Source organism: Coregonus lavaretus, assembly GCF_964263955.1.
Source record: "Coregonus lavaretus genome assembly, chromosome: 6".
NCBI lineage: Eukaryota > Metazoa > Chordata > Actinopteri > Salmoniformes > Salmonidae > Coregonus > Coregonus lavaretus.
Genome location: NC_139993.1, coordinates 47,013,434 through 47,085,522, shown reverse-complemented (window position 1 = coordinate 47,085,522; position 72,089 = coordinate 47,013,434). Strand labels below are relative to the sequence as shown.

The window sequence follows — 72,089 nt, the reverse complement described above, 5'->3', positions numbered from 1 at the left end:
TATAGACTGATAATTTATTTGTCAGTGGGCAAACATACAAAATCAGCAGGGGATCAAATACATTTTTCCCTCACTGTACATTTCAACAAACATTCATGACATCACACTTACTCAGACCCACATGTTCCCAACATATCCACACCCAATGTTTTTTCCAATGCTTGTAAGACTCTGCCCCATATGACTTCAGATTGTTATGTTGTTTCTGTCTGTAGACAGATTTTTTAAGTGGAACTGACAGCATTTTAACTACTTTGCAGATATGAAACAAACAGACAATCATAATATCAGTCAAAAATATCACATCTCCAGTTTATGCTACAAAAACCAACTTTATAAAAGTTTTAAAAATAGGTTCTATTTGACTCAAAATTCCATGACATAGAGTAAGGCATTGTTGGCAGAATAGATGGATGCAGTTCAATGCATGATTAATATATATCACCAACACATTTCTTGGTAGTCCAACAAATACTGCTATCAGGTTGTAAATCACAGCTGGCCTGGTACATTGTTTGCTGCCAGGCTCCAGCCCTTTGGGATGCACTGTTTCAGTTTCATTTACTCAATATTTTGCACAAAAACAGACACATGTAACTAAGGCTGGTGTAGTGTCTGAGGAGTTATGACTTTGCTAACGTTTTCAAAGTGGAACCTGAGAGGATGTTTATTCAGTTTTAGGGGGAGCAGTTTTAGAGGGACACCCTAGAACAGAGGAAGTCTGTTAGGTGTCCTCCTGGGATTGGTCTGTAGGGGAACACCCATATCAGATTACATAGAATATATACCACAGTTAGGACAGAGGAAAAGCAGAATAATCAGATTTGAGATGGGGCGATTATTCTCCGGGTATCTGCAGGTATCTGTAAATCGACGCTGTAACCCTTTGTTATGAATAAACCTTATGATGAAAATACAGCGTCAGCGGTTCTCCTTGTTATCACAGCATAATTAGCAACGTTTGCTCGACACAACAAAATGGCGACGAGGTATTCGGACGAATTGCGTTTTTCTCAGCGTTCCATTCATGGGCGCCGAGCTGACTCTAGCTCCAGAGGCAGATAAGGGTGAGTTTGCTCTCAACTTTGTGCTCTGGTCAGTTCGTGTGTCTGTGTGTGTCGGCGTTGAGAGAATGCACCGTTAAAGAACTTGCGTGTGTGCGTTGCTGATATGCTGTGGGATAGGAGTCCGTTCTAAATTTGTTTGCGCTGGTAAACAACGCAAACAGGGGGGAATGTCTATAGGGATATTTTGCTTGAATAAAGTTCAAGAAGAATAGATTGAAAGGAATAAGGCCAAGGTATATGTGTACAATTTAGAGCCATTGTGAATCAACGGTAGCCCTCAAATGAGGCGATCACTAGGATGGGCCAAAAATCCTAAAAATACGTTAGGTGTATTTAGGTGAGTCCAGGGGACTTGAGGCTGTGGTATATACAGTGGGGGAAAAAAGTATTTAGTCAGCCACCAATTGTGCAAGTTCTCCCACTTAAAAAGATGAGAGAGGCCTGTAATTTTCATCATAGGTACACGTCAACTATGACAGACAAATTGAGGAAAAAAATTCCAGAAAATCACATAGTAGGATTTTTAATGAATTTATTTGCAAATTATGGTGGAAAATATGTATTTGGTCACCTACAAACAAGCAAGATTTCTGGCTCTCACAGACCTGTAACTTCTTCTTTAAGAGGCTCCTCTGTCCTCCACTCGTTACCTGTATTAATGGCACCTGTTTGAACTTGTTATCAGAATAAAAGACACCTGCCCACAAGCTCAAACAGTCACACTCCAAACTCCACTATGGCCAAGACCAAAGAGCTGTCAAAGGACACCAGAAACAATATTGTAGACCTGCACCAGGCTGGGAAGACTGAATCTGCAATAGGTAAGCAGCTTGGTTTGAAGAAATCAACTGTGGGAGCAATTATTAGGAAATGGAAGGCATACAAGACCACTGATAATCTCCCTCGATCTGGGGCTCCACGAAAGATCTCACCCCGTGGGGTCAAAATGATCACAAGACCGGTGAGCAAAAATCCCAGAACCACACGGGGGGACCTAGTGAATGACCTGCAGAGAGCTGGGACCAAAGTAACAAAGCCTACCATCAGTAACACACTACGCCGCCAGGGACTTAAATCCTGCAGTGCCAGACGTGTCCCCCTGCTTAACCCAGTACATGTCCAGGCCCGTGCTAGAGTGCATTTGGATGATCCAGAAGAGGATTGGGAGAATGTCATATGGTCAGATGAAACCAAAATATAACTTTTTGGTAAAAACTCAACTCGTCGTGTTTGGAGGACAAAGAATGCTGAGTTGCATCCAAAGAACACCATACCTACTGTGAAGCATGGGGGTGGAAACATCATGCTTTGGGGCTGTTTTTCTGCAAAGGGACCAGGACGACTGATTCGTGTAAAGGAAAGAATGAATGGGGCCATGTATTGTGAGATTTTGAGTGAAAACCTCCTTCCATCAGCAAGGGCATTGAAGATGAAACGTGGCTGGGTCTTTCAGTATGACAATGATCCCAAACACACCGCCTGGGCAACGAAGGAGTGGCTTCGTAAGAAGCATTTCAAGGTCCTGGAGTGGCCTAGCCAGTCTCCAGATCTCAACCCCATAGAAAATCTTTGGAGGGAGTTGAAAGTCCGTGTTGGCCAGCGACAGCCCCAAAACATCACTGCTCTAGAGGAGATCTGCATGGAGGAATGGGCCAAAATACCAGCAACAGTGTGTGAAAACCTTGTGAAGACTTACAGAAAACGTTTGACCTGTGTCATTGCCAACAAAGGGTATATAACAAAGTATTGAGAAACTTTTGTTATTGACCAAATACTTATTTTCCACCATAATTTGCAAATAAATTCATTAAAAATCCTACAATGTGATTTTCTGGATTTTTTTTCCTCATTTTGTCTGTCATAGTTGACGTGTACCTATGATGAAAATTACAGGCCTCTCTCATCTTTTTAAGTGGGAGAACTTGCACAATTGGTGGCTGACTAAATACTTTTTTTCCCCACTGTATATTCTATTGTATGTTACCTCTCAGCATGTGGTTGACGAATCATTTGATTGACGTGACCGCTCATTGAATTTCCGGCGGACCTCGTGGTAGCAAAAATTTAGGAACAAAGGAATTTTACGGCGCAGCGGAGGGAAAAATGCTACATGCTACATGCTAAATGATACATGCTACATGCTACATTTTTACCTTGGAGGTCCATAGGTATGGATCGAGCCTCCAAAACTGTGTTTAGAATAGTGTGGGATTTGTGTCCTATGGTTTGTGAGCTCTGTTAAGTGTTATTGTTTGTCTATGAGGGGTAAAAGAGAAGAAGTACAGCGGGACTGTTAACTTTCTGTTGTCTAGCTTGGAGAGAGCTGGTAGAGAGCTCCTTCCACTGTGAAATCGTATTGATGTTTGAACTGCGCATGCGCGTGATTTTATGAGTCTAGAGTGACGTAGGGCAAATGTGCCTACACTCCTCTGTGGGGAGATACAGACGAACAAAGAGAAGAGAACATTTAGAGTCTAATAGTGTATTCTGGTTGTTACATCGGCTGTTTAATGATGAAACTATTTGAGATCCATTGAATTGATAAATGAGAGAGATATGTCGACGGATTAAAAAATAAAAATAATTAAATAAATAAATAAAATAAAAATGTTATTGAGCTATTTATATTATTCCTGAGTTAATTCTTAGCGCGAATGTGACTAGAGGAATATTGAATGGTTGAAATAACTCAGTGACTGCATAAACTACTAAATTCTTGTCTGTTTCTTTGTTCTTTTGTGATATGAGAGACGATAAGAGGAACGAGGAGAGAGAGAGAGAGAGAGAGGAAGTGCTGACATGTACATCACGCGACAGGGTGTGACGCGACAGAGTCTGCTGCGACAGGATCAAGTAAAAACTAAGGCCAGTACTGTTTTATTTACAAAAACCTACCTTCCCATACAGGATATTTTGTGTGCCTAGCATAATTGATGTTATGACAATTTGACAAGGACTTGGCAAAAGACTGATCAATTGATGAAAATAAGAATTGCATATTGGAGTTTTTGTGCATGAGTGGGTTTGATTAGAGTTGTGTTGGGAATCGAGTACTGACATTATTCTGTAAAATTAAGATAATTGGGTGCTTATTAAGCAATTCGTTTGTGAGTACTGTAGTGTTGTAGGATTAGAAGTCTTTTCTTTTTTGGGTTGCTCTGAAGTTGACTACTTTCATTTAATTTCCTGATTGGATGTGGTAAGATTGCCACTAATCAATAATTTGGTAAAATAAAATGAACAAATGAATAAATTGATGAATAAATTAATTGATTACTTAATTAATTTGGGGAAGAAATATAGGGAGGAAACTATAAGCTATATAGTCTAAAATAGAAATAATTCACAATAAAGGAATATAAAATAGTTGTTACAAGGGGGAAAAAGGACATCAGAACTATGAAAGTATTTACACCTGTTGATATAGTTGAAAATAGTAAACCTTGCAATACCATTAACTAAAGGTTATCTGGAAAAGGGAATAAAAGTTGGCCTGACATTGAACAACCATAGCCAGTGGAAGGGAATCTTAACCCTGACGTCATCAACATGATAAAAGTGATTGAATAATAGAGAGAGGATAAGCAGAAAGGACCATAAAGATGAATCCAAAACTCCAAAAGTAAGAAGAAAATGAAATGTCTGGAAACTAAGAGTGGAATGAGGGAAAGCAAAGATGAAGACAGCGATAAAGATTTGGAGATTAAAGGTGCTTCATATTCAAGAGGATTTTATTCTACAATGATTAGTAAAGAAGAAATAGAAAGAGATATAGACTGATGTGTATTATGCCTGGATAAGGGGAATAATTTAGAAGAGACAACGAGAACTGGAAGAACAACTCAAGAAGCTGAAGATACAGAAGAGAAGAAAAACTGCTGAGAAAAGGATCCCAAGAATTGGAGGAGAAAAAGTATGCATTGAGGCCAAGGAAAGAGAGCACAAGTAAGAAGATGATGGAAGATGATATTTCGAGGACAAAACCTAGAATATAAGCCTTTGAAGAATACCGATATGTCAACAACAAGAAAGAACAGGACCAAGAAACTCTCAGAAAACTTGATGAAATACAACTGGGGGGAGAATAAGAAGGAGAAGAAAAGCTTTGGTTATGAAGAATCAGTGTGAACCAAATCAACAATCACTGCCACAGCTTCAACTGAACAAGGTCAAATGCAATAGTACCAGCCACAACTAGTGGTACAAGTTGTTTCATATCCATAGATAGTTTCTGGAAAGAGGGAATTTCAGAGGAAGATACAGGAGCAAGTGAAGATCATCTGGAGGACAGGTGAACCCTTAAAGGAGCAAGGATTCTAGGGGTGCCTAGAAGATCCGAAAGGGGGGTGTCAGCTGGTAGCACCAATTAGGGGAAAATATCAAACAATTGAAGTGAAAATAAACAAAGGACTATGGGAAGTGATAGCGGATAGTGGAAAAGCTTTTATCTGTGTTCAGCCTTAAGAGGTTACACATCTCACTATGTAAAATTAACTAATTAGGATAGGGATTTGAGGGAGTAAAACAGTTGATTACTCTTAAGGAACCAATTGAGCTCTGCTATAAAAATCAAAGAGAAAATTACAATACCCATACTGGTATCAGAACATATACCTATTGCATTGTTGGGAAGAGATGCATTGTGTAAGTTGAACTGTACAATAAGATGTACACCAGACGGCTGTCTGGTAGAATATTATAAAGGAGTAGGGTTTTTGGGAATCATATTTGCTTGAAAAGATTGTCCTCCTTCCTATAGGACAATCTGTCTGAAAAATAATGTTTACAGGGGGTGACTGTTATTCTTGGTTACATTCCTACACCGAGATATTTCAAACTAGGCTAAAGGATGCTCAATCGTTTGCCAAGTCTGTGTGTAAAGAAGTCATAAGCAGGTGGGGACTTCCCGATCACATATTCTAAAATTAGTGGTAAAGGATTTTGTGGATAAATCAGTGAAATGGTTTTTGAAAAATTAGAGGGAAAGGAATTTGTGAATAAATCAGTGAAAGGGTTTTGGAAAAAGTTAGGAGAAAAGTCAGATAAAAAAGTTATGAGAACTAGGGTTGAAGGAACTCTAGGACAGTTAGCTAAGCTTCAATGTTAGTTAGTAGTAAGAGAGAGAGAGAACAGTGGTGAAGGAAATTTAGAGTTTAGTGGGAAGATAGATATGGTAGGAGTTTAGATCTGTTAGGAGCAGTTGCATTGAGAAAGTATGCGTTGCTGAATGATAAGAGAAGATTGAGGGTGATTGTAGTATCTATATTTACAATTCCCAGCAGGAAGATCAAGGTGATTATAAGTGTATTTTTTATAATCAACAGTTTGAAAGTGAGGGATTAGAGTTAGGACTGAGAGTTAATGTAGTGACACTAGTGGTGATAGATGGAAATACAAGTAAAGAGTTCAAAGCCTTAGGGAAAATAGATGAATTATCAACAATGACATCAACACTTTAGCATATTATAACAACAGTGAGAAGCAATTTAACTCTTTCAACATTGACAGTTATTAAAGCTATAAATATATCACATTTGATTACAAGGGAGCCAATCGCTTCAGCACCAATTTTAGAGGAAAATACTGTTATTAGGGTTAAGATGGGTGATAAAGCTAATTTTCCTTGTAGATGTGAGAGAAGGAATGTGTAGAGGTGAGATTCCTCTCATGTGGAGAGAAGTTTTTGAATGGCAATGTGACTATTGGGGGATTTTAGAGAAAACATCAGGGGTTTGTGGTGAGAGAGAATATATTCTTACCTAAGGATGGAAAAGATGTTGTTACATGTTGAAGTTGAAGCTTCCATATGAGGTTTTTAAAATTAAAAGAGGGGAAGAAAGGGACATAGATAAATCTGATTCTGAAAGAGAGAAGTTTCATAGTCTGGGAAGCCTATCATTGGAGGATAAGTCTAAGAGAGAAGTGGGGATTTTTCCATGGTGTGGTGTAAAATTTTGGGAAGATCATATAGATAATATTACCTATAATTTGTATTTTGTTATGAATCAAAGGGGGGAAATAGAATGTGATTCATTTTATATATCATTTTTATATTCTTAAGTTGATATTGACGTTTTAATTTGAATGTGTTGTTTTGCAAAAGATACTGTTTGGTCTTTTCTTTTCTTCCAGAAGCATATGGGGGAATATGTAGAGATTCAAATACTCAAACAAGGACAATATGAAGGGACAATATGAAAGGAGAATATGAAGGGACTGGATGAAGGAACAAGGAAGGTGTGGAAATGTTCCGATTCCATCATCGAAGATGCATTGGAAGTCGACACTGCTGAGGAGATGAAGTGTAGTGGACTACATTCCAGTGTCTGCAATGATATATAGACATATTTGCATGTGTAATACATAATTTGTGTCATATTCTTTCTGTATTAATTTTTGTAGAATGATATTTGCTGTTATTGGGTACATGTGAGGATCTCAGATGTTTTTGTTTATTTCGTGAATGCTTAGGGACATGGAGTCTAGGCAGGGATAGAGAGAATCCACAGTAGGGTCCGATGGGTCGACCAGCCTAAGTGTGGACATTTTGGATAGTATTTTGTTTGCTGAGGCTTTCATGTGTATTTAATTGCATCATAGTTTCAAAGGCATTGATAAAGATTTATGAATTGATCTGGAGTACTTAAGTGGTTGCCTGGGGCAGAGGGGCCGTGAGAGAATTTTACTGTCTTGATTGATGGATGGATATTTGGAAATAAGGCTGCCAGACAGGTTTTTCGCTCTCACACTCGATAGAGATTTGTTCATATTTCATAGAAATGTATTCACACTTCATAAAGATTTGTTCATATTTCATAGAAAGGTATTTACACTCCATAGAAAAATGTGTTTTTGGTTTATTGTTAAAAATACTCAATAAGAGAAATTGTTACTTGTCATAATCCTATTCTTTTTGTTTTCGAGACTTAATTTGTCTCGAAGGGGGGAATATGTAGTGTCTGAGGAGTTATGACTTTGCTAACGTTTTCAAAGTGGAACCTGAGAGGATGTTTATTCAGTTTTAGGGGGAGCAGTTTTAGAGGGACACCCTAGAACAGAGGAAGTCTGTTAGGTGTCCTCCTGGGATTGGTCTGTAGGGGAACACCCATATCAGATTACATAGAATATATACCACAGTTAGGACAGAGGAGAAGCAGAATAATCAGATTTGAGATGGGGCGATTATTCTCCGGGTATCTGCAGGTATCTGTAAATCGACGCTGTAACCCTTTGTTATGAATAAACCTTATGATGAAAATACAGCGTCAGCGGTTCTCCTTGTTATCACAGCATAATTAGCAACGTTTGCTCGACTCAACACTGGGAATGTCAATAGAATCAAACTAGCAAGGGCAATGATCACAAGTCAGTCATAACGTGGCTAATAGGCTAGCTTATCTATTTAAGTAGTAACACAGAGCCTAACTTTAGCTAGCTAGCTAGCTGCTGGGAGGATGTCATGTCATTCGAGTGGGTGAGTGGCCAACTTTTCCCACATCGTTTTTCGGTGGCTACAGCTAGAGATGCAGGTGTCATTTGGTTAGCTAGCAAGACATGTGAATCACTTAGCTAGCTATGCAGAACTTGAACGACTGTTATCCACAGTCAGCATATCTCTTAGTTGTCAATCAAATGTATTTGGCATCAATCAAATGGGAGGGCAGGCAGGCAAATTCCCATTCAGTTGTCAAAACGTGGGTTGGGACAAGCATCCATTGACAGGCAAGCTGCAGAAGGGTGAGCAGGCTACTATTCCTCATCGTTTATCAACTCCCTTATCTTTCCTTGAAAAATAAAATAAACCAAAGCAAATAAATATCCTACCACCTAACACTACACTCACACCTTCAACACTACAACTAATAATTAACCACACCCTTCTCCACTGTTTAAATACACTCACTCCTACCTCATGCCCTCAACCTGAATTGATGGGACATCACCACTTAACACTCCCTGTAACTCTTCTGCTGTCAAGTCTTGCACACCCAAATATCTCTCTGCAGCTGCCACCACCACCTCAATTTTCTTTGATTTGTGTTCCATCCCTGCAGTACAATTAATAACCATTGCTATAAACGCTAAAAATCCAATCTTGCTGAACCATATATCACTTTTTGGTTTATCCCTCTGTACTGGTAAATCTCTACTACTCACACCATTTCTCTCAGGATCCCTCCCCCTTGACCGATCTTCCTCTACTTTCTTCACTGCCTCTGCATATGACAACTTCTTCTCTACTCTTACCCTGGATACCTCAACCTGCTTCTCTCGCACTGGACATGTCTAATCCCCAGCCCCATGGCCACCCCTACAATTAGCACACACCACCACTTTCCCCACTGCTTCACACTCCTTTGTCTCATGTCCTTCTGCACACTTCTCTCACCTTGGAATCTCCCTCCTACACACTGCTGCCACATGCCCATAAGTTTGACACCTGTAACATCTTAAGGTATTCGGCACATATGCTCGCACTGGATAACTTATATATCCTAACCTCACTTTCTCAGGAAAAGACTCAACTTAAAAACTCAAAAGAACAGACAATGACTCTTCTGTTTCCCCACTCTCGCCACCCTGTTTACGTCACACCAAACGACGAGCATCACACACACCGGGAATCATCTCCTTCAGTTGGTAAACTTTTACATTCACTGTTACTCCAGTAATCACTCTCAATGGCGCCCTTTTCTTAACATTTACATTTACATTTTAGTAATTTAGCAGACGCTCTTATCCAGAGCGACTTACAGTTAGTGAACAATTTTTATTTATTTTTATACTGGCCCCCCGTGGGAATCGAACCCACAACCCTGGCGTTGCAAACGCCATGCTCTATCAACTGAGCTACATCCCTGCCGGCCATTCCCTCCCCTACCCTGGACGACGCTGGGCCAATTGTGCGCCGCCCATGAGTCTCCCGGTCGCGGCCGGCTGCGACAGAGCCTTGATTTGAACCAGGTTCTCTAGTGGCACAGTTAGCACTGTGATGCAGTGCCTTAGACCACTGCGCCACTTAAGAGCGAAACAATTCGCAATTCTTTCCCCCATTTGTTTAACTCTGAGCGCCTTCTCCCTCTGCCCAACAGAAACACAAACAATTATCACTAGACCACTTCTGGTTACCCTCACCGATTCCACTTTACCCAACGATCGTTTCACCCATCTTGAAACCACAATTGGATCAGCCAAAAGGCAAGGATCAATTTTTTCCACAAACTTCACTCCTACTGTCACAGACACATCTTTATCCTGACCCACTGTGCAATCCTCGGGCTCCGAGTACTTCACCACACCTTCCACCTCCGATACATCACCCTCATTCACTTCCATTTCTACTCCTGTCTTCAGCTCACTTTGCTTACATTTCCTACCACTCTTCTTTAACAAACCTTCTCCCTTTTTCCCGCCATTTTAACTGACTCAAACTCACAATCTTTCTCCATCTCTCTCTTAGACCTCCTCTGCCTCTCTTTTTCCCTCCATTCCTCCTCATTCATCCAAGTATACGTCTCCTTATGATAATAGTGCATTTCTACAAACCTATATCTGTTTCTTGCCTTCTCCTTTCCCTTCCGGCGTCTATTCTATCCTCGGCCTTGACCTCTTCATTGCTCTCCTCTTCTGATCCACTGTCCTCCTCTCCTGAATCACCATCGTCTTCCGATCCCTCATCCGAGCTGTTATCCTCACTATCATCGGGACTTGCTCCCTTTCCAACTGCTCGTCTTTTCGCTGAAGACGCCATGCTCCACCCCTCAGTCGGTCAAGACCTTCCCACCTCTCCTCATCTTCAATCCTGTTGCTACTGCCTGTAAACACAGTCCATTTCAAAGGGGATGATGGCAGGCTCTGATTGGCTATGGCACACCGGTCTGTGTAGAGTCCGGTGCGTTCAGTTTGCTTGAACGTTTGCTACGTTGCGGAACGGTTTGTACTGAACGACACGTTTCCCAAAAACATTATTGTACGTTCTTGAAGAGACTTTGAGGTACGTTTGTTCCCGTTTGGTGGGTGTGGCTTGAAGCAATAAGTGACTTATTTAAATTGCAGTGGGCATGTTGACAGCATTCCCCAACCCACAATCCTCCCCATTTTTTAACTGGTCGTTCAGTACAGCACCTTTCCATTAAATTGAACGTTCCAAAACGTAAAAACATACTGAAGGAATCCCTGGACAAGACTGACATGTTTTTATTAGGTTTTATTTACTGCAGTGTCTATTAATTGTCCAAACACACAGCCGCTTTCCCACAATTTTCACAAATGCCTTACTCTACCTCATTCCCAAACATTTTATGAAAGTATGAAAACGTGAAAATGAAGATATCTAAAAAGGCGTCATATTCTTCTTGGGGGTGTATATGAACATATTTTAATAAGATTTAATGTTGCTAAAATGCTGTCAATAATATTGTCCAACCCATTGGGTATCTATCTCACAGCACCCTCGTATGCCATATCTTGAAATATGCAGACATACGGATTAAAAGTAAATGTACATTGTATAACTTCTGACAGCCAGCCCATAACTTTTGGACTTTATAGCACTCCTAGAAGGCATGAATTATTGAGTCATTGTTAGTTTTACACTTAAGACATGACTCTACCGTTGTGCTATAGGATTTGTTAATTTTGTCTCTTGTATAATACACTCTATACATTTAGTTTATACTGGATTAAGCGTACATTTTCGTTAAGTGTAATTTTGTTCGTTATGTTCCAACACGCCCTCAATATTGTGCCAATATCAGTTATTTTTAAGTCTTGGTTCCAATAGTTTATATGTTTTTTCTAAGAGATTGTCAGTTGCATAGGATCTGTGCAAGGTTTTGTATATCTTACCTATCATATGAGTATATTTTTCTGACTCAAATAGTTGCTCTGATGTCCAAGTAAAAGCTTTCAGGTCGAAATTTCATGATATAAAACTGTGAAGTTGCATATATTTGAAAATGTCTACATTGGTCAGTCCAACATTTATTTTAAATTCTGTCATGGAAACACTTGTATTTCCTATTACCATCTATGCCTTTAGTGTGGGCCAATTAATTTATCGGTACATCCTGAAAAATGATTCAAGAATTGTTCCATAAGGGTGTCTTTTTTTAGAGAGTGATATTGGTTCTTGTAGAATCCGTTTCATTTACTTCCATACTGTTGTAGTGTTCTTAACTATGAAGTTGTTAATGTTCTTAGATTTATTATTTGAAAATAGACACGTGAAAATATTCTGGGGATGAGCATGCACATCTTCAATATGTTCCTCTTTAGTGCACTTAACAATATGTTGCAAATAAAAGCCTTGGGTGACGAGTTGATACAATTCCAAGTCCTGTTACTTTTGAAGAAATCACACTACAACACTCAGATTTATGAACATTATGTTTGGTGTTTGGTATTCTATGTTTTTATATATATTGATGGATTATTTTTCAATGTTACTTTTAAAGAAATCACAAAACACAACACTCAGATCTATGAACATTATGTTTGGTATTTGGGATTCTATGTTTTTATACAGTATATATATTTAACTATTTTTCTATGTTACTTTTCAGAGGGTGCGCCTTACACAATCCATTTCTCAATTGTCAAGCTGCCAAAGTTTTGAATAGAAAAGGCCATTCAAGATGGTGGAAAGCCTTTTCGACATCAACTGCCATTATTGATCAAATTACATCTTGTTTTTTAACATATTGTATTATACTGAAACATGTTCTTGTATTTGTTTGTAAGTGTCTATTTTAATAAACCCTGTTTTTGATTAATATGTATCAAGTCTGGTAAGACTTTTGCCATTCTGTTGCTTATGAGTTTTGTTATTATTTTATTGCTGCAATTTGTTACATTTATGGGTCTGTAATCTGCAAGGAGCTCCAGATTTTCCTGGTTTTAATATAACTGAGATAACTGTTTGATACATGGAACTCGGAAGCACTGAATTGAGTGACGTGTGTTGTCATTTGAGTAAGTAGGGGCGCTACTTTGTCCCAGAATGTTAAGTAAAATTCTATAGGAAAGTCGTCCATACCTGGTGCTTTTCTCCGCACAAAAGGTTTAAGTGACTAATATTTATCCTAGGGTGATTTCTATTTTTTTGTGATTCTTTTTTTGTCTGCTGATAGTTGCTTCAGAGTTGCTGAGTCTAAGAAGGCTGTATGATCCAACTGTTGTTTAATTATTATTTATATAGATTTTCATAGAAGCTTTAAAAATTGTCATTAATAGCGTTGTTGTTTCTAATTAAAGCATTTGCGTCCTTATCTTTTAAAACTATAACTGGCTTGGCCTGCATTCATTTTGTGAGGGCCGCAAGATGTACCGGGTTTTTTGCCATTAACTAGTATGTTTTATTTGAGTTTAACATGTAGTTGTTGGCTCACTTCAAAAGTAAAAGATTATATTCCTGCCTAAGGTCAGAAATATGTTTTTCTTCTTTACCTTGTAAAGATTTTTTATGGGCTTTTTCTAAGATAGTGATTATTATATATTTTTTTCTTTTACACAGATTTAACTTTAGCCGAGTATGAGGTTTTCATTCCCCTAATGTACTCCTTAAAAGCATCCCCAATTATGTCAGTGGTTGGCTTTTCTCTGTCCTCTTGTCTACATTTTAATGGTAAAGTTTTTTTTCTTTTCGTTTACATATTTAATACATTTTGGTTCTTGAAGTTGAGCTCTGTTCATTCTCAATATTCTGTCACTACGTGTATTTTCTGCAACAGGTCAATTTGATGGAAAATGCGCATATTGTTTTTATGCAGATTTTAGAATATTCGCATGAAAATCTGTGCCAATTGGATGGACACCTAGCTAGTCAGTCACAATTTAACCATGATACATTGTGGGTTTGATCCTGTCAAACATAGCCTCTGACTTTACTGCTTTGAGCCAACGGATAATCCACATTGTAAACCCAAACAGACATTGACTCAACTTTATAGTGCCATCCAGTATGGAGGACTAAAAGTGCCACAATTAAATAAATAAATACACCATTAAATAATTACTTAAATGTGTCATTAATTAATTAAAATTAGAATTAAATACATAAATGTGTAATTAAATGTATCATTAATTAATTCAAATACCGATTCATTTTATGTAAAATACATATATAATTATTTCACTATTTACATTTACATTTCATGGTCCTGCGTTGGAGTGATTCATGAATTACTTAAAACTGTCAAACTGACCCATCAAAAGTTGGTAGGCGGAACCTAACGCCTGATTGGTTACCCTCTGCATCAAGCCAAGACAAATCAATTCCGGATAATGGATTGATGCAGAGCTACTGAACACATTCCAATACACTGGGTGGCGCTATTCACCTCTACGTTGGTTTAGTTACACGGTTAAACAGTACTTTCATTGCAACGGCTAAAAATCAAGAAGACTCGGTCCTGCTAGCCCCAATGTTGAGACGCTGTGTGAGGTGCAGGACAAAATGTCTAAAAGTTGCCCGGAGCTGCTGAGAGAAGCAGCGAATTTGATTGAGGAAGCTCTGAGCAGAAGTCCAACGGCTCCCGCGGCACCGGTGACTCCGGCAGCTCAGTCACAGCAGATACCGGCCGCTCAATCACGTACACCTGTCCAAGGTAAGCTAAGTAATTTCATGTTAGCCAGGTGTGCTACTATTTAATGATTCGGGACACACGTGTAGGTTAAATTAGATCGACTCGAACATGTATTTGCATGCGGTATTATGATGCTTCGTGCGTGACACGTTTATTGTTAATGGGGGGGGGGAAGCATAAACCTAGCTAGTTCGCTAATCGGCTAAATGGTGTTAGCTGGCTTGAGCATCCCAAGATAGAAGTAGAGGCTGTTTTAGCTGACTGGTGACCATTGAGCTGTTACGTTTTTCTGTGTTGCAGCGGAGGTAGCAAGGCTCTTTGCGCCATATAACATTGGAGCCAGAAGGAATATGACGAGACGACCAGCACAAGTCCAAGTTAGCCGAAGAAGCTACACACACACTGTCTGTTGTTTGGCTGACCACAATGCGGATAAAACTCCAAGCGTACTGTTTAAAGCTGAACTTCTTACTTCAGGACTTGGAGAGCAAAAAGTAACATTTTCAGGTCAGTGCCAAACTAGGCATTTACCAAAAGTAAAAAAAAGTTTGTACTGTCTGTGGCTTGTTGAAATTATTTGCATTTCTTTTTATAGTGACTCAAACTTAATTGGTGTTCATAGTGTCAATAATAGTTATCACAGGCTTATTTGCTTAATTTAAGGTGAGGTGAGTTATGATTTTGTTTTGTTTTTTTCTCCAGGGAATGACCACGATCCCATGGTTATAACAAATAAACTGATGGAAGTGTTTCCGAAGCTCCAACAAGGGGGAGGCTTTGAATTTCTAAAACTTGTAGGATCTACTCGCAGTCGAAATCTTGCGTTGCTTCAGTGTCCCAGCACTGGATACACCCTTGCCTATCTGAAAGATCCATCGACGATGATTGGACAGGCTACAATCTACATACGTCCACTTCAACAGGATCTACCCTTAGATTGTGTACATACATTTACAGAGACTTAGTTTAATACATAATCAAAACAAAGATTACTGGTGACTTTTAATCATTAATTAAAAGCCATTTGTTGTTGTTGTTAGGAGAGCTCACGTCCTGCCTCTGGTCCAGTCATCCCCTGCATCACTTGTCAGAAGGAAGTTCCCTTTTCAGAGATGAAGCTGCACAGATTGAGCTGCAATGGGTATGTACTTCTTAAAGCAATGCAAGGGTAGCATAATTTATTTTCTTTGGGAATATGTCTCTCTTATTGTTGTGCACACAAATAAGCGAGTATGACCATCATTTCAATTGTGTTAACTTCAAGGACACCCATGCAGGAATCAGAAAGAGAACAAGAGGGAGGCCAAAGTGAAGAAAATGATAGTGAGACAGCCCTAGTCAGTGACAGTGTTCCAGTGAGGCCTGAAACATCAGCTGAGAGTGCAGTAGTACCGGCAGTGATTGTCAACGAGGAGTTGGATCGCAAAGAAACAGACAGTGGTTTGTGTCATCACAATAGTGTTGCTATAAGATTGTGTGTAACTGAAAAGTTAATAGAAAGATAACACCTGTAGGATATAATTAGATAAGATAATACAGTTACAGACAATTAATAACATGCAACTGGGTTTTTCTATTTTTCTAATATTTAGTTGTAGTTGTTTAGTAGTGCTGTTTTTATGTCAACTCAGCGTTGTGACAGGTTCTGAAGATGTTGGGTCTCACGTTTTGTCAGTGAAATGAACAGAATTTTCCTCCTGTTCTGTAGAGTGAGAGGATATCTGTATATGCAGGTAACATGCCAACTCACAATATGTCTCTCTGTAATAGATAACTTTATTGTTGTTGTTTGTTTAGAATGGAAGCTTATTAAAGAACCCACTCAAGCTGCCAAAGTTTTCAAAGAGAATCTGCTAAGGGAACATGCAACTGGGAAACCACTTAGAATGAAGATGGATGTAAGGGACTCTGAAGAGGACAGGGAACGGGAGCTTCTCTTATTCTATAAACAGCAGCAAGAATGGGCATGTCCACTTCATTGTACTCTGGTTGGTAAGTAATATAACATTTATAATATAAATACATCAGTACAGTTTATACCACTCAAGTAGCTTATATGTAATTGTTAAATGGGAGAATGGAATGCACAAAATTATATAATTGATAAAAATGTTATATGTATGTATGTGAATATTGTGCACAATATACTCTTGTTATCTGGAATAATCAATATTAAGGATGCTATTCTAGAATTACAGCCAATAGAAGTTTTTCTCCCTTTCTTGTTAAATGTTACCAAATCCAGTTACCTGTATTAGGCCGCCACTTTTTTTCCAGTGTTATTATCAGTATTTTATTTCAGGTGATGTTGCTATCGGAGAGGGAGTGATGCGGTACTTTATGACAACAATCATATCCAAACTCCAGTTTGGATTCAGTCTAGATCTTGGTAAGTATCTTACTAATTTTTTGAAGGTTAATCCATCTATAAATTGCAGAAATGTCTGTCTGTAGCGCATGTCTCTCAGTTAGTCTGATGGATTTCAAACTTGACAGGTGTCTTGCTCTGGTCACGAGTAAGTGCAGTGCCAAGTTTGACGACGTTTGGATAAACGCAAAAGATAGCGTTACATATATAGGTAAAAGAAGCACACATTGGCTTTTGCCGCTCTTGCTGCTTGCCATTCTCACACTGCATGCAACGCTGACTGAGCACCTGTTTGTGTCGTGACTCACTCTACACCGCCTCTCTCTATGCGCGCGCGCACACACACACACGCGTACACGTACGTTCTGGTGGTTGATGAACGCGGATATGTGCTGTTTAGCGGAGGGCCGGTGGGCAATGTTTTGTGTCAGGTAAGTCTGTAGTAGGGTATACAGGGGAATTGAATTTGAAGTGGTTTGGGGTCCTTCTGTAAGTCATTTTGGAGTAGGCTACAATTTGGTTTAAGTGAATTCTACAAGCAGCAATACCACAGGCCAAGTAATCGCCACTAGTATGATGTAATCTATCTATCTATCTATCTATCTATCTATCTATCTATCTATCTATCATACATTTTTATTTAATGTATTTAAGAGGTTAATTGTTGTGACTTTATTCCCTGCTCTCTTGGTACTTTACAGGAGGAATGGGCCAAACACTGCTATTTGAGGGTGAACCTGACCATCTTGTTCCAGCAGCATCAGAGGCACTTATTGAAAGCAACCTCTTCCGGGTTGCAGGAAGGATGTTGGGCCACACCTTTCTGCATGATGGTCCCCATGTCACAGGACTAAGTCCTGCTGTAATTCATGTACTGTTCAATGGGGACCCTGAAATGGCTACCGTTGTTACAGAAGACTGCCCTGATCTGCACATCAGGAGCATCATAGAACTGGTATGTAACCTAAAAGAAACTTTGCCATGTAAAAAATATTGCTTGGGCAGATATAATAACTTGTATGGTCTTAATTCTAGCTTGAACATGAAGATCTTACACCGGAACAGAAGGACACAGTTTCAGATCTTTCCATGTCTTGGGATCTTCCGGCAGTCACCAAAACAAATCGGAGATGGCTACATAACAAACTTCTACTCCATGCAGTGAGTTCCTGCTGGTTAAGTGACAGAATTCATCGCTGTACTTGTTGAAATTATAGAATGTGTTGTGAACCCTGGCTTGTTATGTTAACACGAGAGTTTAAGTACTAGAGTTTTAATGGATTTTTATAAAGCACTTTATTGTGTTTATTAACATTTTTCCTACTGTGCCAACTTTTGTCAAATTTGGGTTAAGGATTTGGGCTGTAATATGGGTCGGTCTGTCTCTTAGGTCGTTGGGAGGACCATGCGCCAAATTAAACAGTTGAGAAAGGGACTGAAAGATGTGATGGTATGGCCCCTGCTGACATCTAGGCCGGATGTTGTACCACTTCTTTTCCCCAAAATGGCTGAAATGCAGTTCACACCCCAGGTAAGTCAGTAATTTAGTTATATTTGTGACTTAACTTGATGAATTTACGTGTATTTTCAATGACTGAGATGGATATTTTTCAATTTTCTAAGATTTTGATCTGCATAGTCCTTCACCAAAATAAGTTCTCCCTTTTTTTAAATTACAATTTTTGTTTTCTTTAAGATGCTCCTAGAAAAAATCACATGGCCAGTTGAGGACAGTGATGATGAAGACTTTGACTTAGACACCACCTGCCGCATCACTGGCTTTCTAAGGATGTTCATTGAAACAGGTATAAACCTTATTTTCTCTCTTTACAAATGCTTCTATGTCTCATGGATAGATATGATCAATTACAGTTGAACTAAATGTCTTTAATCCATTTTATGACTTTTAGCTTCATCAGGTACCCTGGCCCAGCTGCTGACATTCTGGGTTGGCTGGGAGATGCTTCCTCCTGAACTGAGAGTGGAGATTTCTGGGGGAACCCTTCCTACGTCCTCCACATGCTTTGAAACCCTAAAGCTGCCAGCTCATTTCAAACTCTACATGGACTTTGAGAAAGCACTTGTCGCTGCCATAAAAAGTACTGGATTTGGGCTTGTTTAAGTTTTTTCAGACGTCAATTAGGGCTGGGCAATATTTTAATATTATATCTATCGTGATATAAGACTAGATATCGTCTTAAGGTGCTTTTCCATTACCAGTACCTACTTGACTCGCCTCGACTCGCTGTGCGTCCGTTTCCCATTGCAGATTTTAGGACGAGGCGAGTAGGTACCATGTAATGGAAAAGCACCATTAGATTTTGAAGAAGTGTAATATCGTTACATGGTAAGTTTAGTCTTTTCCTGGTTTCAAAGGCTGCATTACAGTAAAGTGATGTCATTTTCTGAACTTACCAGACTGTTCTAGCTGTTCTATTATTTGCCTTTTACCACTTAGTCATTATATCCACAATATGATAGTTATTTATCCGAAATCTAAATGTGGAAGATATTTTGTGAATGCACCAATTGTCAACCTTACAATATCGTTGCAATATCGACATCAAGGTGTTAGGTCAAAAATGTGATATTTGATTTTCTCCATATTGCCCAGCCCTAATGTCAATGCATACACAGTTCAGATGAATTGACACAAGTTCAGTGTCTTTGAAAACATTAACACACTGTGCAGTAGTTGACTTTTTTTTCTTCCATTTACTAAAATCAAACTGTTCTGCACCTTCAGTGCTAACAGTACAGCATTCATGTTAGTCATTCTGTGGACCATAATGAGACAGGAAGCTTCAAAGAAACAGCTTTTTTTCCTTTCTTTTAAAAGGAAAGTAAACTTTCAGTTTTTCCTTGCTTGTTCTAACACAACAAATAAAAAACATGGGTTGGACATCAGTCTAAGATTCTTGATAACACTTCCACAGTCTCTACATATAGTCTAAGTGCATCAGTAACAGAAACTCCTGGAGCTGGCAAAATTGCAACCTCTTCATCTGAGAGCTCACGGGCCAGCTGAACCTCGGGGACTGACACAGTGCCTCGATGAAGGCAGTGAGGTCCGTTCCAATCGATCCCATATTCTTCAGGAACCTGAATGGATGACAAGCATAATCAGTCTTGTACTTAAAACTAGTTTGACATGTCCTTACACAAGATTGTTATTTTTGGTCACCAAGGCAGTGAGAAATGAAATGTTACTTATTCAGTTTTTTAAAATAATACAGCTTTGCATAGTATGCACTGTAGAAACTACAGCTCACAGGTTGATGTCTTTCCATAAGCGGGCTTCCTTCACCTTTCAAAGGGGCAGAGCTCCAAATTAAAAATACATTTAAATAATGCCCATATTATTATCTACTCACTTGGAACATGCACACCTCTTGCATTCAGGTGACCACGCATTAGCTTGTAGCCGGTGTTTGGATGACTTCTGTGAATTTCACTTACAATACGGTCTAACTCCTCATCATTCACAGCTGAATAGAGATCTGTCTTTCTGTACAAACAAGAAAAACACAACATCAAGTAATGTTACCTTAAACGTCATATTCTTTCCGAGTGTATGAGAGCAGCAATTCATAAACAGAAAACTCATGAATTTAGTGTAAATACCTTAAACTGTATTGTTGCATGCGCCTCCTGATGGTCCTCTTTGACACACCGAACATCGCTGCAAATTTGAACTGCGGGAACTCCACAAAGAAGTTAATGCTCCAGAACTGCACTCGGTATGTCAAACGCCAAACGCCCCGGTCCCTGTGTGTGTTGGGCCTGAAGTGCCCTGGTACCAGAGAAGCGGTGGACAACTTCTTCTAGATTTGCAATCACTCTGTGGTCGATATCTTCGTCGGAAAGTGCGGAAATGACTCCAACAACTTCAATAAGTTCCTCTGCTTTACTAGCTACATGCTCTGGGTCAGCAGGTCCTGCTTCTACATCCTCTGCTAAGTTTAAAATGTCTCTAACCAACTCCCTGGAAAGTTCACGGAGATCCTCCATTGTTTCTATCCAGGTTGGCCTACTCTACTTCAGACCAAAGCAATGGATCAGACTAGATTCGCGTTAGCCCCGCCCACTGACTTTGATGGGTCAGTTTGACAGTTTTAAGTAATTCATGAATCACTGCAATGCAGGATCATGAAATGTAAATGTAAATAGTGAAATAATTATATATGTATTTTACATAAAATGAATCGGTATTTGAATTAATTAATGATACATTTAATTACACATTTATGTATTTAATTCTAATTTTAATTAATTAATGACACATTTAAGTAATTATTTAATGGTGTATTTATTTATTTAATTGTGGCACTTTTAGTCCTCCATAATCCAGTGGCTGCTGTGTAAACTTTCATTTAACACATTCATATTGCTTTCCAGTAGAAATGTATATTTCAGTTTTTGTAGAGCAAATGCAGGCAGAATCATGTTAACTGTTTCTATACCATTTGTTTCCTGTAATAGCCTTCTGTTGGAGACAGCATGAGAGGTAAAGTGGCTCCAGCAGTCAAGACCCAGTCATAACTCCAGACATTTTAGTGATCTGTGTTTATTTGGGCTTGATTTCTGACAACCCCAAATGAGAACAGGAGAGGGATGGCTGACATTCGCTTTGTGTGCAGACGTTTGCCGCACTTTGTTCACAGAGCATTATAACAGAATAACTTCAGGTGCAACAGAATATCACATCCCAGCTAGCACATTTGGTTCCTTTTAAGTTGTGGGAACGTATGTTTTTGTTTTCACATTGGGTGTGAGAACAAAGCCATACGTTTCCTAACTGGTCAAATGTAACATTTTTTAAACGTTCTGAGAACAGAAGTGAAAAGGTAGCCTCTTCTGGGAATGTTTATTTTTAGGTTGCAGTGAGGTTCTGAGAATTCTTTACTGGGGGGTTTCAGAATAACTGCCTTAAAACTTTCACTCAATGTTTCAACAATACTTTTAATAGCACTGCTAGCTTATTTTGGGTTAACTTTCTTGAAATCCAAGCACAGATAGGACACATGGAAATGTATTTCTATAGGCATTAATCATGCAAACACATTTCTTTCTTTATTGTGACATGGCATCATTCAAACCTACAGTGGCTTGAGAAAGTATTCACCCCCCTTGGCATTTTTCCTATTTTGTTGCCTTACAACCTGGATATTTTTGGGGGTTTGTATCATTTCATTTACACAACATGCCTACCACTTTGAAGATGCAACATAGTTGTTATTGTAAAACAAACAAGAAATAAGACAAAAAAGCAGAACCCCCCCCCCCCCCCAAAGTCAATACTTTGTAGAGCAATCTTTAAGTCATACCACAGATTCTCAATTGGATTGAGGTCTGGGCTTTGACTAGGCCATTCCAAGACATTTAAATATTTCCCCTTAAACCACTCGAGTGTTGCTTTAGCAGTATGCTTAGGGTCATTGTCCTGCTGGAAGGTGAACCTTCGTCCCAGTCTCAAATCTCTGGAAGACTGAAACAGAATTTCCCTCAAGAAATACCCTGTATTTAGCGCCATCCATCATTCCTTCAATTCTGACCAGTTTCCCAGTCCCTGCTGATGAAAAACATCCCCATAGCATGATGCTGCCACCACCATGCTTCACTGTGGGGATGGTGTTCTTGGGGTGATGAGAGGTGTTGGGTTTGCGCCAGACATAGCGTTTTCCTTGATGGCCAAAAAGCCTTCTTCCATACGTTTGGGCAGTCTCCCACATGCCTTTTGGCAACACACCAAATGTGTTTGCTTATTTTTTTCTTTAAGCAATGGCTTTTTTTCTGGCCACTCTTCCGTAAAGCCCAGCTCTGTGGAGTGTATGGCTTAAAGTGGTCTTATGGACAGATACTCCAATCGCCGCTGTGGAGCTTTGCAGCTCCTTCAGGGTTATCTTTGGTGTCTTTGTTGCCTCTCTGATTAATGCCCTCCTTGCCCGGTCCGTGAGTTTTGGTGGGCGGCCCTCTCTTGACAGATTTGTTGTGGTGCCATATTCTTTCAATTTTTTAATAATGGATTTAATGGTGCTCCGTGGGATGTTCAAAGTTTCTGATATTTCTTTATAACCCAACCCTGATCTGTACTTCTCCACAACTTTGTCCTTGACCTGTTTGGAGAGCTCCTTGGTCTTCATGGTGCCACTTGCTTGGTGGTGCCCCTTGCTTAGTGGTGTTGCAGACTCTGGGGCCTTTCAGAACAGGTGTGTATATATACTGAGATCATGTGACAGATCATGTGACACTTAGATTGTACACAGGTGGACTTTATTTAACTAAGTGACTTCTGAAGGTAATTGGTTGCACCATATCTTATTTAGGGGCTTCATAGCAAAGGGGGTGAATACATATGCACGCACCACTTTTCCGTTATTTATTTTTTAGCATTCTTTGAAACAAGTTATTTTATTCATTTCACTTCACCAATTTGGACTATTTTGTGTATGTCCATTACATGAAATCCAAATAAAAATCAATTTAAAGTACAGGTTGTAATGCAACAAAATAGGAAAAACGCCAAGGGGGATGAATAGTTTTGTAAGGCACTGTATAAACATCTGTTCTCTATCCATGGAATTGGCCCACTGTGCCACCAGGATGGACTTAGCATGCCATGTTGTTTTACACATACAAAGCTGGTCATTTTAGTCTGTACAGACAGACCCCATTTCAAAGGAAACAATCACTCATTAAGATCAAGTGTGACCAATTAGTGGGCGTGGTCAACACACCTGAACACACGAACAAGATAGAGGATAGAGAGAGTTTTGTTGATGCTGAGAACAGAATGTATATGTTTTTAAATAAAATTCTTAGAACGTTCTCTGAACCTTACTGAAGTTTTCTTGTGGTTTTTATGGAAAGTTTTCTTCACATTCTGAGAACGGAATGTATGTTTTAAAATAAAATTCTTAGAACGTTCTAAGAATGGTACCACATTTTTCTTGTGGTTTTTATGGAATGTTTTCTTAACATTCTCGGAACAATTTGAGAACATGACTTTAGATAGAACCATGAGGAAACCTATAGGAAACGTTGTACTGAAATTCCCACAGAAGAATGTTGTTTCTTAATGTTCTGAACTATTTGAGAACATTCCCAATTTCAAACCAGTTGGAGAACATTCCTAGACCATTACCAAAATTGAAAGATGTCTCAGATGGGCTACATATTCACTAATTGGATAGCTCTCTCATCGAGCGGGTTCCCATCTATAAATATCTGGGTATTTGGATTGATAAAGATCTAACATTTTAAAAAAACATACCGATGAGCTAGTTAAAATGCTAAGATTTAAAGTGGGCTTCTTTTTTTAGGAAAAATATCTTGCCTCTCCATGAACAGCAGGAAGCAGCTTGTGCAGTCAACTTTCCTGCCAGTTCTTAACTATGGTGACACTATTTACCAGTATGCAGCAGACACTACTCTTAAACATTTGGATGTTTAGTTAGGTGAGGGTTTTAATACTCATCACTGCATCCTGTATCAGAAGGTTGGATGTACCTAACTAAAGTCCCGTAGATCACTTCATTACTCCCTTCTTGTTTGCACATCTCTGCTCCACAAGCTTCCAACATAACTCACTTCCGGAAGTGTGCAATTGTTTCAATTGCCTATTATAACTTGTTGTAATAACCTGATGTAATGTATTTATACTGTAGCTGTCTTGTAATCGTATGTTGTTGATGCAAATGAGACACTGGTCTCAATTGGGCTCCCCTGAATAAATAAATGTAAATAATAAATAGCTGGTATATGCCTGCTTTTACAAAGTGCCATTTACAGCATCAACCTGTATTTGAGATTCATGCATGCTACAGGAGGGACAAAATCTTTCTAATGAACAAAAAAATTGACTGAGCTCCATTGTGTAACAGAAAACAGAATTTGATTGATTGATGACATTGAGCTGTGTTCATAAAAGCACTATAGGCCTGAAAATAATATTTTAATTAACTTATTAATAGCACCAATGTATTCATTGACGTAATAGCCGTTATTCTTAAGCTGACATGACAAGGTTCAATAATAGTTGCTTTGATTTAATGGTAGTAGCTTTTTGTTGTTATCTGTCTCAAGGATAAAGCCCTTTCCTGGACATGATCTGTATGACAATTGAAATTCATTATGAGGCTATAAATTTAGTCCTCCTCTACCTATACTGTCTGTCTGCAGTGCAACAGGGCAGAATGGTCTACATTAGTCCAAGCATGTGTGTTATTGTGTGAGAGAGAGAGAGAGAGAGAGAGAGAGAGAGAGAGAGAGAGAGAGAGAGAGAGAGAGAGAGAGAGAGAGAGAGAGAGAGAGAGAGAGAGAGAGAGAGAGCTCTGTGTGTACTGTGTATATCCAATGTGTTCTTGGCTTTGTGTGTGAGAAGTGTTTTTTATTTATTTTTATTAATTGATTAGTTAATTCTTGGTATGTACTATCACTCTGCTAGGTTTGACAGTTCAGCTCACCACATGGTTTGAAAGTGTCTGTGTGTGTATGTGTATGTGTGAGAGAGAAAGTAATGTATCTGTTTGTATCAAATGTGCCTCCCTTGTTTACAGTGTGACAATGTGTTTAGGGCAAGTGTGTGTGTTTGTGTGTAAGAGTCCTGGCTTTGAGGCGTTTGATTCCAGGATGCTTCTTAGAGGAGTGCAGTATCCTGTCTGAGGAAGTGTGGACTGTTTCCTGTCCCCCTCCCTCTCCTCTCCCCTCCAATCCCGCACCCTCCCCACACCACCCCAGCCCTCTCCCCTCCAATCCCGTCCCTTCCCCACCCCTCCCTCTCCCCTCCAATCCCGTCCCGTCCCGTCCCGCCCCCACCCCACCCCTCCTCATTGTGCCCAGAGTTGGACCCTCATTAGGCCCCATGCCCACGTATGCCCTCTCTCTGTCCTGTGCCTTCATAGACCGCCACCATCAGCTTTGAGAGAGCCATCCCTAATTACACATGACACTGGGATGACACTGAACTCAGAACCACAAACTGGGGATCAGCAGGGAAGACTGGAGGATATGAAGTTGAGAGAGAAAGAGAGAGATTTGGGTCTATTTCTCTCTCCCTCTTTTTTTCCCTCGCTTTGCTATTGCCTCTGCTTTCGTAATGCCAGAGCAGACTCTCTTGGGCACTGGTCTGGAGTCTGTTGTGGTGAAAAGAGCCATCAGCTTTCCAGTGCAGTCAGACACAAAATGTGACTATGAGAAGTTTGAGAAGACTGTAACATTTAGATTTTTACTGGATATAAGGAATGATTGATGGCTAAGAAATTACTGTGAGAATGGCGCCGGAGGAGATGGCTGCCGTTTTACGGCCCTCTAACCAATTATGCTATTATGTGTGTTTTATCGCGTTATTTGTCATTTCTTCTATACATAATGTTTCAGACGTGCGAAGGATATTCTACAGACACCCGACAAGGCCCAAATACCCGTCAATCGAATGAGAAAGAGACATATCGTGGACGTAGGTTGGGGTGCCTTGTAAGGATCCGACGACGAGCGAGTAATCTGCCTCTTCCATCAACCTATTAGCCAACGTACAATCATTTGAAAACAAAATGGACGACCTAAGATCAAGGATATCCTACCAACGGGACATTAAAAACTGTAATATCTTATGTTTCACCGAGTCGTGGCTGAATGACGACATGGATAACATACAGCTGGCGGGATATACGCTACATCGGCAGGATAGAACGGCTGACTCCGGTAAGACAAGGGGTGGCGGTCTGTGTATATTTGTAAACAGCAGCTGGTGCATAAAATCTAATACTGAGGAAGTCTCAAGGTTTTGCTCGCCTGAGGTAGAGTATCTCATGATAAGCTGTAGACCACACTATTTACCAAGAGAGTTTTCTTATATATTTTTCATAGCTGTCTATTTACCACCACAAACCGATGCTGGCACTAAGATTGCACTCAATGAGCTGTCTAAGGCAAACAGGAAAACGCTCATCCAGAGGCAGCACTCCTAGTGGCTGGGGACTTTAATGCAGGGAAACTTAAATCCGTTGCAGGTTAAATGTGCAACCAGAGGAAAAAAAACTCTAGACCACCTTTACTCCACACACAGAGACACAAAGCTCTCCCTCGCCCTCCATTTGGCAAATCTGACCATATTTCTATCCTCCTGATTCCTGCTTATAAGCAAAAACTAAAGCAGGAAGCACCAGTGACTTGGTTAATAAGGAAGTGGTCAGATGACGCAGATGCTAAGCTACAGGACTGTTTTGCTAGCACAGCCTGGAATATGTTCCGGGATTCTTCCAATGGCATTGAGGAGTACACCACATCAGTCACTGGCTTCATCAATAAGTGTATCGATGACGTCGTCCCCACAGTGACCGTACGTACATACCCCAACCAGAAGCCATGGATTACAGGCAACATCCGCACTGAGCTAAAGGGTAGAGCTACCGCTTTCAAGGAGCGTGACTCTAACCCGGACGCTTATAAGAAATCCCGCTATGCCCTCCGACGAACCATCAAACAGGCAAAGAGTCAATACAGGACTAAGATTGAATCGTACTACACCGGCTCCGATGCTCGTCAGATGTGGTAAGGCTTGCAAACCTATTACAGACTACAAAGGGAAGCACAGCTGCGAGCTGCCCAGTGACACAAGCCTACCAGACGAGCTAAATCACTTCTATGCTTGCTTCGAGGCAAGCAACACTGAAGCATGCATGAGAGCATCAGATGTTCCGGATGACTATGTGATCACGCTCTCCGTAGCTGATGTGAGTAAGACTTTTAAGCAAGTCAACATTCACAAGGCCGCAGGGCCAGAGGGATTACCAGGACGTGTACTCCGAGCATGCGCTGACCAACTGGCAAGTGTCTTCACTGACATTTTCAACATGTCCCTGACTGAGTCTGTAATACCAACATGTTTCAAGCAGACCACCATAGTCCCTGTGCCCAAGAACACTAAGATAACCTGCCTAAATGACTACCGACCCGTAGCACTCACGTCTGTAGCCATTAAGTGTTTTGAAAGGCTGGTCATGGCTCACATCAACACCATTATACCAGAAACCCTAGACCCACTCAAATTTGCATACCGCCCCAACAGATCCACAGATGATGCAATCTCTATTGCACTCCACACTGCCCTTTCCCACCTGGACAAGAGGAACACCTATGTGAGAATGTTATTCATTGACTACAGCTCAGCGTTCAACACCATAGTGCACTTAAAGCTCATCACTAAGCTATGGACCCTGGGACTAAACACCTCCCTCTGCAACTGGATCCTGGACTTCCTGACGGGCCACCCCCAGGTGGTAAGGGTAGGTAACAACACATCTACCACGCTGATCCTCAACACGGGGGCCCCTCACGGGTGCGTGCTCAGTCCCCTCCTGTACTCCCTGTTCACCCATGACTGCATGGCCAGGCACGACTCCAACACCATCATTAATTTTGCCGACGACACAACAGTGGTAGGCTGGATCACCGACAACGATGAGACAGCCTATAGGGAGGAGGTCAGAGACCTGGCCGTGTGGTACCAGGATAACAACCTCTCCCTCAACATGATCAAGACAAAGGAGATGATTGTGGACTACAGGAAAAAAAAAAGAGGACTGAGCACGCCCCCATTCTCATCGACGGGGCTGTAGTGGAACAGGTTGAGAGCTTCAAGTTCCTTGGTGTCCACATCACCAACAAACTATCATGGTCCAAACACACAAAGACAGTCATATATTTTGATTTGTTTAACACTTTTTTTGGGTTACTACATGATTCCATATGTCTTCACTATTATTGTACAATGTAGAAAATAGTAAAAATAAAGAAAAACCCTTGAATGAGTAGGTGTCTCCAAACTATTGACTGATACTGTATATGAATGTGGGTGTCAGAGGGTTAGGAGTATGCTATTTTATCTCTTAGGTACTGTAAGTATAGTAATCACAGTTTGAATGGGCCACCAGACATAGTATTCAGAGTCATAGGTTTACTAAATGTTTTGTAGTGGTGCCATATTAGTAAGGCCTTTGAAAGGCATGCTGTATTAAAACAACAAAATTCCTAGACCTAACCTTGGATCAAAGTGCTATTTTCACTTGTCTGATCTGACTTCTTGAAGTATGAGGAACATTAAAAGCTTAAGAGGATGTTTACAAAAGCCTGAGAGCCAGATGTAGCAAACACATTGTGGCCCCTCTGCAACTTTTGAACATTTCACCTTTGTCTTAAAAGAAAATCACACATTTTCCAAACTTAAAACTTACATCACATAGTGTAGATGGTGTTTTGAGGTTCTTAGCAGTTTATCTTTTTGGCAAAGTTTCAGATGAATATTTATCTCAGCATGTTCCTGTCTGAAGTCATGGTAATTGGAGTGGATATTGTTATAACGTGCACGCACCATGCATGCAAACACACACACACACACACACACACACACACACACACACACACACACACACACACACACACACTCACACACACATACGCCTCCAGCAATGCGTTGAATAGTGTGATGTTGACATTTGAAAGGCCCCTTGTGGCCCTGGTCACAGACCATGCCCTAAACCTTAGCGGTACTAATGCAAGCCAGGACAATACAGTAAAACACTGTAGAGTAGGTTTCATTTACAAGCTAGAGTTATATGACTACATTTCAGGTATGCACTGTATGGTCCGCGTTGGCTGTACTGTACATGCCATGTGCATGGGGTACATCAATTGAACACTTTCTACAGCCATGAAAACTGTTAATGTCACACCCATGACCCCACAGCAGTATACTTCCTTTATAGAGACCAAGGCATAGCCTGGATAAAAGGTGTGTTGCACCAACTAGCTAATGAAAGGAGTGAAAAAATCGTTCTACTATCCCACTCTCAGTACAGTCAGTATCTGTTCTATAGTATCCCCACGTAAACTGTATTAGTGTTGAGAGTTTCCACTGCTCTCTTTGTTTCTCTCTCAAGAGGCCTGTCTGTTGAGCGAACAGGAACAGAGTCCCACCTTTGTCTGACTTTGACACATGGCAGTGGTGACATAGGGATGGAAGACCAGGGTGCACATTCAGAACAAGGGCAGTGCTCTTTGTTTTAACCACTGGAAAACCTTGCACAAATCTCTAGCAGGAATCACAACCCTGTTTTTTCCACTGTGAGATATGTGTTCCCCATCCAGCAACACCCAAATACCTCATAAACATAGAAGATCAAGCTGTTCTGGTACAACTTCTCTCTCTCTCCCTCAAGACCCCCTGCCCCTCTCTCTTTCACCATCCTTGCTTATTTTAAGCTCTCTCTCATTCTCTTTGTTGAGTACAATTAGTACCTCTTATTGTGAATCTAACAACACAAGAAGAAAAAAAGAAAAGTTCCTGTTCTAAGTGCCCTGGCGGGATTGGAGTGCCCACCAGGAAGTGTTGGTTAGGATGGCAGGCAGTTCAGGTGGCAGAGAGTCCCAGCAGAGGTGACCAGGACAGGAAACATATGGAGATAGGAGACCAACATTCTGACTTCCAACCCCCCACATCCACCCCCAACAGCAAACAGCAGAGAGGCCCACATGCCACCACCCCATCAGCTTCATCAGGCAAAATAACAAAATAAAGTTTCAAATAACAATTTGTCCCATGGATGGCTGAAGCTCCAACTGCAAAATCATCAGTAACTAGATCTTAAACATGGATCTAAGTTATGCGGCAGGTGACAGCACTACCAATGTTTCTTCAATTAGTCATGTCCTTCCTCATAGCCGACTATGAGCCAGACCATAGTGACTGGTTTTAAGGCGACGTGTTACGTTACAAAGAGGGATTCAAATGTATTTTACTGTCCTTTTTTGTCAACAATCCACACACAGTTCTCTGTAATGTCAAAGTGGAAGAAAAATTATATGATAAAACCCCCCAAAAAACACTAATATATCTTGATTAGATAAGTATTCAAACCCCTGAGTCATTACATGTTAGAATCACCTTTGGCAGCGATTACAGCTGTAAATGTTTTTGGGTAAGTCTTTAATAGCTTTGCATACCTGGATTGTACAATATTGGCCCATTATTCTTAAGAAAATGCTTCAAGCTCTGTCAAGTTAGTTGTTGATCATTGCTAGACAACCGTTTTCATGTTTTGCCATAGATTTTCAAGACCATTTAAGTCAAAACTGTAGGCCAAGCAGGAACATTCAATTTTGTCTTGGTAAGCAACTCCAGTGTATATTTGGCCTTGTTTTTTAGGTTACTGTCCTGCCGAAAGGTGAATTTGTCTCATTTACATTACATTTTAGTCATTTAGCAGACACTCTTATCCAGAGCGACTTACAGTTAGTGAGTGCATACATTTTTCATACTAGCCCCCCGTGGGAAACGAACCCACAACCCTGGCGTTGCAAGCGCCATGCTCTACCAACTGAGCTACAGGGGACCTTGTACAGAGATCAAGTTCATTATCTCACATCTCTGAAAATATGTATAATGTTGTACTTCTTGTTCACAACATTTATGCTACTTTTACACAATGGTTACGATTCAAATGGAGTTTCCCATCTCCTCAAAAGTATCTCCCAGTGTCTGTTGGAAAGCAGACTGAACAAAGTTTTCCTCTAAGATTTTGCTTGTGCTTAGCTCTATTACGTTTCTTTTTATCCTAAATATTTCCCTAGTCTTTGCCTATGACAAGCATACCCATAACATGATGCAGCCACTACCATGCTTGAAAATATGAAGAATGGTGCTCAGTGATGTGTTGTTGGATTTGCATAACACTTTTTTATATTCAGGACAAAAAAATATTTTTTGCCGTATTACTTTAGTGCCTTATTGCAAACAGGATGCACGTTTTGGAATATTTTTATTCTGTACAGGCTTCCTTCTTTTCAATCTGTCATTTAGCTTAGTATTGTGGAGTAACTACAGTGTTATTGATCCATCCTCAGTTTTCTCCTATCACAGCCATTAAACGCTGTAACTGTTTTAAAGTCACCATTGGCCTTATGGTGAAATCCCTGAGCGGTTTCCTTCCTCTCCGGCAACTGAGTTAGGAAGGACGCCTATATCTTTGTAGTGACTGGGTGTATTGATACACCATCCAAAGCGTAATTGATAACTTCACCAATCTCAAAGGGATATAGGTGCCCTTCTTTGCGAGGCATTGGAAAACCTCCCTGGTCTTTGTGGTTGAATCTTTGTTTCACTTCTAAACTGAGGGGGGACCTTACATATAATTGTATGTGTGGTACAGAGATGGGGTATTCATTAAAAAATCATGTTAACCACTATTATTGCACACTGAGTCCATGCAACTTTTTGTGTGACTTGTTAAGCACATTTTTACTCCTGTACTTATTTAGGCTTGCCATAACAAAAGGGTTGAATACTTATTGACTCAAGACATTTCAGCTTTTCATTTTAAATTCATTTGTAAATGACTTCCACTTTGACATTATGAGGTATTGTGTCACAAAATCTCATTTAATCAATTTTAAGTTCAGGTTGTAACAACAACGTGGAAAAAGTCAAGTGGTGTGAATACTTTCTGAAGGCACTGTATCTGCTTCCCATGTCCTCTCCCCAGTGTTTTTATTTCATCATGTTACTCACCAATCAACTGCACTTTGATTCTTGTAGGCTATTTCCCCTCCAGTATAGGCCTATTGAGTAGATTTAAACCATTGTCAAATCCTAATACCTTAGTTCAATAGATAACAGGTAATTATGAGCAAACATTTGAAGGGGTAAAATATGTGTATGTGGTGTGTTTTGTAAAGTGAGCAGAAAAATTATTTTATGAAGTGAGATTATAAAATACAGGCATATACATGTGCAGAGTGGTGTGATGGCGTCTGAGTAGCCTACTGTGTGGAAATGCGCCTTGGCTATAGATCTAGCATTTGACCTCGTTCTTTGGGTCGATTTATCCAAGTTTCTTTGAAACAGGTCGGTTATGTTGAGAGATAACGGGTCGGGGGCTGAGGAGATGGGGACGCTCGCTCCTCCCTTGCGTTGTCTACCTCCTCTCTCTGCTACAGCGCATTTCCACTGCTCGCTCCTAGCTGCGCTCCATCCTTCCTCCTCCACTGACTCAGGCGCCAAACTGTTGTGCACGACTCACTGTCAGACTGTAGTGACCTCAGTGCACTGCTGTGAAGGAGATTTACCTATTTTATTAAGTTCCGTGTGTTTTTGGCTCGTCATTTTGTCACATTGTCCAGTGGAATAGAAATAGTGTCGGTGTGCGTCAAGAGGTGATGAACGGATAGCCTTTGATTACTTCTGGAGTGAACTTGTATTGCGTGTTCATGCGGGGACAGTCCATCTACATTCACAGTCCATCTATTTTCGGACGATGGCAAAGGCATTCTCCGTCATGACTTTACATCTCGTTGGCATTATTATGGGAGTCAGCAGTGTGATTGGTAAGATGAAACAGAAAGAATATTGGTCAAATTGATTCAGTTTAATATGTCCTGAAAAAATCTAACGGCTACCTCAATGTGTTTCAATTGTGGTTTATTATAAGTTTACTAACACTAACAACTGTATTTAGATGTTTATTAGAATGACTTAAAATCATTTTAATGATTTTTTGTTAGGTATAAAAGTCTAAAATCTCAAATGTTCTATCTCACTAGGGCAGTAGACAATATAATAGAACATAGTTGAATGATTGATCATCAATTAGTAGAAGTTGTGTAATAATTGGTAACATCCACCAGTGCACATGCCAGGTATAAAATGTGATGCATTAGATCATTGCAATGTGTTCTCTTGTGATTCTCTTGTACAATTCCTCTTGGCCCCACATTCTGTTGTGGCTCTCATTCCCCCTGGCCCTTGGCCCTCAATCCGTTTAATAATCCATTCTGATTGGAAATCACTTCTCTTGAGGCAGTTTAGCAAATTAAGTAAGGGCTAAATATTCCACATTTCACCATGTAGCATACATGTCCAGGCCCTCACTGGCTGGAGGGCTGTATCCTCTAGAACAGGAACCCCACCTTAGGTGACACAGAGCTGGCCTATTGAGCCTGACCCAGCCCATCTGCCTCGGCTTCCTGTTTTGACACAGCTCCACTTCGCAATTTGCTGCAGAATAGCCCCAGAGTTAATAGAGTCCATGCCATGGGTGCAAAAAATTTCTCCTGTCTGTGGTTTCCACTGTTGGGATGATTCAATAAACTGTATTTTATAATTGACTTATGGACATATTATTTTGTGTTCTGGCTATCAACATTCTAGTTGCAGAGAATAAACTATTATGTTTGAGGAATCTGGCATCACCCTACCAGAGTGCAACACTATACATGGATTCTGGGATTTGATAGGAGAGCAATAACCATAGTTGGAACCATTAACCATCTGATTTCATGTTCAGCCGTCACTCCCACTCAACACATTTCTATACACATGATTTAAGGTTGATTTGACATGACAGTAAGCAGTCACATATTAATCTCCACTGTGTGGTAATGCTGACTGAACTGTTGAGATAAGCCAATCATCAGGGTGATTGACTGGCTGTTTCCCGTCTATTCCTACAGCGTTAGAACTCCGGTTCATGCCTGACCCCCCAACACTGAGCATCCAGGACAAGGTCCTCAGGATCAACACATCAGACTCGTTGGACATCACCTGCAGGTAAGACATACTGGAACCTGATGGGCCTCTCTCCCACAGAAGCCTGGCAAATATTGCCAGGAACATAACTCAAATAGTCTTAAAAATGATATCAACTACATCTGATACCTCACATAATGAGTCTCCATACAAGTCATCCATCCATCCAAATGTTCCCCTACTAACGATCATCATTGTCACTCCGTTCTTTGGTTCTACAGTGGCCGTCAGTACCTGGAATGGACCACATCCTATAATCGCATCCGTGCCGGCAGTCGTCTCTCCACTGTAGACTGCAGTGGGTCAGGATTCTTCTGCACCACATTACACATTTCCTCGACCACTGTCAATGAGACTGGAGAGTATCGGTGCTCCTATAGAGACCTGGCTGTGAAGGATAGCAAAACCTCTGTGGCCGTTTATGTCCATGTGCAAGGTGTGCATCATCATTACCTCACTCTGAAATAACAAGTAGGCTTACCGAATCCCTGAACAGTGACTCAATGGGTGATCTTTCCTATCTGACCCAAGAGCTGCTTACAGTAGAGCTTCCTTAATTACAATTGGCTGCAGGCAGGCCTACCTGATCTGTTACAGTGCCTTCGGAAAATATTCAGACCTTTTCCACATTTTGTTATGTTACAGCATTATTCTAAAATTGATTAAATTGTTTTTTTCCATCATCAATCTACACACAATACCCCATAATGACAAAGCAAAAACAGGTTTTTAGAAATGTATGCTAATTTATTACAATGGGAATATCACATTTACATAAGTATTCAGACCCTTTACTCAGTACTTTGTTGAAGCACCTTTGGCAGCTATTACAGTATTGAGTCTTCTTGGGAATGACGCTACAAGCTTGGCACATCTGTATTTGGGGAGTTTCTCCCATTCTCCTCTGCAGATCCTGCAGATCCTCTCAAGCTCTGTCAGGTTGGATGGTGATTGTCGCTGCACAGCTATTTTCAGGTCTCTCCAGAGATGTTCGATCAGGTTCAAGTCCGGGCTCTGGCTGGGCCACTCAAGGACATTCAGAGACTTGTCCCAAAGCCACTCCTGCGTTTTCTTGGCTGTGTGCTTAGGGTCATTGTCCTGTTGGAAGGTGAACCTGAGCGCTCTGGAGCAGGTTTTCATCAAGGATCTCTCTGTACTTTGCTCTGTTCATCTTTCCCTCGATCCTGACTAGTCTCCCAGTCCCTGCCGCTGAAAAACATCCCCACAGCATGATGTTGCCACCACCATGCTTCACCGTAGGTTTCTTCCAGACTTGGCACTTGTCATTCAGGCCAAATACTTTAATCTTGGTTTCATCAGACCAGATAATCTTGTTTACCATGGTCTGAGAGTCTTTAGGCGCCTTTTGGCAAACTCCAAGCGGGCTGTCATGTGCCTTTTACCGTCTGGCCACTCTACCATAAAGGCCTGATTGGTGGAGTGCTGCAGAGATGGTTGTCCTTCTGGAAGGTTCTCCCATCTCCACAGAGGAGCTCTAGAGCTCTGTCAGAGTGACCATATGGTTCTTGGTCACCTCCCTGACCAAGGCCCTTCTCCCCCGATTGCTCAGTTTGGCAGGGCGGCCAGCTCTAGGAAGAGTCTTGGTGGTTCCAAACTTCTTCCATTTAAGAATGATGGAGGCCGCTGTGTTCTTGGGGACCTTCAATGCTGCAGACATTTTTTGGTACCCTTCCCCAGATCTGTGCCTCGACACAATCCTGTCTCGGAGCTCTACGGACAATTCCTTCGACCTCATGGCTTGGTTTTTGCTCTGAGATGCACTGTCAACTGTGGGACCTTATATAGACACGTGTGTGCCTTACCAATCATGTCCTGTCAATTTGATTTACCACAGGTGGACTCCAAGTTGTAGAAACATCTCAAGGATGATCAATGGAAACAGGATGCACCTGAGCTCAATTTCGAGTCTCATAGCAAAAGGTCTGAATACTTATGTAAATAAGGTATTTCTGTTTTTAATATATCATACATTTGCAAACATTTCTAAAAACCTGTTTTCGCGTTTTCATTATGGGGTATTGTGTGTAGATTGCTGAGGACATTTTAAAAAAGAATCCATTTTATAATAAGGCTGTAACGTAACAAAATGTGGAAAAAGTCAAGGGGTCTGAATACTTTCCGAAGGCACTCTATATGTACAGTATGAATTACATACTGTATGTTGTTAGCTCTTATTATGTCTTAAAACATCTTTATGTATTTGTGTTTTATTTCAGACTTTAAAGTGCCATTTGTGCCCTCTGACAAGGACTATGAGGTTGTGTTTATCAGTGAGGGAGTGCAGGTCATCATCCCATGCCGAGGGTCCGTGGAAGATCTCAACGTCACGATACATACCGTAAGGACAGATCCACTGACTTTATTGTCCTTTTGGGGGGACATTTAAGGCATACTTGTTATATTTAAAAGACATTAAAACACAGAACAGTATTACAGTATGGGATACATGCAATAGATTCTGTTCAGAATGGAGTGAAATTTCCTGAAGTTATTCTATTGTGTCTTATTTTGTCTAAAGTTGACAACTAAGCCTTCTTCACTTCCAACCCACCTTTCCTCTAGTCTATCTGCATAATGTAGCAAACAAAGCCAGTTGGTAAAGGCCTTGCTCTCTCAGGTATGTTTTGTTAGACTGCAGGCTATGTGAGTGGCAGATAATGTCATCGCGGATTCTGAATAGAGTCTGTTGCATTGTTTCCATGTCAGATCAGGGGAACAATAAACTGAGTTTCCATTTCCTGTCTGGGTTGTCCCCACCTCTTCTCCTGGACAGATCAGTCAATATCTGATCTCTGGGACCTCATATATGGCCTGTAAGGTTCATTGGACATTTCACTGAAAATGAGGGTTGGAAAAACCACAACACCCTCTGACCTAGCAAGTGCTGACCAAGTGGTAAAACATCACTCATAATTTCCATGTGAGGGTTGGTCGGTCAGCACCACTACATAGAGTCAACCAACATAGAACCTGCTTTACTCCATTTTGTAAAATCGATGAAGTTGTGATATCTGTAATTTTGTATATATCTATTTATTTTTTTTGTGACCTTTTCATCAGAAGTTTCCCAAGAAAGAACTCTATCCGAACGGGAAGGATATTTTTTGGGATAGCATGAAGGGTTTCTCAGTTCCCAGTCACCTGATCAGCTATGCTGGAGTGGTCTTCTGTCAGACACACATACACAACGAGACCTACAAGTCACCTCTCTACATTGTTGCTGTTGTTGGTAAGTGGGTTAGGTTTTAGTTTAGTGTATGAATCCTGTTTGATCCCCTCTATGCATCACTTACCTTGCCAAGGTCTCATTCAAAGTGTCAATGTAAGTTTGTGTTTATTTGTGTTTACATAACTTAATGCATGTGTGTGTTTATCTAAGTGTATTGTCTGCATGCATGTACGCTGTGTGTGTTTGTGAGTCTCAGGTGAACAATAGTCTGCTCACTGCTCCGCTGTGTCTCCCCTCCCTTCTTCGCAGGATATAAGATCCATAACCTCACCCTGACGCCGGCACATGAGAGGCTGTCTGTGGGGGAGAGACTGGTGCTCAACTGCACTGCCAACACAGAGCTCAACGTTGCCATTGACTTCACCTGGACACACCCTCTCAGCTTGGTCAGTATCCTGCATTGCCCACCCTTATAGACCGACTGTGATCACTAAATTAACATGAAATCACTGACTTAGGCTTTATTGACAGACATGTTACTCATCACACTGCTTTCAGGAACTTTAAAAAAAAAACACAACTTCAGTTCAAGGCTGCCCTTATATAATTCATGGTATCATCTTCTCATGTACACTTAGGGGAGACTGGGGTAGGTTGCGACAAATGGGTTAAGTTGAGCCACCCTTGTTTTTAGGAAACTGTCACGATCGTCGAACACAGAGGACCAAGGCGCAGCGTGGAATGCGAACATACTTTTATTTTTAATGATCGCACGAAACAAAACAACAAAAGATACGAAATGTGAAGTCCTTGGTTACAATACAAACCATACGGAACAAGATCCCACAAACACTGTGGCAAAACAGGCTACCTAAGTATGGTTCCCAATCAGAGACAACAAGCAACAGCTGATTCACGTTGCCTCTGATTGAGAACCACACCGGCCAACATAGAAACAAATGAACTAGATAAACACCCTAGCACACAAAACACATAGAAACCACACACCCTGGCTCAACATAACAGAGTCCCAGAGCCAGGGCGTGACAGTACCCCCCCCCAAAGGCGCGGACTGCGACCGCGCCAAACATAAACCGAACAGGGGAGGGCCGGGTGGGCATTCCTCCTCGGAGGCAGTTCCGGCTCCGGGCTTGACCCCCACCCTCCAACAAACCCCCCAAAGCGCCCCTGGTCCGATCTGGCCATGCTGGCCGGAGCTGGACTGAACACTGGTGGAGCGGATTGCTCTAGTTCCGGAGTGGAGCAGCTGACCGGTGCCGGACCAGGCACCGGTGGAACAGGCACGGGCTGTGCCGGACTGACGACGCGCACCACAGGCTTGGTGCGGGGAGCAGGGACGGGCCGGACCGGGCTGACGACGCGCACCATTGGCTTGGTGCGGGGAGCAGGGACGGGCCGAACCGGGCTGACGAAGCGCACCATTGGCTTGGTGCGGGGAGCAGGGACGGGCCGAACCGGGCTGACGAAGCGCACCACTGGCTTGGTGCGGGGAGCAGGAACAGGCCGGACCGGGCTGACGACGCGCACCACAGGCTTGGTGCGGGGAGCAGGAACAGGCCGGACCGGGCTGACGATGCGCACCACAGGCTTGGTGCGAGGGGCAGGAACATGCCGGACCGGGCTGGCGACGCGTATCACAGGCTCGGTGCGAGGGACAGGAACAAGCCGGACCGTACTGGGGACACACACCACTGGCCATATGCGGGGATCAGGAACGGGCCGGACCGGACTGGCAACACACCCCAGTACCTCTCGCCGTGCCTCTACATTCTCCTTCCCCCTGGTGACCAGTGACTCCCGTAACCTGGCGGCCTCCTTTGCCAACCCGCTGAACCACTCTATCCCGGCCTCCTGCTGCCCCGTCGTCCACAGCGTGAGCCCCCCCCTAAAATTTCTGGCCGTCTCTCCTCCCCGTGGGCCAGGCCTCCATGGCTCTCGCCAGACTCTCGCTCCTCTGCTCCCAAGTCCAGCCTCTCTCCTCCTCCCGCGGCTTGACCCAGTCGAGGTTGATGTCCTTTAGAGCCCTCTCTGGCGTTGGCTCCTGGACACGCTGCTTGGTCCAGTTATGGTGGGTTCTTCTGTCACGATCGTCAAACACAGAGGACCAGGGGCGCTATGGGGGGTTTGTTGGAGGGTGGGATCTTGTTCCGTATGGTTTGTATTGTAACCAAGGACTTCACGTTTCGTATCGTTTGTTGTTTTGTTTCGTGCGATCATTAAAAATAAAAGTATGTTCGCATTCCACGCTGCGCCTTGGTCCTCTGTGTTCGATGATCGTGACAGAAACAAACACAAAATTAATCATTTGATCAAATATTTAGGAAGAGGTCATCATTTCATGGAGTCTGTGAAGGAAGAAACCACATGGAAAAAGTGGTAAGCAAGTTAGATTTAAAAAAAAAGAGAAGATTTTCACCAAGACAAATACATTTATTGTATTAGAGGTTTCATGATGCTTGTATCTAAACCAAAGTAGATAATTGTAAGATTGTTCTATACAACAGTTGGGGTCTCTATAAGCTTCAATATGAGGTCCTAAACCTAGCATGAAAGTGCATCCTTGTAGCTGTGTGGGCTAATATAGTCTAAATGTTTGCCTTGGGGTAAGTTGAGCCAATGGTTGAGCCAATAGCAAGTTGAGCAAATTGAGGTGTTTTCTTCCCAGAAGTAATGCAAGGCATTAGTGCTGGGATATGAGGTAACAACAGGGCTTGGCCTATGTTAAAAGTGTTTTAAAAAGTACAAAGTGTTTGTTTGGTGTTACCCCTGTGTTAAAATATGTTAAAAATGATTAAAAGACAAAAAAGCGATTGTGATTGTGAAATGTGTAGGCAGCTTAACTTACCCTGTCTCGCGGCTTAATTTACCCCATACCCGGACAAGCTATATTTTCAAAACTGTAATGTTTACATGAATTCATACTATTTCCAGGGATACACAACATCCTGAAATATATATAGATATCTTTGTTAGAAAGAATACTATATTTCCCTTGACAGAGTGATGCTGAATGTAGAAAATTGCTCAACTTACCCACTCTCCCCTATACCAGTCTTTAGGTTGATTTATGGAGCTCTTATCCCCTCGCTCTCCCTTCTGCCCCTCTTGCAGGCCCCAGTAAATGGCTCTGTGCGGGCCTACACCACGTCACACAAGAAGAAGCTGTGGAACCATCTAGAGCTTTCCAATAAACTAATAGTGGAGAATGTGACTGTCAACTACACAGGAGAATACAAATGCACAGCCTCCAGTGGACAAATGGTCAAAAGTGCATCTACATCTCTCATGGTCTATGGTAGGTACACCAGGTTCTTAGTGATTTAAGTCTCATCAGTTGTCCAAGGTACATAGTCCGGAGGTTTTGCAGAGAGTTTGCGGATATCCTCTTGTTGGTTTAGATTGAATATTTCCCCTGGTCTGTTTTTTTGGCACAATAATCCATTATGTTATTTTGTGACATTGAATTGTTCTGATGACGTTTGTGTTGTTTTTGTTGTCATTAGAAAAGCCTTTTATTGTTTTCGATGACCACAAGTGGGTTAAGGTTCTGGGGGTGAACGTTAGCCAGACCACTAAGATACCAGTCAAGTTCGACGCCTACCCAGAACCTACAGTCAGATGGTATGTTGATCATGTACAGTAATTATATATATACTTGTAGTAGTTTGTATTGTATTCTAAGTAATTTAAATGTAACCTGTCCTTAATTCTGCAGGTACAAGAATGGCCAGCTTATCAGTAAGGATGACTATCGATTTAAACCTGCCAGGGACTCTCTCACAATCCTTGAAATTACTGAGAACGATGCTGGGAATTACACCGTGGTCTTGACCAATAAGATAAGAAAAGAAGAGAAGAGTCGCTCTGTCCAGGTCTTGGTCAATGGTATGTACCTCCTCCCCTCCTCTCTACCATTCCTCTCTCACTACTCTCTCCAGTTTTCTCTTCCTCTCCCCTCTCTCTCTTCCCTCCCCTTTGTCCTATAATTTCCCCCCCTCTTTCTCCTTTATACTGTACCTCTGTCTTAGACTTAAATTGTGATGTGACCATTGCCTTGTTCATACTGCGCTTAGCCCAGGGCCATGTGGAGTTTGCACCTGTCAAGTCTTGGTTCATGTCTCCTCAGTCCGTCCCCATATCATTGAGAAGGGGGTTGCCATGGACATGGATGTCCACATGTATGGCAGCAGCCCCACCCTCAGGTGCACCGCCCGTGGAATCCCCACCCCCACACATATCCAATGGCAGTGGATGTCCAGAGAGGACTGCCCAATCATCTTCCAGTAAGTCTCACATTCACTGTGTGTGTGTGTGTATGTTCGTGCGCGTGTGTGTAACCTCACCCTGATTCGTGCGCGTGTGTGTAACCTCACCCTGATGCTCCTCAGATGGTCATTGTCAACAGGTTGTTGATTCTGTGGAGGAAATACAGCATTCTAGATGTTGATGAAAGCATTAACAGAGTCAATGAGTGTGCCCTCTGACCTGCATCAGATAAGTGGATGTGCTTCATACTTCTCACAGTAAGTTGTGTGCATAGACTGAGAAAAACATGAAGACCAAGCTTTTCTTTGTGTGTTTGTATGATGTTGTATGTGTTTTCCATATGATCCCAGTATTATCTATGGATTATGCTTAGCCTTGTATTCAAGAGAACTTTGATGATTGAGTCTCTTAGGAAGATTGTGATTGGGTAAAGCTGGGGCTTTAGAATGGGTTGTGATTAGTGAATGGGCCCCTCAGGTATGCAGTAATGTGAGGATTGTTGATAGAGTGGTTGGAGTGTATGGTCCAGTCCACTGCACATACCATCAGTAAGGCCTTATCTTCAGCCTGCACATCCAAGCACTTCCTCAGTCATGGTCAGGGTTTCCTGTTGTTCCCATTGCAATACTCTGTCTAAAGGCTTCTTCCTGTGAAACCCCATCTCTACCTCCTCGTCTTCCCTCAATCCTTCACTACCACCGCTCCATCACTCCAATCATCTCTAGCTCCCCGTTTGACATTTACATGTTCCCTCTCCACTCTACCACTCTACCACTCTCTCTCTCTCTCTCTCTCTCTCTCTCTCTCTCTCTCTCTCTCTCTCTCTCTCTCTCTCTCTCTCTCTCTCTCTCTCTCTCTCTCTCTCTCTCTCTCTCTCTCTCTCTCTCTCTCTCTCTCTCTCTCTCTCTCTCTTTGTCTCTCTCTCTCTCTCTCTCTCTCTCTCTCTCTCTCTCTCTCTCTCTCTCTCTCTCTCTCTCTCTCTCTCTCTCTCTCTTTTTGTCTCTCTCTCTCTCTCTCTCCGTCTATTTCTATGCTACTCTTTGCTCGTGCTCCTTTGCTTGCGTTCTGGTCGCTACTGTAGTGGTGTGTTTGTTGACGGTCCTACCCACTCCAGTCTGTAAATAAATGACATAACCTCTCCTGAAATAACCATCTCCCAGCTGAGAACAGGGACCAATAAACCCATAGACCAGGGACCTACATATTATATTTATAAAGATCATAGTTGTCTTTTTACATTTGTGTGTGCATGTTTATTTGTGTTTGTGTATGTACGGTGCTGTGCTTATATGGATCTTCTTTGTCTGATTATAGCAGTGTGTCAGTTGAGTGATCTTGGTTTTGTCCTGCAGGTCAGGAGTGGTGAACTCTGGGGTCAAGCTGGAGGGCTGTACCAAATGGAGGGACATCAGCAATACCACCGGGCAGGAGAATCCTATCGATCGAATTAGCACTAACACAGATCACTTACACAAGGTCAAGACCATTCCTTCCTCTCTAAGTGATCGCAGTCATTTATGATATCAATTAATCAGTAAAATAACAGTAAAGCTCATGTTTGTCTGCAGACTGTGAGTTCTCTAAAGATCCAGAAAGCCAAGGTCCACGCCCTCTACAGATGCTTGACTTCTAACAAAGCAGGACAAGATTCACGAAACATCCTTTTCCATGTGACACGTAAGCTTCTTTTTATGTTTCTTCTGTTCTTTTTGTTTGTGTTCATTGGTGCATCATGCACAGGCCGTGCACAGACCTTTGGAGGGGCAGGTGCTCAAAGTGAACCCCCGCCCCCTAATTATCCAATTGTCCTGTAGCCACATTTCTGCATACATATCTTTTAGCATAGGCCTTTATTTCCTGCAAAATCACACTCATCAAGCTAGCTAGCTATGCTGTTGAAACAATCTAAATTAGCTAGTTTGAAGGGCAATTCATAGACTAAAAGTGAAATAAAAATGTAATTATAAAAAAACGCATCCAATCTGAAAGTGCACTTTTCTAATAGGAGGGCAAAAGGGCAGGTGCTCAGGCACCCTTAGACCTCTATCTGTGCACGTGCCTGATCATGCATTAGAACACCTCATGATTGTGTGTGTGTGCGTGTGTGCATGATTGTTGGCTCTACAGGTGGTCTGGAGCTGAGTGTGTCTCCGTCCCAGCAGCCCATTGAGCAGGACCAGGTGGTTCTGAGGTGTAAGGCAGACAGGCTGTTTTATGGAAACCTAGCCTGGTTCCGTGTGGGGAATGTGTCTGACCCAGAGCAGGTCCCAGCCGTGCAGCCCTGTCAGGCACTGTTCCTGTCCCAGGGGCCCCTATCCCAGGCTGTCCTGTCTGGCCTGCAGGGCACCAACGTCACCCTGGAGCTGCCCCTGACCAACGTGTCTCGGGGGGACGAGGGGGTGTACGCCTGCCAGGTGGAGAACATCAAGACTGGGGAGAGGACCTGTCTCCTCCGACACCTCACCCTCAGAGGTCTGTACCTGGACCATATTTATCAGTCAACTCCTCCACAATCACTTGGACCACTCTAACAGGCCCTTAACCAAGGTTCTCTCATGGGCACCGCATCTTTCCAGATCTAGTCTAGTGTTTGGGAGAATCTTTAGAGTCTTTTCTCCTTGTTTTTGTAGCTCTCGAGGCTGCGAGGATCCTGAACAATTTGACAGACCAGAGAGTGAACGTCAGTGCGACGACCATGCTAATATGTGAGGTGACCGGGACACCCACCCCGACCGTGATGTGGACCAAACACAACCAAACAGTGGTGGAGGGCTCAGGTAAGGGCATGACCCAATGGTTAATAATACCACTTCTACTTTGTGTTACGTAAAGTACGATACTGGTATTAATGCCATGGTCTCTTTTTGCCACAGGTGTGATTCTGAGCCGATTGAACCGTACCCTGACCATCCAGCGTGTGAAGAAGGAGGACAGTGGTCTGTATACTTGTACTGCCTGTAACAGCCGTGGCTGCGACGCATCTCAGGCCTACCTAATCACTGAAGGTCAGTGACCGCACTACGGGAAACTGAATCACAGCACCACAGGACAGGAAACACCACTAATCACCCTGCAGACATGATGCAGTATTACAGAATGCCTGTATGTTCTGTTCTCTGGTGGTGTAACCATAACCAAAAGATGGCACAGCCATAACCAAAGAGGGATTCATACCACAATGAATATGTTAAGTTTTAACATGATGTCTTACCCATAAACTCAGTCTTACCCAAAATGTCCTATATAGCTAGGCCATTCATTCATTTATTGATTTATTTATAGCTGGCCTCAAGGTTTCCCTGATTCACCTCCCACTTAAGACATTTTGTTATATCAAAGATGAAGTGTATAAATAGCTATTCCTCCGCGGGGCAGGAAGCGGGCCCGGTTAGAGCACATCCTCCTGGGAGTTTCAGAATACAAAACAATCAGAAGCCCAGCGAGGACAAAGGGAGAGGCCAGCCCTGGCCCCCTGCTCCAGCTCCCCTCTCCCCCTGTTCTTTTAGAACACTGAGACACAGCAACAAACAAACAGACGTGCAGAGAGTGAGCAGCCTGGGCCTACGTGACCCGGGCCCCGCCACAGGCCAGTGGCCACTTGCCCGTCACCCAGTCAGAGCTCAGGGTCTCTCAGGCGCCAGACAGCGAGCCTCACTAACGAGTCAGGACAGAGGACAGAGGCTGCCTCAGCTCACTAACGAGAAGTTCATCTTATACGTGGGCGGAGGACGAGAGAGGGATATTGGGAGAACAAGATAGAGAGAAAATGGGATAGAGATGGAAAGAGAGAGAAGGTGTACGGATGGCAATGTTAACGATGGGGTAGATCATTAGAGTTCTACAGCTTGTAGTCACAGATTTCTGGTGTAATGACAGTTTTTTCCTAGGTTGACTTTGGTCAGAGTGGTGCTGACCCCAGAACATTTGTTATGACTAGATAGAATAGCAGGTCTGCTCACAGCCTGAATTCCAACAGTGGCCTTCCTCCAATACAAACACGCACACAGACACACAGGTTTCCTGAAACCGTGTTCCTCCTAGCTTGGTACTAGGCAAATACTCAAAATTCCAAACTGACAGAGACAATCTATTTCAAAAGAAAAAACACAGAACTATGAAAATTGTAAATGAAATACAATTTTGTCAAGTCATTGACATTAGATCTGACTGACATGCTGAAAGCTGTCTGTTATGAAATAGTTTTAGAAAAATATGTTCTGGCTGACATACAGTGGGGAGAACAAGTATTTGATACACTGCCGATTTTGCAGGTTTTCCTACTTACAAAGCATGTAGAGGTCTGTAATTTTTATCATAGGTACACATTAACTGTGAGAGACGGAATCTAAAACAAAAATCCAGAAAATCACATTGTATGATTTTTAAGTAATTAATTTGCATTTTATTGCATGACATAAGTATTTGATACATCAGAAAAGCAGAACTTAATATTTGGTCCAGAAACCTTTGTTTGCAATTACAGAGATCATACGTTTCCTGTAGGTCTTGACCAGGTTTGCACACACTGCAGCAGGGATTTTGGCCCACTCCTCCATACCTTCTCCAGATCCTTCAGGTTTTGGGGCTGTCGCTGGGCAATACGGACTTTCAGCTCCCTCCAAAGATTTTCTATTGGGTTCAGGTCTGGAGACTGGCTAGGCCACTCCAGGACCTTGAGATGCTTCCTACGGAGCCACTCCTTAGTTGCCCTGGCTGTGTGTTTCGGGTCGTTGTCATGCTGGAAGACCCAGCCACGACCCATCTTCAATGCTCTTACTGAGGGAAGGAGGTTGTTGGCCAAGATCTCGCGATACATGGCCCCATCCATCCTCCCCTCAATACGGTGCAGTCGTCCTGTCCCCTTTGCAGAAAAGCATCCCCAAAGAATGATGTTTCCACCTCCATGCTTCACGGTTGGGATGGTGTTCCTGGGGTTGTACTCATCCTTCTTCTTCCTCCAAACACGGCGAGTGGAGTCTCATCAGACCACATGACCTTCTCCCATTCCTCCTCTGGATCATCCAGATGGTCATTGGCAAACTTCAGATGGGCCTGGACATGCACTGGCTTGAGCAGGGGGAACTTGCGTGCGCTGCAGGATTTTAATCCATGACGGCGTAGTGTGTTACTAATGGTTTTCTTTGAGACTGTGGTCCCAGCTCTCTTCAGGTCATTGACCAGGTCCTGCCGTGTAGTTCTGGGCTGATCCCTCACCTTCCTCATGATCATTGATGCCCCACGAGGTGAGATCTTGCATGGAGCCCCAGACCGAGGGTGATTGACCGTCATCTTGAACTTCTTCCATTTTCTAATAATTGCGCCAACAGTTGTTGCCTTCTCACCAAGCTGCTTGCCTATTGTCCTGTAGCCCATCCCAGCCTTGTGCAGGTCTACAATTTTATCCCTGATGTCCTTACACAGCTCTCTGGTCTTGGCCATTGTGGAGAGGTTGGAGTCTGTTTGATTGAGTGTGTGGACAGGTGTCTTTTATACAGGTAACGAGTTCAAACAGGTGCAGTTAATACAGGTAATGAGTGGAGAACAGGAGGGCTTTTTAACAGGTCTGTGAGAGCCGGAATTCTTACTGGTTGGTAGGTGATCAAATACTTATGTCATGCAATAAAATACAAATTAATTACTCAAAAATCATACAATGTGATTTTCTGGATTTTTGTTTTAGATTCCGTCTCTCACAGTTGAAGTGTACCTATGATAGAAAATTACAGCTCTCTATATGCTTTGTAAGTAGGAAAACCTGCAAAATCGGCAGTGTATCAAATACTTGTTCTCCCCACTGTACTTACATAATGATTGAATAATGAAGAGATAAATACCCTTGTACAGTGTACTGTAGTTCATATACTGTCATTGATCTCACTCTGGTTATTGTATTGATTATAGGAACGGAGGATAAGACTAATGTGGAGCTGATTGTTCCAATTGGCTCTGTGGTCATTGCCATGTTCTTCTGGCTACTCATCGTCTTCGTCATCCGCAGCAAGAAAAGAGTAAGACTACCCTTCTCCTCTTCCCCAGAACCTTTCACTCGTTTTCACAATCCTGCCACACACTACCCCACACACACTATGCTACACACACACAGTGGGCTGGGTCTGACAGATGAGAAGTGACTGGTCTAGCTCTGTGTCCACACTCCTTTGTATTAGGGAACAACAGAGCCTCATTCTGCTGCCAGAAGTCACATAGCCCTCCCTCCGTCACTGGCCTGGCCTGGCATGGCCTCTCACTGATGGGCCAGAGAAGAAACTGAAAGGGGACTGAGGAGACTAACACATGACACATGACAAAAAACTCCAATAGTGAAACACATGAGGGGGACTGCCATGGGTGGAAGAGCACGGTTGGTCATTATTGTGAATATTCATGTCTGTTTTCTCTCTCTCACTCCCTTCTCTCTCTCTCTAGCCAAATAATGGGGATATGAAGACAGGTTACCTGTCCATCATCCTGGACTCTGAGGACATGCCCATGGACGAGCACTGTGAGAGGCTCACATACGATGCCAACAAGTGGGAGTTCCCTTGTGACAGGCTGAAGCTAGGTGAGACTTTCAGATCCTTATAGGTCAAGGTTCTGTGAGAAAGAGATGTTATACACACATTAAGTGAGACTTAAGTTTTATATCCACTGTCTGAAATGATACATGGTGTGTTTAAAGGGGACCAATTGGGGCAAGGAGCTTTTGGACAGGTAGTAGAGGCAGCTGCCTTTGGCATAGAGAAGGCCAGTACCTGCACCACAGTGGCAGTCAAGATGCTGAAAGGTGAGTGCAACTCCTTCTCATCCCCTACACACATGCAAGCAACACACACACACACACACACACACACACACACACTGAATGAGCTGATTGAGTGTTATCTCTGTCCAACACAGAGGGAGCCACCTCCAGTGAGTACCGTGCGCTGATGTCAGAGCTGAAGATCCTCATCCACATCGGCCACCATCTCAATGTGGTCAACCTGCTGGGGGCCTGCACCAAACCAGGGAGTGAGTCATCACATTATGAACACACACTAACACATTTCATATTTCACATATTTAATATTTCACTTTCCCCATGCCAATATCCTCCACCTTTCTTTTTTATTTCTTTTTCTCTCTGGCCAATTCTGGTTCTACCTTTCTTGGCCCCCCTTCCTCCTCCTCGTCCACTTGTGTTCTGCACATTGTGTTCATCAGGAAGTATCTACTTTGTTAGCGGTGAGAGGCGGAGTTTAACAAGCATGCTCTGTCTGTCCTAATTGTATATCTCCTCAACCCCAGAGAGGAGGCCATGTTCCGGCAATTGGAGAAGAGGGCCTCTGTTTCCATGTCCTCTCTCTCTTTCTCACTTCTTCGCTTTCCACACAAACATTCTACAGTGCTCCAATAAAGTGATGATCTTCCTCTGATGTTTAACATTTTCTCCCTCCATCTCCCTTCGTCCCTCCCTCTCCCCTCAGGTCCATTGATGGTGATTGTGGAGTACTGTAAAAACGGCAACCTTTCCAGCTACTTAAAAAGCAAGCGTGGAGAGTACAGCCCCTTCAAGGTAAATGTGCCGTGCCCCAGCTACAATAGCCTGTAAAGCCCCGCCAGCCTCTGATATGGTTACACTGGTCCCAGACCATTACACAACTGTTCTCCACGACACTCTCACATTGTCTGCCTGATCCGCTGAACTGCCAGCTTCCATTTTATGTTGTATTGTTAGGGCCAGGAGTTTTCCAGCCCAGTTTTTCAATTGGATTTTTGGTCCTTGATCCTTTGATATGCAATTTCTCCATGGTAACAGAGGAGGAGGCCGCGGTCTAATCAGTTGGAGCGGATGGGGGAGGACGTGACTGAGGGGGACCTGGGTTTGGGGACCAGCACCCACCTGGATATCTGCACTGGGACAGCAGTCTGCTCCAGACTGGGAGAGGAGAGCGCTGTCAGCCACATAGAGGAGGAGGATGGTACTGCAGCTCTAAACCTCCATACTCACCACATGCAAATACTGTACATATCACCCATATCCACCACTGCGCTGATCACAATGTATACTGTATGATGTGATGATGTAAACTCACCACTGTATTTGTTATGATATGTATGCTTTTACTAAATGATCAATTTAACCCCATGCAGAGTATTGTGAGTGGGAGGAGCACCTGACCGTGGAGGACCTGATCAGCTACAGTTTCCAGGTGGCCAAGGGCATGGAGTTCCTATCCTCTCGCAAGTGCATCCATCGGGACCTGGCAGCTAGGAACATCCTGCTCTCAGAGAACAACATTGTAAAGATCTGTGACTTTGGTCTGGCCAGAGACGTCTACAAAGATCCCGACTACGTCCGCAAGGGAGATGTAAGTTACTAAGAACACAACGTAACCTCAGACACTAAAAGTGGTTATGACGTCTTATAAACTGTGCTATAAATTGTGATTCTCTCTACAGGCGCGGCTCCCTCTGAAATGGATGGCTCCTGAGACCATCTTTGACCGGGTCTATACCACACAGAGTGACGTGTGGTCCTTTGGGGTCCTACTCTGGGAGATCTTCTCTCTAGGTGAGCCAGGTTACCAACAGTACCGCTGTTGTGTCCTGTGCACGTGACAAACTTTGATTTGATTAACCCTAACTGTAACTGATAATGTAACGGTTGTTCTCTCTACCACAGGGGCATCGCCCTACCCTGGTGTTGGTATTGATGAGGCCTTCTGCAGGAGGCTGAAGGAAGGGACCAGAATGAGAGAGCCAGACTACGCCACCACTGAGATGTGAGTGGGCTAATGAGAACATAGTACAAGTTATTACATACAGAATCCTACTGTCACGATCGTTTACAAACGAGAAGGACCAAGGCGCAGCGTGATATGCATTCATATTTATTTCACGAATAAACGCACAACCAAAACAACAAACGAACGTGACGTTCAAGGTAGACAAATAACATACCTCACACGGAACAAGATCCCACAACTAACAGGTGCCAAAAGGCTGCCTAAGTATGGTCCCCAATCAGAGACAACGAGCAACAGCTGCCTCTGATTGGGAACCACATAGGCCAACATAGATCTACACATTCTAGATCTTAAACATAGAACATCAACATAGCAAACACAACACAGAAAATACACACCCTGACTCAACAAATACAAGTCCTAAGAGTCAGGGCGTGACACTACCCCCCCCCCCCCCCCCCAAAGGTGCGGACTCCGACCGCGCCACATAAACATAACAGGGTAGGGGCCGGGTGGGCACTCCGCCTCGGAGGCGGATCCGGCTCCGGGCGTGACCACCACTTACTCTCCACCTCCCTATTGCGCCCCTGGTCTGGTCTGGACCTCGGCGCGCAGCTTCCCCTCTCCTTCCTCCCACGACGTACCAAGACCTGTCTAGACCCTGGTGTGGGAGACCCCGAACCTGGAGAGGGGCTGACGTCTGGACTGGAACCGCTGACTGGAGCTGGATCAGGCACCGGTGGAGCGGATTGCTCTGGCTCCGGAGTGGAGCCGCTGACCGGAGCTGGACTAGACCCCGGTGGAGCGGATTGCTCTGGCTCCGGAGTGGAACAGGCACGGGCCGTGCCGGACTGGACACACACACCACTGGCTTGGTGCGGGGAGCAGGAATGGGCCGTGCCGGACTGGACACACGCACCACTGGCTTGGTGCGAGGGACAGGAACAGGCCGGACCGGGCTGGCGACGCGCACCACTGGCATGGTGCGTTTCTCCTCTCCTACCTGGGCATCCTCATTCATCGCCCTCCGGTAATGGACGGCCTCCTCCTCCGTGATTCTCCCCCAACCGAGGAGGACATCTACTAACGTAACCTCCTGTTTAATTCCCGGCGTTTGCTCCTGAACACGCTGCTTGGTCCTATTTTGGTGGGATCTTCTGTCACGATCGTTTACGAACGAGAAGGACCAAGGCGCAGCGTGATATGCATTCATATTTATTTCACGAATAAATACAGCCTTGCAGCCTTCACGAATAATACAGCCTTGCATCAACCAAAACAACAAACGAACGTGACGTCCAAGGTAGACAAATAACATACCTCACACTGGTCTGGACCTCGGCGCGCAAACACAACACAGAAAATACACACCCTGACTCAACAAATACAAGTCCTAAGAGTCAGGGCGTGACAACTATGTACATTAACATTGTTGCATGAGGCTATAGATAACTCGATGTGGACCTAGTGTATTATAGTGCATTATAAACCCAGTAGTTTTGGTCCTGGATGCTGATTGGCTGAAACCGCATTTTAGCCTTGTGTATATCTGACAATATACCACAGGTATGACACACAAATAATTGTTTATTGTTTTATGTATGTTGGTAACCAATAGGGATGGGCATTTGAAATAATTTCCCTATTTGAATAATATAATGAAATGTTTTTGGATATCCAGATAGTCGAAATACGTGTAAAAAAATACGTTTGGGAACTGGCTTGCTGCGCAGCCTGCGCCACTTGGGAGAGAGGTGCAGCTCAGTTTGCTTGCAGCAGTGCGGGAGATGGGCAGGGGTCGGTGTGTTTGACACGGGAGGGAGAGAGGGGGAGAGAGAGAGAGAGATCACCCATACAGCCTTGCGATAGTTAGACATCCCATCTTGTAATGCTTGTCTTTACTGCATCAAATTGATGTAAAGAAGCTAGCTAAGATAGCCAGGTATGTTAGCCAGCTAGCTAGCTACCTAGGCTAATTGAGGCTATTTTGCTGCGTTTCCCATCCATTCAGTTTCATTGTTTAATCCGTTCAGATTAAACAACAGCATTGCTGATGGTTGCTCATTGTAGCCTACTCCTTCTCAATTAGCTAATTTAAATACGTAATTTTTATCCATTTTGCATTGATTAGAGATCTCCCACGTCTCCTTGCTACACATGGAGCCTCTGACTGTAGTGCCATGTTGATTAGCCAACAATAACAACAAACGCGTGAAACCCGTATAGTCTACAGTATGTATTTTAATGGGGTGCACCATAGGTCATAAAAACTACATTCAAATGTTTGTTGTTTTATTAAATTAAGAATTTCAAATGTCATGGTATGTCCTTGTGTGTAACAATGTCACATAGATAATTTAATTTAATTTAGACAAAGCATTTTCATTGTTAAAATAGGCCTATGATTTTTTCTTCTAAAAAATGTATACTATCGCAAGTATTCAAATACTAATGTCAGTTCGGATATTAGAATATTTGAATAGCCTTGCCCACCCCTAGTAAACAGTTTATTATAGCAATAAGGCACCTCAGGGGTTTGTGGTATATGGCAAATATACCCTTGGGCCTTTTTGCTTAAATGTAGTGATTTGCTCTCTTAGATATCAAACCATGTTGGACTGCTGGCTGGACAAACCCACAGACAGACCAAATTTCACCGAACTCGTAGAACATCTGGGAAACCTCCTACAGGCCAGCGCTCATCAGGTGACTGTGATTGTGTGTACATGTATACATGTGTTTGAAAAATGTTTTGGGTATAAGAGGTATGGGCGTGTCTTCATCTTATTGTGTGTGTATGAGATGAGAGAGTGAGGTCTGAGAGTGTAATTGGAGTGTGTTTATCTTCAGGATGGGAAGGACTACATCCCTCTGACAGCAGTGGAGGTGGAGGGGAACTCACTCAGCCCTGAACCCAGGAACCCCTTCACCAGGATCATCAGAGAGGAAACCCCCGACCCCCAGATACACTACGACAACGCACCCCTGATCACCCTCGGGTCAGCAAGCATGCATCACATTGATGTGTCACAAATGAAACCCTCATTTAATGGACTACCTTTGCACAATTTGTATGAACACTTGTTAGTTGTTAGATTAACTTGTGGGGCCGAGCTGTTGACCCTCCCCTCACTGCTCCTTATAGGCTCTCCCAGCAGAGTGACAGGTGTAATCAACCACTCAGTGTGAAGACCTTTGACGACATCCCTGTGGAGCATAGCATCATCATGGTGAGTGTCTCCATGGTCACACACAGTGTCCCTCCCCCTCACATATCAACAGCCAATGAACAGAGTCCCTGTGGGTGTTTCCTACAGGAGGGTCAGACGGACAGCGGTATGGGCCTATCACCAGAGGAGATGAAGAGGCTGGACCATCAGCCTCACCGCACGCCCAACTTCAGGTGAGTTCACAGGACTATAACCCCCAACCCTAATGGTGTTGTGTGATAATCAAGACTCTCATGGCATTGGTATATTTGTTTGTTACTATATTTGTTTATTTAGTTATAAATTCCTCACGTCCTCCCCCAGCCACATCCGGCGATGTAAGAGTAAGGAGTCCCTGGCCTCTGAGTCGTCCAATCAGACGAGTGGGTACCAGTCAGGCTACCACTCAGATGACACTGACGCCCCCATTTATGCTAATGAGGAGATGATCATGAAGAGAAGCATTCAGAAGAAGCCGCTGCCGCCCAAAACAGCAGGCAAGTTCAGTGTTGAGGTGCGCTACAGTGCACCCCCTGTTTTTATTCCCTAATGGTCACCACCATCATCACTAGCACTGTTCCCCTCAATGCCCACAAAATATACCCCTCTCCTTGAGCCTGGTTTTGTACAGTTTACCCTCCCCTTAGGCAGCACACAGAAGGACCCTCGGGTGACCATCAGGAACAATCACATCACATGTAATAGTGCCTTATACATTTAATTGTTTATTCTGTCGAAGTATTTTCATAAGAGATAAATGTAATATATTCAATGGGATTGTTAAAGGTTGTATGCTGTAGAAAACCCTCTCTCAGGCCCTGGGACACAGAGACACAACTTTGGGACTTCTAATTCTGTGTGACTTCTAACTGCACCAAGTAAGCGCCCCACCCCCGCTGGAGCCTAAACCCGCTGGTCATAATCTGGCACTTCACACCTCTGTTGCTAGGCCGGGTTGCTTTATCACACCGTGGGGTCAGCTAATCACAGGCAGTTATTTGGGGTCACAGATCCCCAATTCCTGCCTCTTTCTCTTAGTCTTCAGCAGCAGTGGCAGCATGAGGAGCTCTCTCAAACCTCTACCCTGCACACCAACAGCTGGGCCACAACCCAAGGACCTTTCTACTGCAGACCTAGACTTTCCCAACACACGCTAGTGTTAGTGCAAACCACTTCTACTAGTCCTACCTTGCTACGTTGGTGTGTGTGTGTTAAGTGAGTGCAATAAAGTGTGTTCTGTACATCCGTCTCCTACTGGTCATTACCACGCCTTCCAACAGAGGCGTCGGGATGATTGTACCTATATTTAACTGGCACCTCTTTCGGAGACCGCCACTACGCGCTCTTTTTCATCTGTGCAAATTCATGTTTGTTAAGACCACTGTTTTTAGCGAGCATTTGGAATGCTATCATGTTCACACAGAAAATGGAAGGTCAGTGGAACCTAGCCACAGGGCCACACCCACTTCCTGAGAAGCAATCTGCCCACTTCCTCTATTGCAGGAAATGGCAACTCTAATTTGGGACAATTGAATGAGCAAATGTTTTCTTTCTTTTTCTGTCAATTGTGTCTTATTGGACGAAGCCAGTCTACATCATGTGGTTTTATCAAATGCAACACCTTTCCATTTTTGTAAGGAAAGGTTTATATCAGATTAATTTGCTTTTTCTAGATTGTTCTTGCCTCTCAATTGTACAGTTTATTACAATTAATGTTGTCTTTGTTATAGTTCTTACCTTATTTTATTGAAACCAATATCTACTTTACTAAACTTGTAAATGTAACTAGTTTTATAAAATAAATATATGTGCGTGCGTGTACGTGCGCAGACCCCTCTTTTCCTGTCTCTGTCAAATTTACCCTGAGGTGACAATACTTTCCCATCTTGGCTATTCTGTATGTGTGTGTGTTTGTATAATACCTTGGGTATTTTCTTATGTATATCCAGCCTTTAAATAGATGTTCAGAATAGCCCAGACAAGGCCTGTGTGACATGGCTCAGAATGGTGAGGGCAATGTAAAAAAACATTTTTTAATTCATGCAGATCTAATACCTGTACAACTACTTTGGAGCCTGGATACTAATTGTGGCAAGTTTGTAACTGTTTTGTGTTCAGTTATTTGTTGTGAGTGGGCATCTTTACTGGGTTCTGTTGAGGTTTATTTGACCTCTGACCCGCACTGTGCCAGGAAGTAAAGCTGAAAATGTTCAGACTATTTATTACAACCCACCATTTCAGGATGAGTTCAAAGAACAGCATCTCACTATAACCTTGAGGACATCTCAGAGCATGTAATTGCACACACACTCTTGTAACAGTGCATTCTCAATACCACAGCACTCAGAGCCGCTGATGACCGTGGATCTGTGGTTAACGAGTATAGAGGTGCTTCCCTGGGAGTGTGTGTAAGTGTTCATGAATGAATATTTGTCCTCAATCAAGGACAGCACTCTGTTTAACAATAGCATACCGGAGGAAATGTTTTGCAGCAGTAGAGGAGCTTGTTTTCCACTTCTGCACAAACTACTGTGGAGTAAATATATAACACCAAAACTCTCATCCGTCCGTTAGTCGGAACTCTGAGCTGTAGTTCTGCAGGATCTGGTAGTTCCGTTTTATGGGTTTCAGGAAATTGTATGCAGTTCCACTCATTGACTATAGATGCCTCTGTCTCCTGTGTCTTGTCTGTACTCGAGATAGCAGAGCTATAGGACCCTCTGCTGTTTGAATGGAGAACACACAACATCTACATGTCTTACTCTGGTCCTGTGGGGAACTGGTGTGCATGTTATAGTGCACATGCATGCATGCGTGTCTGTGAACCTGTTTCTGTGGGTGTCTGTCTGTCTGTGATTAGGTCAGAGTTCCGGTAATGTCTATTGTTTGGTAAAATAATACACCATTTTAAAAGAAAGGCTGCAAATGTGTCGATACAAATGTGTTTGTTGGTGAAGAGAGTAACGAGACACACAGACACACTCATACAAAAACAGAATATTATAAGATAGAACAGCCCATCCTTCTCTGCTTCAGGAACTCTGTGTAATTTCCTCTGGAATGGACAAACAGGCCCTGGGCATAGTTCTGCACCACCAAGAAATACCTTGGCATATATACACAGACACAGGCCTAGACCCTGACACAAAACACACACACAGACACACACACTTACTTGGCTAGAAGACCGGACATAAGACTCACTGGAAGACAATTGGGCAGTCCTGTCTGGAAATGGATATCTATTGAATGCATGTGTATGTTAGTGCACGTCTTCCAATCTGTCTGTCTGTCTATCCTCCAACAGGACATCTCACTGGAGCCATAGAGAGCCATAAACCCACATAATATGAGTATTTAGTTTACGAGCAGTTGTGTTTTATTGGTTACGTGGAGAGGTTAGCAGCGTTTCTGTTAAAGTGGAGAGTTTAGCAGGTTTAGTGGCAGGTCAATTGGTTCAACCTATTTATGAAGTCGTTTTATTACATCCGTAGAGTACAACCTTTCCTCGCACAGGATGAGGTGCAGGTCCTAATCCAGGCACTCGTCTAATCCCGTCTGGACTACTGCAACGCTCTGTTGACTGGGCTCCCCTCTTGTGCCATCAAACCCCTGCAAATTATCCAGAACAGCACAGCCATCTGGTGTTCAACCTTCCCAAGTTCTCCCATGTCACCCTGTTCCTCCGTACACTCCACTGGCTGCCAGTCAAACCTCGCATTCACTACAAGACCATGATGCTTGCTTAGGGAGCAGCAAGGGGAACTGCCCCTACCTTTAGGCTCTGCTCAAACCTTACATCCGAACCCAAGTTCTCAATTCTGCCACCTCTGGTCTCTTGGCTGTCCCACCCCTACGGGAGGTCAGCTCCCGCTCAGCCCAGTCAAAGCTCTTCTCTGTCCTCCTGGCACCCCAATGGTGGAAGCAGCTTCCCCCGATGCTAGGATAGTAGAGTCCCTGCCCATCTTCCGAAAATGTCTGAAACCATACCTCTTCAAAGACTATCTTAAATATAACGTCTCCGTCTTATCCCCCTATTTAGCGTCTGCTAAATGACTAAAATATAAATGTAAAAAGTCATTTTATTTGGTTGTACATAAGTCAATACAAACTCAAATTTCAAACAACTTTGATCAAATAAAACAAATCTGTAATTTCAAATAAATAATTAGGTCAAAATTCTATAAAAAATAAGTCATTCAATTAATATGTCATTAAATCAAGAATAGGCTAATCAAATTATCAATAAATCAAATCAAAGGCAACAAATCAAAATGTCACACACAAAAAGGAAGGAAATTTCAATAAATCCCTATCAAGGGGATGAAATAAAAATATACACGTTTTAAAAAGGTGTACTTTCACAGTTGGTTTATTGTCTATTCGTTTTGTCTGTTGGGTCATACCTCTTCTTTGGTCTTGTTTGGTGTTTGTGTCTGTGTGTTGAGGAGGGGTTGGGTCTGGGCTTGTAGTTGCTGAATGGAGGTGGCAGTTGTGGTTGGTCGGTGCAGTGTCTAGGGTTTGTGCTGTTGTTGGGACTAGAACCTAGAAAAACCTGGGTTGGTGCTTGGGCCGGGAGTAGAAGCCGTGCTGGTGCTGGGGCCGGGACCGGAAACCATGGGTTGGTTCTGGGTCTGGTGCTGGGACCAGGAACTGGGGAATAGGAACCAGGAACGAGGAACCAGGATTAGTGCAGGTGCTGGGTCTGGATCTGTGTCTGTAGAGGGGTGGAAGGACAACCTGAGGAGCAGGCAGATACACAAGGAAGACCCGAAGGTCAGTGATGGTACTCCCATTTGGCCTGCTTGGTCTGGGCATAGGTCTAAATCTTTGGTCCTTCCACCGCACCTCTTCTGGTGTGGTGATGAATAATTCCTGGTTCTGGTCTGGTTCTGGTTCTGTGAGAAGGATAGGTGTAGAGGAAGGAAGAGGGAGAGAAGTGGAGAGGGAGAAGGGGGTGGGGGTGGTGGAGGGTATGTCCATCTGCCTGGGCGGGTGCTGGAGGAGGAGCGATGCGGCGGCAAGGCTGGAGGCTGGGGGGAGACAGTTATCTGTGGGGGTAGGGGTCATTGGGGGGCCTGCGTGCTGATTTTGATTTTGGGGTTGTTTTGTTGTCTGGTCTCTTGCTGGTGTGTTGTTAGGTCTTCCTTTTCCGTTTTTGGTTTGGATTTTGTGTGTTCTGGCCATAGTGGTTCTTCTTCTTGACTGTCAGAGGAGTAAAGGAATTGTGAAAGGAGGGAGGGTTTCTTTTGGCGGTGGGCTTGGGAACCGGCTCCCCTCTGGCCTGGGGTTTGAGAGGGGTGCTGGTGGCCCAGAAGTGGGTAATGGTTGATGGGCTGGCAGGGGTTGGGATCGTTTCTGGGGAGTCTTGGGTGGTGGCAGGGGTGAGGACCGTTTTCGGGATGTTTTGGGTGGTGGGTTGGACGGTGCCTTTGGAAAGGTCTGGTTCTGGGACTGGGTCTTTGTTGTTGGAGGGTTGGAGGGGTTGGTGGGGTTGGGGGAGTTGGTGGGGTTGGTGGGGTTGGGATTTGGGATTTGGGTTAATGGTTTGGGTTAATGGGGTTGGGGTCGGTGGCGTTGGCCCCTGCGAGCTGGGGAAGGTTCTGAAGAAGTGTCCCCCTTTCAGGTTGCAGGGTCGTGTGGAAGTACAGTCCGAGGTGGGATGGTTGTCTTTACAGATCTTACAGATGATGGCTGTGCAAGCTGCAACCAGATGGCCCAGTTGGCAGCATTTCCTGCACAGTTTGGGTATGCCGTAGTAGTGGGCGGAGCCCCTGTTGTTCCCCTGCGTGATGGTGTTGGGGAGGTGTTGGACTATGGGTGTTAGGGTTAGGGCACATGGCTGGGGTGTGTGGGTAATTGGGTTGAGGTGTTTAGGTTTGTGGGCTGAGGTGTATATATATATTGGGGCTGAGGAATACATCTAAATGTCTGTTAATTGTATTATAGGGAGAGCACTGTATGTTCCCATCAGTCACAATTGTGACCGAGAATAAAACATACGTTTTTTACATACTTTTCAAAAAAAGCAATATGGATTACAAGTTAGGGTTACTAATGACAAAATATTTGCATAGTGGCATGTCTGGGAAAAATGTGTTAAACAAATGGGTTAAGTAGCTATGGGTCTCTCTGTTTGAATGGTGTACACACAGCATCTACATGTCTTACTCTGTCCTGTGGGGAACTGGTGTGCATGTTAGCGCAAATGCATGTGTGCTTGTCTGTGTGTGTGAACCTGTGTGTATTTGTGTGTCTGTGTCTGTCTGTCTGTGATTAGGTCAGAATTCCGGTAACGTGTTTTGTTTGGTAAAATAATACAAAATATTAAAAGAAAGGCTGCAAATGTGTCGATACAAATGTGTTTGTTGGTGAAGAGAGTAACGAGACACACAGACACACTCATACAAAAACAGAATATTATAAGATAGAACAGCCCATCCTTCTCTGCTTCAGGAACTCTGTGTAATTTCCTCTGGAATGGACAAACAGGCCCTGGGCATAGTTCTGCACCACCAAGAAATACCTTGGCATATATACACAGACACAGGCCTAGACCCTGACACAAAACACACACACAGACACACACACACACTTACTTGGCTAGAAGACCAGACATAAGACTCACTGGAAGAAAATTGGTCTGTCTCCTCTGGAAATGTATCACTACTGGATGCAGCGGATGACTATTGTGCATGTTCATGTTATTGCACTTCTTCCAATCTGTCTGTCTGTCTATCCTCCTACAGGACATCTCACTGGAGCCATAGAGAGCCATAAGCCCACATAAAATAAGTACAAATAATGTATACAAAACACTCCAGTCTAGTTTTAGACCCCATTATAGTTCTGAGACTGCACTCATGAAAGTGGTAAATTACATTTTAATGGCGTCAAACAAGGCTCTGCATCTGTCCTCGTTCTCCTAGACCTTAGAGCTGCTTTCGACAACATTGATCACCATATCCTTTTGGAGAGATTGGAAACCCTAATTTGTCTACACGGACCAGTTCTTGCCTGGTTTAGATCTTAACTGTCGGAAAGATATCAGTTCGCATCTGTGGATGGTTTGTCCTCTGACAAATCAAAGGTAAGTTTCGGTGTTCCTCAAGGTTCCATTCTAGAACCACTATTAGTTTGACTATATACTGTATGATACTGTACCTCTTGGTGATATCATTTGGAAACACACTGCTATGCAGAGGACACACAGCTGTGCATTTCGATAGAACATGGTGAAGACCCAAAATGATCTACCCTGGAATCCTGTGTTTCAGACATAGGGAAGTGGATGTCGGCAAATGTTTTACTTTTAAACTCGGACAAAACAGAGATGCTAGTTCTAGATCCCAAGAAGCAAAGATTTCTGCTGTCGTATCTGACAATCTCGATGGCTGTTCAGTTTTCTCAAATAAAACTGTGAAGGACCTCGGCGTTACTCTGGACCCTGAGCTCTCTTTTGATTAACATATCAAACATATTTCAAGAGCAGCTTTTTTCCTTTCGTAACGTGCAAATTTAAAAAAAGTTTTATCCAAAAATGATGCAGAAACGCTAATCCATGCTTTTGTCACTTCAAGATTAGACTACTGCAATGCTCTCCTCTCTGGCTCCAGCATAAGGCACTATATAAACTTCAGCTAGTGCAAAATACGGCTGCTAGAATCTAGACTAGAACCAAAACATTATATCATAATACTCCAGTGCTAGCCTCTCTACTTGCTTCCTGTTAATGGCTGATTTCAAGGTTTTACTGTTAACCCAAAAAGCATTACACGGACAGATAGGCTCCTACTTATCTCTCCGATTTGGTCCTGCCGTACATACACTATATATACAAAAGTATGTGGACACCAATTCAAATGAGTGAATTTGGCTATTTCAGCCACACCCGTTGCTGACAGTTGTATAAAATCAAGCACATAGCCATGCAATCTACATAGACAAACATTGGCAATAGAATGGCCTTACTGAAGAGCTCAGTGACTTTCAACGTGGCACCGTCATAGTATTCCACCTTTCCAACAAGTCAGTTCGTAAAATGTCTGCCCTGCTAGAGCTGTCCCGGTCAACTGTAAGTGCTGTTATTGTGAAGTGGAAACGTCTAGGAGCAACAACGGCTCAGCCGCAAAATGGTAGGCCACACAAGATCACAGAACGGGACCGCCGAGTGTCTGTCCTTGGTTGCAACACTCACTACCGAGTTCCAAGCTGCCTCTGGAAGCAATGTCAGCACAAGAACTGTTCGTCAGGAGCTTCATGAAATGGGTTTCCATGGCCGAGCAGCCGCACACAAGGCTTAGATCCCCATGTGCAATGCCAAGCGTTTACTGGAGTGGTGTAAAGCTCGCTCCCATTGGACTCTGGAGCAGTGGAAACACGTTCTCTTCAGTGATGAATCACGCTTCACCATCTGGCAGTCCGATGGACGAATCTGGGTTTGGCGAATGACAGGAGAAATCTTAACACTACAGCATACAATGACATTCTAGACGATTCTGTGCGTCTAGAGTTTGGGGAAGGCCCTTTCCTGTTTCAGCATGACAATGGCCCTGTGCACAAAGTGAGGTCACTACAGAAATGGTTTGTCGAGATCGGTGTGGAAGAACTTGACTGGCCTGCACTGAGCCCTGACCTCAACCCCATCGAACACCTTTGGGATAAAGTGGAACGCCGACTGCAAGCCAGGCCTAATCGCCCAACATCAGAGCCCGACCTCACTAATGCTCTTGTGGCTGAATGGAAGCAAGTCCAACATCTAGTGGAAAGCCTTCCCAGAAGAGTGGAGGCTGTTATAGCAGCAAAAGGGGGACCAACTCCGTATTAATGCCCATGATTCTGGAATGAGATGTTCGACGTGTCCACATACTTTTGGTCATGTAGTGTACCTACGCGTACTGGTGTGACAAAACCTCCTTGCTGTCTCTGCCTGGCCGGCTCCCCTCTCTCCACTTGGATTCTGACCATATTACAGGGGCTGAGTCACTGGCTTGCTCGCACTCTCCCATGCCGTCCCTAGGAGGGTGCATCACATCATGCCAGGCTTTTTTCACTATACTTTACTTGAGTGGGTTGAGACACTGACGTGTTCTTCCTGTCCAGTTTTGCGCCCTCCCCTCGGGCTCGTGCGGTGGGGGAGATCTTTATGGGCTATACTCGGTCTTGTCTCAGGGTAGTGAATTAGTGGTCTGTTGATATCCCTTTGGTGTTGTGGGGGCTGTGCTTTGGCAGAGTGGGTGGGGTTATATCCTGCCTGGTTGGCCCTGTCCGGAGGTAACTTTGGACTGGGCCACAGTGTCCCCCGACCCACCCTGTCTCAGTCCCCAGTATCTATGCTGCTATAGTCTATGTGCCGGGAGCTAGTGTCAGTCTGTCCTAGCTGGTGTAATTGTCCTGTCTTATCTGGTGTCCTGTGTGATCTTATCTGGCTGTCCCCGTCCCCAGTCCTCCTGGTCATGCTGCCGATCCAGTTTCTGCTGTTCTACATGTGGCTATGGAACCCTGACCTGTTCACTGGACGTGCTACCTTGTCCCGGACCTGCTGTTTTGACCCTCTTTCTCTCTATTTCTCAAACTCTGAATGCTCGGCTATGAAAAGCCACTGTGATTATTATTTGACCCTGCTGGACATCTATGAACCTTTGAACATCTTGAAGAACGATCTGGCCTTAATGGCCATGTACTCTTTAAAGTCTCCACCCAGCACAGCCAGTAGTGGCCACTTATCGGCATCTGATTCCTCTCTAGGTTTCTTCCTAGGTTCCTGCCTTTCTAGGGAGTATTACCTAGCCACTGTACGTCTACATCTGCATTGCTTGCTCTTTGAGGTTTTAGGCTGGGTATCTGTGTAAGCACTTCGTGACAACTACTGATGTAAAAAAAATGCTTTATAAAATACATTTGATTGATTGACTGATTGATATTTACTTTAAGATGTGTTTTATTGGTTACGTGGAGTGGTTAGCAGCACTGTTAAATTGGAGAGTTCAGCAGGTTTAGTGGCAGGTCAATTGGTTCAACCTATTTATTACATAGTTTTGCATCAGGCCACAAGCTCCAAATTACTTTTACTTTCATTCCCAGGTAGCTAAAGGGCATAAGATGCACCGCCTCAGCACAAACCCGCTCATTCATAAGGTTGCTAAATAATAGGGTGTAGCCTACTACATTATGCAGTGAATGTCTTCGCAGCACCAATACCATTGAGCATGTGACTTTTATACTTTTAAAAAACAATTCGCCCTGGTCAGGGACGACGTGCTTTCTTAGCGGGAAAACAAGGCCCCCAGCTCCTCCCCCCCTGCAGCCACTGGACTGGCCGTCCCGCCCCTGGGAACATCTGCAGCTCGACAGAGGTTTCTAGTGGTGACCTACAACCTCCACTCCAAGTGGCCCAAGGTGACACACCGATGGGCTCGGTCACAACCAGGATGATAATAGACATTCTCAGGTAACACTTTTCCCGCTGGGGCCGAACCAAGCCCATCACCACTGAAAACGGTCCCCAAGGTACTGAGTACGTCATCACGCAACAGACGTCATCAGAGCGCGCAACAGAACAGTGTACTGTCTACTCGGTTTGTTATTTTTATGAAATCATTTTATGCATAGCTAAAGTTTTTATTGCCACGGATTCCGCAATGAGGTTAGCCTTTACGGCTGGGACCGCAAGTTTGTGTTCTGGATTCCTGTTAAGTAGCAGTTAGCTACTTGAAGGTCCCCAAGAACGCAGTGGCCTCCATCATTCTTATATGGAATACGTTTGGAACAACCAAGACTCTTCCTAGAGCTGGCCGCCCTGCCAAACTGAGCAATCAGGGGAGAAGGGCCTTGGTCAGGGAGGTGACCAAGAACCCGATGGTCACTCTGACTGAACTCCAGATTTCCTCTGTGGAGATGGGAGAACCTTCCAGAAGGACAACCATCTCTGCAGCAATTCACCAATCAGGCCTTTATGGTAGATTGGCCAGATGGAAGCCACTCCTCAGTAAAAGGCACATGACAGCCCGCTTGGAGTTTGCCAAAATGCACCTAAAGGACTATCAGAACATGAGAAACAAGATTCTCTGGTTTGATGAAACCAAGATTGAAGATAACAAACATTAGGCTCGGTATCAGTCAAGCAAGACCTGATGAGAAGTTTGATGATATGTGCCCTAGCCTACCACACAAAGGCACCATGTATTTATTCTCCTTGGTTGACACATACATGCTGAGGAAAGTGATATCACAACTTAAGCCTTCTAGCTGCCTTCTCGATCCTATCCCCACCACCTTCTTCAAAACAGTTTATATCAGAAGAAGTGCAAGCTAGTGCAAGTGCAAGAATCGGTTTTAAAGTCTCTGCACTGGCTGCCTCTGAGTTTTAGAATACATTTTAAGACTCTTCTATTGGTTTTAAATCAATCCACGATTGTCCACCCCAATACATATTAGACATGCTTTTGAGTTATGTACCCAGTAGGCCCCTCAGGTCCTCTGGCACTGGCCTTTTAACTATTCCAAAGCCTAGGACCAAGATTCATGGAGAGGCAGCCTTTAGTTACTATGCCCCCAGCCTCAGGAATAGCCTGCTAGAGAATCTGAGGGGGGACGAAACTGTGGACATATTTCAAAGAGATCTTAAAACACACCTTTTTAGCTTTGCTTTTCCTTAGGGTGCTTTTTTACTATTTCAGTTTTGATTGTTATTCTTTCGTTTTTTATCCTCTTATGTTTGTTGTGTAGTAAATATTTATGTTTTAATTTTAATTGTTTTTTATTTCTGTATTTTCCTGTGAAGCGCATTGAGTTGCGTACATGTCTAAAATGTGCTGTATAAATAAAGCTTGATTTGATTTGATGTCTGTACAGTACACACAGTAGGACAGTCACATGTTATTGTTACTCCCCACACGTTCTGTATTGGTCAGTTCACGTCATGATTTAAAAGAGTACAGTTGGCTCTGACACCTGTCATCGCATTTATCCTTCAAACTTAACAATGAGTTACCAGGAAACAGAACCATGTTGCTCATCAGATCACTCCTGTAATGAAGAAGCAGGGAGTCAGGCAGCAAGTGCAGTTGATGAGTTTAATAACAACGAACATGAAGCTAAACAAAACAAGAGAAGCGTACTGGACATTTAAAAAATATATACTGCCTGAAGACTGAGGCTACTGAGGGATAAATAAAGGGGAAGTAATCAAGGTACTGATGAAGTCCAGGTGTGCATAACGATGGGGAGCAGGTGTGTGTAATGATGGTTGACAGGTGTGCGTAATGTGGGTTGCCAGGACCGGTGGTTAGTGAACTGGAGCGGGAGTAGGTGTGACAACTCCCTACAGTACATATAACACACAGTGAGTAGGGAGAGGTTTGTCTTTCTGACTGGAATCTGACTGGGATCTCTGACAGCTATATCATTGATGGCCTTCCTAAGGAAGGAAAGTAGGCTTCCTTTTATCAGATCAAATGCTACAAGCCTCTAAAGGCTGGTTTATAAAGACGTCTCCTTCACTCCGCTGTAGTGAAGATTGGCTCCGTGATTCACTGTCAATCTGGAAACAAATCAACACAGGAAAAGTAACTACTGTAGAAGTGGGAAGAGTATCTTATGAAGAGAGAATTTGTGTGTCTTTCTGCATATGAGGGAGGGGAAGGTTGGGGTCGGTCTATCTTTGAATTGCAACATTTGAATAACATTTAGGTTAAAACGAGAACTCAAGATATTATACTGTTTCTCAAGCATTTCAATCAATGTTATTCAAAAGAGCACAAGACAAGATAAAGGACTAATACACAGAATTCTTTAAAAATCACACATAATTATCAGAATTAGAATTTGTATTTAGGAACAACATTTTGTATTAGCACATCAAATGAAAAGGTGCTCTGAAATATCTATATGAAATATCAGCAGATTCCATGGTTATAGAAAAATTCCTGAGATGTATCAACAGCAAACTGAGCTGATAATCATAGACAATATTCCGTTGTTACCTGAAAGGACGGAGTTTTTAGTCACGCATATTGGGAAAAAAATATGACATGATCATAACGGCAGATTCTTTCCATTGTCACTGTGGAAACTAAAGTATGTCTGCTCAAAACATCAGAAAATCATCATAACTGGTGTGTTTATAATGATGGAACAAATGGGCGAGGTCTGAGGTGGGAAGAGTGTGTCGGGTGGGGTGGGGTGAGGTAGACTGGGTATGTATCCAGGCCTGCTACAAACACAGAGCTCTGTCGGCATTCCTTATCAGCCTGTCAATCTCTTATCTGACCAACTCAATTCTTCAGACACAACTATTCGTAAATAACGTCTACACGTTATTGGAAAAATATATGGCAGCTAGAAATCAAAACTGGATGGTGTTCAGAGATAGATGGGAGGGGTTGAGGGTAGCTGAAGGATGTGACTAAAAACAAACAAAAGATAACTAATGTAAAATATACTGTCCGTAAAATGTATATCGTATGTATAAGCTGGAAGTAGAAGCATAAGCATTGTTGTCCATTAGTTTACTCCAATTAGTGAGGGGTTGTAGGGTTAGGGGAATATAATAAAGAAGGAAAATATATTTAATTAGTTTACTCCAATTAGGGTAGGGGTGGTACGGTTAGGGAAAAATAATAAAGAACAAAAATATATTTTAAAAAATAGATATATTTAAAATAATATATATATATAGTGCATTCGGAAAGTATTCAGACCCCTTGACTTTTTCCACATTTTGTTACGTTACAGCCTTATTCTAAAATGGATTAAATCGATTTTTTCCCTCATCATTATACACACAAAACCCCATGATGACAAAGCAAAAACAGGTTTTCAGACATTTCCGCATATTAAAAAATACAAAAACATCACATTTACATAAATATTCAGACCCTTTACTCAGTACATTGTTGAAGCACCTTTGGCAGCGATTACAGCCTTGAGTCTTCTTGGGTATGACACTACAAGCTTGGCAAATACAGTTGAAGTCGTAAGTTTAAATACACCTTAGCCAAATACATTTAAACTCAGTTTTTCACAATTCCTGACATTTAATCCTACTAACAATTCCCTGTCTTAGGTCAGTTAGGATCACCACTTTATTTTAAGAATGTGAAATGTCAGAATAATAGTAGAGAGAATGATTTATTTAAGCTTTTATTTATTTCATCACATTCCCAGTGGGTCAGAAGTCTACATACACTCAGATAGTATTTGGTAGCGTTGCCTTTAAATTGTTTAACTTGGGTCAAACGTTTCAGGTAGCCTTCCACAAGCTTCCCACAATAAGTTGGTTGAATTTTGGCCCATTCCTCCTGACAGAGCTGGTGTAACTGAGTCAGGTTTGTAGGCCTCCTTGCTCGCATACACTTTTTCAGTTCTGCCCAAAAATGTTGTATAGGATTGAGGTCAGGGCTTTGTGATGGCTACTCCAATACCTTGACTTTGTTGTCCTTAAGCCATTTTGCCACAACTTTGGAAGTATGCTTGGGGTCATTGTCCATTTGGAAGAACCATTTGCGACCAAGCTTTAACTTTCTGACTGATGTCTTGAGATGTTGCTTCAATATTTCCACATAATTGTCCTTCCTCATGATGCCATCTATTTTGTGAAGTGCACCAGTCCCTCCTGCAGCAAAGCACCCCCACAGCATGATGCTGCCATCCCCATACTTCACAGTTGGGATGGTGTTCTTCTGCTTGCAAGCACCCACTTTTTCCTCCAAACATAATGATGGTCATTATGGCCAAACAGTTATATTTTTGTTTAATCAGACCAGAGAACATTTCTCCAAAAAGTACGATCTTTGTCCCCATGTGCAGTTAAAAACCGTAGTCTGGCTTTTTTATGGCAGTTTTGGAGCTTCCTTGCTGAGCGGCCTTTCAGGTTATGTCGCTATAGGACTTGTTTTACTGTGGATATAGATACTTTTGTACCTATTTCCTCCAGCATCTTCACAAAGTCCTTTGCTGTTGTTCTGGGATTGATTTGCACTTTTCGCACCAAAGTACGTTCATATCTAGGAGACAGAACGCGTCTCCTTCCTGAGCGGTATGATGGCTGCGTGGTCCCATGGTGTTTATAGTTGCGTACTATTGTTTGTACAGATGAACGTGGTACCTTCAGCCATTTGGAAATTGCTCCCAAGGATGAACCAGACTTGTGGAGGTCTACCATTTTTTTTCTGAGGTCTTGGCTGATTTCTTTTGATTTTCCCATGATGTCAAGCAAAGAGGCACTGAGTTTGAAGGTAGGCCTTGAAATACATCCACAGGTACACCTCCAATTGACTCAAATGATGTCAATTAGCCTATCAGAAGCTTCTAAAGCAATGACATCATTTTCTGGAATTTTCCAAGCTGTTTAAAGGCACAGTCAACTTCGTGTATGTAAACTTCTGACCCACTGGAATTGTTATACAGTGAATTATAAGTGAAATATCTGTCTGTAAACAATTGTTGGAAAAATTACTTGTGTCATGCACAAAGTAGATGTCCTAACCGACTTGCCAAAACTATAGTTTGTTACAACCTAAGTGTATGTAAACTTCCGACTTCAACTGTATGTATTTGGAGAGTTTCTCCCATTCTTCTCTGCAGTTCCTCTCAAGCTCTGTCAGGTTGGATGGGAAGCGTCGCTGCACAGCTATTTTCAGGTCTCTCCAGAGATGTTCGATCAGATACAAGTCCGGACTCTGGCTGGGCCACTCAAGGACATTCAGAGACTTGTCCCGAAGCCACTCCTGCGTTGTCTTGGCTGTGTGCTTAGGGTCGTTGTCCTTTTAGAAGGTGAATCTTCACCCCAGTCTGAGTTCCTGAGCGCTCTGGAGAAGTTTTTCATCAAGGATCTCCCTGTACTTTGCTCCGTTCATCTTTCGCTCGATCCTGAACATCCCCACAGCATGATGCTGCCTCCACCATGCTTCACCGTAGGGATGGTGCCAGGTTTCCTCCAGACGTGACGCTTGGCATTCAGGCCAAAGAGTTCAATCTTGGTTTCATCAGACCACAGAACCATGTTTCTCATGGTGTGAGAGTCTTTAGGTGCCTTTTGGCAAACTCCAAGTGGGCTGTCATGTGCCTTTTACTGAGGAGTGGCTTCTGTTTGGCCACTCTACCATAAAGGCCTGATTGGTGGAGTGCTGCAGAGATGGATGTCCTTCTGGAATGTTCTCCCATCTCCACAGAGGAACTCTGGAGCTCAGTCAGAGTGACCATCGGATTCTTGGTCACCTCCCTGACCAAGGCCCTTTTCCCCCGATTGCTCAGTTTGGCCGGGTGGCCAGCTCTAGGAGGAGTCTTGGTGGTTCCAAACGTCTTCCAATTTAAGAATGATGGAGGCCACAGTGTTTTTGGAGACCTTCAATGCTGCAGACATTTTTTAGTACCCTTCCCCAGATCTGTGTCTCAACACAATCCTGTCCAAGAAGCTCTACGGACAACTCCTTCGACCTCATGGCTTGGGTTTTGCTCTGACATGCACTGTCAACTGTGGGCTTTATATAGACAAGTGGGTGCCTTTCCAAATCATTTCCAATCAATTGAATTGACCACAGATGGACTCCAATCAAGTTGTAGAAACATCTCAAGGATGATCAATGGAAACAGGATGCATCTGAGCTCAATTTCGAGTGTCATAGCAAAGGGTCTGAATACTTATGTAAATAAGGATTTATTTTGTATTTTATTTAATACATTTGCAAACATTTCTAAAAAACCTTTTTTTGCTTTGTCATTATGGGGTATTGTGTGTAGATTGATGAGGAAACATTTTGTTTAATCCATTTTAGAATAAGGCTGTAATGTAACAAAATGTGGAAAAAGTCAAGGGGTCTGAATACTTTCCGAATGCACTGCATAAATCAGGGATTGGAAATAATGCAGACAATTACATTGATAGAAGCCACAATCTATCTGCAATACAAAAGCTTATCTACCCCAAAATATTATTAAACAAAACATTTATAAATAAATAACGTCTGAACTCAGGCTAACTGGTGTCATGATATTTCAGAATAATTTGTTGGGTTTTGGTTTGATCCTGGTGGCTGTCAGTTTGATGAGACCTTGCTGTAGATAATTACAGTGAGACACAGTATTAAGCTCTTTCTCAACCAGACATTCTACAATAGCAGAGTATGCTAAGTACTGAAATATACCCTTAGGGGGCATCATAGACCTTGGGTCATGTCCACTGCTTCTTTGTTGGCCTGTACAGTCGTGGTCAAAAGTTTTGGTCTTCACAAAGTTTTCTGCTTCAGTGTTTTTAGATATTTTTATCAGATGTTACTATGGTATACTGAAGTATAATTACAAGCATTCCATAAGTGTCAAAGGCTTTTATTGACAATTACATTAAGTTTATGCAAAGAGTCAATATTTGCAATGTTGACCCTTCTTTTTCAAGACCTCTGCAATCCGCCCTGGCATGCTGTCAATTAACTTCTGGGCCACATCCTGACTGATGGCAGCCCATTCTTGCATAATCAATGCTTGGAGTTTGTCAGAATTTGTGGGGTTTTGTTTGTCCACCCATCTCTTGAGGATTGACCACAAGTTCTCAATGGGATTAAGGTCTGGGGAGTTTCCTGGCCATGGACGCAAAATGTTGATGTTTTGTTCCCTGAGCCACTTAGTTATCACCTTTGCCTTATGGCAAGGTGCTCCATCAAGCTGGAAAAGGCATTGTTCGTCACCAAACTGTTCTTGGATGGTTGGGAGAAGTTGCTCTCGGAGGATGTGTTGGTACCATATTGATGATCCGATAAATGGTTGATTTAGGTGCAATCTTACTAGCAGCAATATCCTTGCCTGTGAAGGCCTTTTTGTGCAAAGCAATGATGACGGCACGTGTAACCATGGTTAAAAGAGGAAGAACAATGATTTCAAGCACCACCCTCATTTTAAAGCTTCCAGTCTGTTATTCTAACTCAATCAGCATGACAGAGTGATCTCCAGCCTTGTCCTCGTCAACACTCTCACCTGTGTTAACGAGAGAATCACTGACATGATGTCAGCTGGTCCTTTTGTGGCAGGCTGAAATGCAGTGGAAATGTTTTTTTTTCTGATCAAGTTCATTTTCATGGC

At 42.9% G+C, this 72,089-nt stretch overlaps 2 protein-coding genes across 3 annotated transcripts; both read left to right on the top strand.

Annotated features, from left to right (window-relative positions):
* The first annotated feature begins 15,599 nt into the window (after positions 1 to 15,599).
* On the top strand, positions 15,600 to 19,391 carry LOC311130239 (G2/M phase-specific E3 ubiquitin-protein ligase-like). 2 transcript variants are annotated; one of them, XM_084162938.1, is made up of 8 exons: positions 15,600 to 15,794; positions 16,451 to 16,645; positions 16,956 to 17,042; positions 17,723 to 17,976; positions 18,057 to 18,182; positions 18,412 to 18,552; positions 18,718 to 18,826; positions 18,932 to 19,391. In XM_084162938.1, the coding sequence occupies exons 1-8, from the start codon at positions 15,791 to 15,793 to the stop codon at positions 19,141 to 19,143; spliced, it is 1,128 nt and encodes a 375-aa protein (XP_084019064.1). In that variant the 5' UTR covers positions 15,600 to 15,790; the 3' UTR covers positions 19,144 to 19,391. The 2 variants fall into 2 exon arrangements, with proteins under 2 accessions (XP_084019064.1, XP_084019063.1); XM_084162937.1 differs by lacking the exon at positions 15,600 to 15,794 and having other exon boundaries at positions 16,227 to 16,645.
* Positions 19,392 to 33,320: 13,929 nt separating this feature from the next.
* Positions 33,321 to 55,854, top strand: kdr (kinase insert domain receptor (a type III receptor tyrosine kinase)). The gene is made up of 29 exons (XM_084164317.1): positions 33,321 to 33,401; positions 34,527 to 34,623; positions 34,824 to 35,038; positions 36,840 to 36,961; positions 37,684 to 37,852; positions 38,102 to 38,238; positions 40,925 to 41,108; positions 41,317 to 41,434; positions 41,529 to 41,698; positions 41,940 to 42,096; positions 43,432 to 43,555; positions 43,648 to 43,756; positions 44,207 to 44,551; positions 44,710 to 44,856; positions 44,953 to 45,084; positions 47,981 to 48,087; positions 48,506 to 48,641; positions 48,759 to 48,863; positions 48,977 to 49,090; positions 49,546 to 49,634; positions 49,878 to 50,040; positions 50,213 to 50,430; positions 50,522 to 50,633; positions 50,745 to 50,844; positions 53,409 to 53,514; positions 53,659 to 53,807; positions 53,954 to 54,038; positions 54,126 to 54,211; positions 54,342 to 55,854. The coding sequence occupies exons 1-29, from the start codon at positions 33,332 to 33,334 to the stop codon at positions 54,565 to 54,567; spliced, it is 4,092 nt and encodes a 1,363-aa protein (XP_084020443.1). The 5' UTR covers positions 33,321 to 33,331; the 3' UTR covers positions 54,568 to 55,854.
* Positions 55,855 to 72,089: the final 16,235 nt, after the last annotated feature.

Coding starts and splice junctions, on each gene's coding strand:
- kdr (XM_084164317.1), top strand. CDS start 33,332: ATGGCAAAGGCATTCTCCGTCATGACTTTACATCTCGTTGGCATTATT. Junction 41,109..41,316: donor TACATCTCTCATGGTCTATG/GTAGGTACACCA, acceptor TGTTGTCATTAG/AAAAGCCTTTTATTGTTTTC. Junction 54,039..54,125: donor TGGAGCATAGCATCATCATG/GTGAGTGTCTCC, acceptor TGTTTCCTACAG/GAGGGTCAGACGGACAGCGG.
- LOC311130239 (XM_084162937.1), top strand. CDS start 16,333: ATGAACAGAATTTTCCTCCTGTTCTGTAGAGTGAGAGGATATCTGTAT. Junction 16,646..16,955: donor ACTTCATTGTACTCTGGTTG/GTAAGTAATATA, acceptor ATTTTATTTCAG/GTGATGTTGCTATCGGAGAG. Junction 18,183..18,411: donor ACAAACTTCTACTCCATGCA/GTGAGTTCCTGC, acceptor TCTGTCTCTTAG/GTCGTTGGGAGGACCATGCG.